Below are 72,089 nucleotides of genomic sequence, written 5' to 3'. Positions count from 1 at the left end.
AAGAGAGAAAGGAAAGAAATGAGGATGGATGGAAGGAAAGGAGGGAAGACGGAAGGAAGGTAGAGAAAAAAATGATGGAAGAGAGCAATATAGGAAAACAGAAAGGAAGGAAGGAAGGATGGATGAATGGCAAGAAGGAAGGGAGAAAAGAAAGAAGTGGAAAAGGAAAGAAATGAGAATGGAAGAAATAGATGAAAGAAGGAAGAAAGAAAGAAAGACCGAAGAGAAAAAGAAAATGCAGGAAGAGAGACAGGAAGGATGGAAAGAAGGAAGGGAGAAAAGGAAGGAAGAGAGTAAGGAAGGAAGGTAGAGAGACAAAGGAAGGATGAAGAGAGAGGAAGGAATGAAGACAGAAAGAGAGTGGAAAGAGAAAGGAAGAATTAATGGAAGGAAGGCGGGAAGAGAGGAAAGAAGTAAGGAAAGAAAAGAAGAAGAGAGGAAGGAAGGAAGGGAGGAAAAAAGTAATAAGGAAAGTGTACGGGTAGGGGAGGTTGGGAACAGAATACAGTTCCACCTCAAAAGTCTTTGAAAATCAGAAAGTCACAAAGCACCACCTTGGTGTACCCAGGTATTACTGACTTTCTCATTATGTTTTTTTTTACATTATTTTCTCTTTATTTGGTCCACAAGACAAACCCAATACAGAAATCCTAATCCTACTTGCCGTACTTTCACACTTGCGTTGCTGGATTCCCGGCAGGCAGTTCCGTCGCAATCTGTATGCAAAGGGATACCATTTGTAGATGGATCCGGATGTGGATCTGTCTCACAAATGCATTGCAATACCGGATCCGTCTATCCATTTGTCATCCGTAAAAACGGATCCGGTATTTATCTTTTTCACATTTTTAAAAGTCTGTGCACCGTTTTTTCCAGAACACTTCGGGCTGGATCTGGCATTAATGCATTTCAATGGAAAATAATGCTGGCAAGAGTTCCAGAATTATGGACGGAGAAAATACCGTAGCATGCTGCAGTATTTTCTCCATCCAAAAACCGTACAGTGACTGAACTGAAGACATCCTGATGCATCCTGAACGGATCGCTCTCCATTCAGAATGAATTAGGATAAAACTGATCAGTTCTTTTCCGGTATAGAGCCCCTAGGACGGAACTCAGTGCCGGAAAAGAATAACGCTAGTGTGAAAGTACCCTAATAAGAGGTGTAGCTAAAGAGGGGCTAGTGGTGGGGCAGGTGCCCCCAGTGCTGGATGCCAACACACTACTCTGCCATGTTACAGGCTTAGCCCCAGTTGTAGAATAGCCTTTCTATACCTCTAAGGGGGGAGGGGGGGATTTTTGCAATGACACTTTTGCCACCCTCTTGATTGATTGACAGATGGGTACAAAGTCTTATGGTACAAAGAGAATTTTCTCAAAACCCAGAATGTGGGTGAACGCCTTTTTAGGAGAATGATAGCTAATAAGGAGCATGTCCGCCCAGCTATGTATCTTACGCTGCATAAATGACCTTTAATGACATTAATGCCTGCCTTTAATCTATTGTCGTTTATTGTACTGCATTCACATGTCCCATATGCTGGGAAGGAAAAAGGAGGTTTAATAATATGGCAGCATTCATTAGACTCTGTCCGGGTCCTGGGATAACACTGACACCCGGCTGGCAGAATTATTTTGGCAGCTAATCCCTGGGCTGGGCAGCCTCCCTTCTGATTTTCTGCCTGACTGTGCTGAGAGCCGGTTGCCCCCCTTTAAAGCCCTCATTAGCTTCCTCATTACTTGTCACTCCGGTAAATAAACCAATGGACTCCACCAGCAGTTAATAATTAGGCAACAAGTCTCCCTTTCATGTCCATCATGTTTTCTCTTTGATAGAGAGCAGCTTGTGGAAAAAATTTAAAACTCTTAAAACTCTTTCTACTCTAAATCTGCTGGTAAACCCCCCGCCCGGGGCCAGAATCCCTTTGTAATTTGTGTTGATCCGGTTGGGCTCAGGCTTTACCTGTCATTATCTAAAACACAACTTGTCTGTATTAAGAGAACGGCTCTTGTTTCACGGACAACTGTTCCGGGTTGTTGTTTTTTTTTCTTTTCAAAATTCTATTTTTATTTAAATTATCAAACTAACATTGTTATTATTATTTTTATTAATTACATTTTTTTATTTAGAAATAAATAAAAAATACTATGAATTTATTATATATAATGTTACATTTACTATATTATTACATTTACAGGCTACTTTTAGGCTACTTTCACACTTGCGGCAGGACGGATCCGACAGGCTGCTCACCATGTCGGATCCGTCCTGCGGCTATTTCGCCGTGCCGCCGGACGCCGCTCTGTCCCCATTGACTATAATAGGGACGGGGGCGGAGATCCGGCGCAGCACGGCGGTGCACGGCAAAAGCCGCTGGACTAAAAAGCCTGACATGCAGTAATTTAAGTCCGGTGGCCGTTCGCCGTGCACCGCCGTGCTGCGCCGGAGCTCCGCCCCCATCCCCATTATAGTCAATGGGGACGGAGCAGCGGTACGGCGGCACGGTGAAATAGCCGCAGGACGGATCCGACATGGTGAACAGCCTGTCGGATCCGTACCCTTCACACTTGCGTTGTTTGAATCCGGCAGGCAGTTCCGTTTCCTGAAACACATGTCATTTTTTCTGACTGATCCAGCATTTTTCAGACTGATCAGGATCCTGATCAGTCTGAAAAATGCCTGATCAGTCAGAAAAATGCATTGCAATACCAGATCAATTCTTCCGGTGTCATCAGGCAAAACGGATCAGGTATTTATTTTTTTCTCCTTTTAAGGCTGCTTTCACACTAGCGTTCGGGTTTCCGTTCGTGAGCTCCGTTTGAAGGAGCTCACGAGCGGACCCGAACGCAGCCGTCCAGCCCTGATGCAGTCTGAATGGAGGCGGATCCGCTCAGACTGCATCAGTCTGGCGGCGTTCAGCCTCCGCTCCGCTCGCCTCCGCACGGACAGGCGGACAGCTGAACGCTGCTTGCAGCGTTCGGGTGTCCGCCTGGCCGTGCGGAGGCGTGCGGATCCGTCCAGACTTACAATGTAAGTCAATGGGGACGGATCCGTTTGAAGATGCCACAATGTGGCTCAATCTTCAAGCGGATCCGTCCCCCATTGACTTTACATTGAAAGTCTGGACGGATCCGTCCGAGGCTATTTTCACACTTAGCTTTTTTTTGCTAATATAATGCAGACGGATCCGTTCTGAACGGAGCCTCCGTCTGCATTATTATGGGCGGATCCGTTCAGAACGGATCCGCCCGAACGCTAGTGTGAAAGTAGCCTTAAAGGTCTGCGCATGCGCAGATCGGAAGGACGGTTTCGGCATTCTGGTATTTTGAATGCCGGATCCGGCACTAATGCATTCCTATGGAAAAAAATGCCGGATCCGGCATTCAGGCAAGTCTTCAGTTTTTTTCGCCGGAGATAAAACCGTAGCATGCTGCAGTTTGATCTCTGTCCTGATCAGTCAAAATGACTGAACTGAAGAAATCCTGATGCATCCTGAACGGATCGCTCTCCATTCAGAATGCATGGGGATATGCCTGATCAGTTCTTTTCCCGTATTGAGCCCCTGTGACGGAACTCAGTGCCGGAAAAGAAAAACACTAATGTGAAAGTAGCCACTTGTATATGTTTTAGATAAAGACTGAAGGGGCTGTGCCATGATTGATCAGACATCATGTAGTAAATGACAATACCTTTCTAACAAAGCCAGAACCTGCCCTGTACCTCACATGGGTCCAGAGATTTCCTCATTGCTCCAATTGCTCTGCTAGATTCTCTTCAGACTGGCAGCTCAGGGGACGTGTCCTTTCTGCTGCAGCTCTATCCCTGTAACTGCCACAGCCTCTAACAACATACAGCAGTTGAAGATTTAAACTGAGCACATGTGACCTGCAAAGTGAGACGGACCAAAAAATAAAAAATAAGGAAAAGAACAAACAGCAGGTGGCGCTATACAGATACGTTTTATTGAATAGCTCGCTGGCTATAATAAATGTTTAATTATATGCAATTACAAAAGTATTCAGAACCAGGTGCTGGTTTAAAAAATGTAGGGGGAAAATGTATCATTCCCCCTATGCCTTTTTGACATTAAAAAGTTGCAAAACCCTGGTTCTGCAACTTTTTAAATGCCACTGTGACTTTTTTAGTCACCACTGGCATTTTCACACCGCTCCCCCAAAATGGTGGGTTGTGAGGACGGGGGGTTAGTGGGGTTATTGGCTCCGGCACTTTGATATATACAAGGGGTGATGAACATAAAGGTACCTTTTACTCATTTTTACGAGTCTATTACTAGATAGAAGGACTGTGATCACTGTCTAGTCAGTGGTAGGTACACCAACATGACCCAAGCAAAACAGGTAAGTCAACATGTATGATATAGGTTGATGTAAAACAAAATCATGGGATCCCACCACTTCATAGTTGGACGCCCTGTGCATTCCCAAATTTTTAATGAGGACCCGTCCCCTCTCCTGACATGTCTGTTTTAGTAACTACTTGCATTCCCCATGTAATTCCAATTCTGGAGACTCTATTCATTTGACTCTGTGATATGCAATTCCTTTATTATTCCTGCTAGAAATGTATAAATTAATTACTAGTAGTTTGCGGTGAAGGTCCAGATGGGTGTTACCAGTTGGCGGCGTGTCTCTTCACAGTCTGACACTGGCAGCACTGATTGGATAGTGTTAAATTGTGCAGGGGCCCATCCACAACTAGTAACACCCACAGGGACATTTATTGCACAGTCCTGGCAAGTCACTGAAACTTCTAGCAGGAATAATAGAGGAATGGCACAAAATAGAGTCATAAGAATAGATGCTCCAGAATTGTTATTACATGGGGGATGCAAGTAGTTCCTAAAACAGACATATCAGGAATGGGGACAGGTCTTCTTTAAGGGCAAGAAGGCTATGCCCAGTGACCTAGGAGCAGAGGGGACCTACAGGACTGTGATGTTACCAGTGCTACCACTGTGCCCAGGTGGTCTGCTTTGCACAATTACTTATGGTAAGAAGGTTTGTAACCTGGGGCTGAAGGCACAAAGCTGGTCACCATAAAACAACCCAGTGGAGGGTGCACAGGCCCAGGGTGGTAGCTGTAGGAGTGGCGACAGTGCCGTGGATGTGGTGTGTTGTGGTCAAACCTGGGAAGGAGACGCAGAGTTCGCAGAGCATCCAAACAAAAAGACAAAGGTACCATTTGACTGATCTATAGTTACGCTATGTAGGTGGTCTATAAGGGCAACTTGTGGTGACAGACTCCCTTTAAATGGAAGAAGAGCTGAGGGCCCACCACCCACTCTACCAGGGGTCCACAAGGATAAGTTGATCACAGGGTGTCCTGCTGCCCGGATCCTCAGAGATCGGCAATAATCTGTGGAGGAACATGTCATCAAGTAAACTATTTCTCTACAGCGCCTCCGCAGGTGAAGTTAAGCATTACACGGTTCCCAGTGAAATCGATGAACTGTCCGTGTAATACATGGACATGACAGATTCTCCAAAGCGATATGCCAGGACCTGAAACAAATCTACACATGGTGTGATATACCGTAGTAGCACCACAGTAGGACGTCTGTGTAGGTGGTCCTCGAATTATGGATTTCAAACTCATCTCCAGGACTGTCTTCTGTGTTATAGACAATTATTAGACTCCTGGAAAGAAACAATGAGGTGGAAGATAGTCTTCAGTGACAAGACTTGTCATCAGTCTATTAATCAGATCCAGGACCGTGGCTTACCGCCACAGCAATGGTCCACCTCCTGCCCATGTTCCTCTATCATGCTAATTCTCAATACAAGTGTCTCTTCAACATGTCAGCACTTCCAAATGTCACTTTTCTTTCATTACCTGTGCCCTTTTCCTTCAATGCTGATTAGTGTTATTGTCGTGATCTAAAAAGTGACAATAGCTTCACATATGAGGAATAATAGAGACAGGTGATGCCACGGGTCACTGTCCACAAGTGGCTGCACCTGCGCAGGGTGCGAGACACAGCTTGCATTCTCTACATCTCGCAGTATGAATTGCATGGCACGTAATAGGTTGCTATGCCAATGAATCCCATTTTACATACATAAAACTGTACAAGTTACTTAAAAAGAAAGCAGAGAACCTCCTTTAAAATAAAGAGGACCCGTCTCCTCTACTGACATGTCTTCTTCATTCCTGATCACCGCCTGCTCAATCGGCCAACGTAAAAAGACCCTTTATTAAATACATCAGTGACATAAAAGCTATATTGAGACATAACATACATGCCAATGCATTTCATGTATAGATAGATATGAGTGGAGAAGCCCTTTAAGTCATACTTGTCAACATTCTGGAAAAAGGGAAAACCCTCCAGACTCCAGGAAGAGCAGGGAAATTCCGCTGGTACCTTTTGCCCTAAATATTCATCCCTTCATGTTTTTGAAGACGTGTTTACTAGCATGGTCCAAACAAAGTTCTGATATCAGTGCCTGTGCCAGGAGAGCATCTGCATTGGCGCCCGAGAGGGAAGGGGACTACAAGGTGCATGAATGTGGGGAGGTGATATCTGCAACGTCTGGTCTGGGTCTGTGGTCATTTAGGGGTCTATATTAGCTTAGGACTTCTGGGGTCTGTATTTATGTAGGGGTCTGGTCTAGGGTATGTATCATTTTAGGAGTTTGGTGATGGAGTCTGTATTTATTTAGGAGTTTGGTCTGGAGTCTGCATTTATTTAGGGTCTGGTCTAGAGACTTTATTTTCTTACTGGTCTGGGGTCTATGATAGATTAGGGAGGCTGGAGTTTGTTTATTTGTGGTCTGTATTATTTTAGGGGTCTGGTGTGGGTTCAGTATTAACTTTGGGGTGTGCACCAGGACAATGTATGCATCGGCACCTGAGAGTGAAGGTGGACTTAGATGGGCCGATGAGCAGCCGATTGTCGGGAAGTAAAAGCTTCTTCCTAACAGTCGGCTGCTTGTTAAGTGGAGGTAAAGCGCTTTAAATGGACAGATTGTTGGGAAAAAGCGTTCACAGGAATGTTAGTTCCCGATAATCAGCCCGATTGTCTTCCAGTCTAAATCCACCTTAAAGGGGACTACAAAGTGCAGGAATAAGGAGAGGTGATATCTGCAAAGTCTGGTCTGCTGAGTTTTTTTTTCTTCTTAGCGGTCTGGGGTCTATATTAACTTAGGGGCTCTGGGGTCTATATTAGCTTAGGGGCTCTGGGGTCTGTATTTGTTTAGGGGCTCTGGGGCCTGTATTTGTTTAGGGGCTCTGGGGTCTGTACTTGTTTAGGGGCTCTGGGGTCTGTATTTGTTTAGGGGCTCTGTGGTCTGTATTTGTTTAGGGGCTCTGGGGTCTGTATTTGTTTAGGGGCTCTGGGGTCTATATTAGCTTAGGGGCTCTGGGGTCTGTATTTGTTTAGGGGCTCTGGGGTCTGTATTTGTTTAGGGGCTCTGGGGTCTGTACTTGTTTAGGGGCTCTGGGGTCTGTACTTGTTTAGGGGCTCTGGGGTCTGTACTTGTTTAGGGGCTCTGGGGTCTGTATTAGCTTAGGGGCTCTGGGGTCTGTACTTGTTTAGGGGCTCTGGGGTCTGTATTTGTTTAGGGGCTCTAGGGTCTGTATTAGCTTAGGGGCTCTGGGGTCTGTACTTGTTTAGGGGCTCTGGGGTCTGTATTAGCTTAGGGGCTCTGCGGTCTGTATTTGTTTAGGGGCTCTGGGGTCTGTATTTGTTTAGGGGCTCTGGGGTCTATATTAGCTTAAGGGCTCTGGGGTCTATATTAGCTTAGGGGCTCTGTGGTCTGTATGTGTTTAGGGGCTCTGGGGTCTGTATTAGCTTAGGGGCTCTGGGGTCTGTACTTGTTTAGGGGCTCTGGGGTCTGTATTTGTTTAGGGGCTCTAGGGTCTGTATTAGCTTAGGGGCTCTGGGGTCTGTACTTGTTTAGGGGCTCTGGGGTCTGTATTAGCTTAGGGGCTCTGCGGTCTGTATTTGTTTAGGGGCTCTGGGGTCTGTATTTGTTTAGGGGCTCTGGGGTCTATATTAGCTTAAGGGCTCTGGGGTCTATATTAGCTTAGGGGCTCTGGGGTCTGTATTTGTTTAGGGGCTCTGGGGTCTGTATTTGTTTAGGGGCTCTGGGGTCTGTACTTGTTTAGGGGCTCTGGAGGCTGTACTTGTTTAGGGGCTTTGGGATCTGTATTTGTTTAGGGGCTCTGGGGTCTGTATGTGTTTAGGGGCTCTGTGGTCTGTATTTGTTTAGGGGCTCTGGGGGCTGTATTTGTTTAGGGGCTCTGGGGGCTGTATTTGTTTAGGGGCTCTGGGGGCTGTATTTGTTTAGGGGCTCTGGGGGCTGTACTTGTTTAGGGGCTCTGGGGTCTGTACTTGTTTAGGGGCTCTGGGGTCTGTACTTGTTTAGGGGCTCTGGAGGCTGTACTTGTTTAGGGGCTCTGGGGTCTGTATTAGCTTAGGGGCTCTGGGGTCTGTATTTGCTTAGGGGCTCTGGGGTCTGTATTTGCTTAGGGGCTCTGGGGTCTGTATTTGTTTAGGGGCTCTGGGGTCTGTATTTGTTTAGGGGCTCTGGGGTCTGTATTAGCTTAGGGGCTCTGGGGTCTATATTAACTTAGGGGCTCTGGGGTCTATATTAACTTAGGGGCTTTGGGGTCTGTATTTGTTTAGGGGCTCTGGGGTCTGTATTTGTTTAGGGGCTCTGGGGTCTGTATTTGTTTAGGGGCTCTGGGGTCTGTATTTGTTTAGGGGCTCTGGGGTCTGTATTAGCTTAGGGGCTCTGAGGTCTGTATTAGCTTAGGGGCTCTGGGGTCTGTACTTGTTTAGGGGCTCTGGGGTCTGTATTTGTTTAGGGGTTCTGGGGTCTGTATTTGTTTAGGGGCTCTGGGTCTATATTAGCTTAGGGGCTCTGGGTCTATATTAGCTTAGGGGCTCTGGGGTCTGTATTTGTTTAGGGGCTCTGGGGTCTGTATTTGTTTAGGGGCTCTGGGGTTCTTTATTTGTTTAGGGGCTCTGGGGTCTGTATTAGCTTAGGGGCTCTGGGGTCTATATTAGCTATGGGGCTCTGGGGTCTGTATTTGTTTAGGGGCTCTGGGGTCTGTATTTGTTTAGGGGCTCTGGGGTCTGTATTTGTTTAGGGGCTCTGAGGTCTGTATTTGTTTAGGGGCTCTGGGGTCTATATTAGCTTAGGGGCTCTGGGGTCTATATTAGCTTAGGGGCTCTGGGTCTGTATTTGTTTAGGGGCTCTGGGGTCTGTATTTGTTTAGGGGCTCTGGGTCTATATTAGCTTAGGGGCTCTGGGGTCTGTATTTGTTTAGGGGCTCTGGGGTCTGTATTTGTTTAGGGGCTCTGTGGTCTGTATTTGTTTAGGGGCTCTGGGGTTCTTTATTTGTTTAGGGGCTCTGGGGTCTGTATTAGCTTAGGGGCTCTGGGGTCTATATTAGCTATGGGGCTCTGGGGTCTGTATTTGTTTAGGGGCTCTGGGGTCTGTATTTGTTTAGGGGCTCTGGGGTCTGTATTTGTTTAGGGGCTCTGAGGTCTGTATTTGTTTAGGGGCTCTGGGGTCTATATTAGCTTAGGGGCTCTGGGGTCTATATTAGCTTAGGGGCTCTGGGTCTGTATTTGTTTAGGGGCTCTGGGGTCTGTATTTGTCTAGGGGCTCTAGGGTCTGTATTAGCTTAGGGGCTCTGGGGTCTGTACTTGTTTAGGGGCTCTGGGGTCTGTATTAGCTTAGGGGCTCTGCGGTCTGTATTTGTTTAGGGGCTCTGGGGTCTGTATTTGTTTAGGGGCTCTGGGGTCTATATTAGCTTAGGGGCTCTGGGGTCTATATTAGCTTAGGGGCTCTGGGGTCTGTATTTGTTTAGGGGCTCTGGGGTCTGTATGTGTTTAGGGGCTCTGTGGTCTGTATTTGTTTAGGGGCTCTGGGGTCTGTATTTGTTTAGGGGCTCTGGGGTCTGTATTAGCTTAGGGGCTCTGGGGTCTATATTAGCTATGGGGCTCTGGGGTCTGTATTTGTTTAGGGGCTCTGGGGTCTGTATTTGTTTAGGGGCTCTGTGGTCTGTATTTGTTTAGGGGCTCTGGGGTCTGTATTTGTTTAGGGGCTCTGGGGTCTGTATTTGTTTAGGGGCTCTGGGGTCTGTATTAGCTTAGGGGCTCTGGGGTCTGTACTTGTTTAGGGGCTCTGGGGTCTGTACTTGTTTAGGGGCTCTGGGGTCTGTACTTGTTTAGGGGCTCTGGGGTCTGTACTTGCTTAGGGGCTCTGGGGTCTGTATTTGCTTAGGGGCTCTGGGGTCTGTATTTGTTTAGGGGCTATGGGGTCTGCATTAGCTTAGGGGCTCTGGGGTCTGTATTTGCTTAGGGGCTCTGGGGTCTGTATTAGCTTAGGGGCTCTGGGGTCTGTATTAGCTTAGGGGCTCTGGGGTCTGTATTAGCTTAGGGGCTCTGGGGTCTGTATTAGCTTAGGGGCTCTGGGGTCTGTATTTGCTTAGGGGCTCTGGGATCTGTATTTGTTTAGGGGCTCTGGGGTCTGTACTTGTTTAGGGGCTCTGGGGTCTGTATTAGCTTAAGGGCTCTGCGGTCTGTATTTGTTTAGGGGCTCTGGGGTCTGTATTTGTTTAGGGGCTCTGGGGTCTATATTAGCTTAGGGGCTCTGGGGTCTATATTAGCTTAGGGGCTCTGGGGTCTGTATTTGTTTAGGGGCTCTGAGGTCTGTATGTGTTTAGGGGCTCTGTGGTCTGTATTTGTTTAGGGGCTCTGGGGTCTGTATTTGTTTAGGGGCTCTGGTGTCTGTACTTGTTTAGGGGCTCTGGAGGCTGTACTTGTTTAGGGGCTTTGGGGTCTGTATTTGTTTAGGGGCTCTGGGGTCTGTATTTGTTTAGGGGCTCTGGGGTCTGTATTTGTTTAGGGGCTCTGGGGTCTGTATTTGTTTAGGGGCTCTGGGGTCTGTATTTGTTTAGGGGCTCTGGGGTCTGTACTTGTTTAGGGGCTCTGGGGTCTGTACTTGTTTAGGGGCTCTGGGGTCTGTACTTGTTTAGGGGCTCTGGGGTCTGTACTTGTTTAGGGGCTCTGGGGTCTGTACTTGTTTAGGGGCTCTGGGGTCTGTACTTGTTTAGGGGCTCTGGGGTCTGTATTAGCTTAGGGGCTCTGGGGTCTGTATTTGCTTAGGGGCTCTGGGGTCTGTATTTGTTTAGGGGCTCTGGGGTCTGTATTTGCTTAGGGGCTCTGGGGGCTGTATTTGCTTAGGGGCTCTGGGGGCTGTATTTGCTTAGGGGCTCTGGGGGTCTGTATTAGCTTAGGGGCTCTGGGGTCTGTATTTGCTTAGGGGCTCTGGGGTCTGTATTTGCTTAGGGGCTCTGGGATCTGTATTTGTTTAGGGGCTCTGGGGTCTGTATAAGCTTAGGGGCTCTGGGGTCTGTATTAGCTTAGGGGCTCTGGGGTCTATATTAGCTTAGGGGCTCTGGGGTCTGTATTTGTTTAGGGGCTCTGGGGTCTGTATTAGCTTAGGGGCTCTGGGGTCTGTATTTGTTTAGGGGCTCTGGGGTCTGTATTTGTTTAGGGGCTCTGGGGTCTGTATTTGTTTAGGGGCTCTGGGGTCTGTATTTGTTTAGGGGCTCTGGGGTCTGTATTTGTTTAGGGGCTCTGGGGTCTGTATTTGTTTAGGGGCTCTGGGGGCTGTATTTGTTTATTTGTTATTATTTGTTTATTATTGAATTAAACAAAACTATTTATTTGTGGTCTGTATTTATTTAGGGGTCTGGAATTGTTTATTTGTGCTCTAAATTATTTTAGGCGTCTGGTGTGGGGTCAGTATTAATTTTGGGGTTAATTTTGGGATGTGATGAAGGGGGTCAAATGCAGAACTTGTGATTTAAAGTAGGAGCTTGTCCTAATTAGGGCGGAGCACAAGGTTAAAACTTTTTCGCAGCACGCTGATTTGGTACAGTACTGGTTGAACTCTTTAATAAACCAGTGCTGGTTGCACTCTTTAGTAAACCAGTTTTAGTGCAGGTCCCCCCCCCCCTTAAAATGGCCAAACCCCCACTGCAATGATAGCAGATAAGTATCCAAACGCAATGTTTCGGCTGTGATAGCCTTTCTCAGGCATGCCAAAACGTTGCTTTTGGATTAAGGCTAGGTCTGCACGGCAACATTTTGTCGCACGACAATATTTATAATAATAGTCTATGGTGCTGCACTGTGATATGCGACATGTTGCGACTGCGACATGACAGTCGCAAAAAATCCATTCGAAATTGATTTTTATGCGACTGTCGCGTTGCAGTATGTCGCAGTGCGACACCCTAGACTATGATTATAAATATTGTCGCGCGACATTGGTGCAACATCAATGTAGCGACACATGTTGCAGTGTAGTTGTGCCCTATGTCGTCGTGTTGACCTAGCCTTAAACAGAACACTTAGTTTGCATTCTGTATTGGAGTGTTGCCTTTTTACTTCTGGATACTACTTGGCACACTGAATCCGTCACATTTCAGGATCATTTTTTTAATGTCCTTTCTTGAGTGTTGGCAAACTTGCTTTACGTATAATGTTACAAGGGCCTGACAGCACCTGCTCGACCAGATGTATGTGAAATTCCCACCTGTTGGTCTCAAGGATATGACTTATAAGTGTATTGAACGAGCTCGATCCTTTACAGCCTATGAACATTTTCAGGGATTATAAAAAAAAATTCTCTGGACCCGAAGAATTTCGCCCAACTCTCTGATTTCTTCCACTGTCCACAGAAACATCTATGGAATCTGAGATTTCTCACATTGACAAACCCGTTTTAGGCACTGAGGCCGTTCCCTCCATTCCTAATGGGCGAGAGCATTTTCTCTGCAGGCAAATAATGCGTTAAGTGAGGGACTGCGCAGTCCAGTTTTTTCATGTCCTTAAATCCAGATTTTCCAGATTTTAGAAAAAAAAAAATCTTTTGTCTTCATTGATGGCTCATTTACCTAATCAACAAGATTTAATTGAGCTCTTTGTTTGGGTCTTTCATGGGAAATCTTCAGTCACAAAAAGTTGATCTCCTTGTGTTAAGTTGTAGTGTAATTGATGGTCATTATTACTGGAACATGAGGAAGACGTCCTTATCAAGGACTGAGAAGATAAGGTTAGCGCGTTTCTGCAGCCATTAGTGCACACTGTCTCCACTCAGCAATGGAGAAGTAAAAAAACATTTACAGGTGAAGAGCAGAGAGGGTCCTAAGGTCTGGGGTCTGTATTAATTTAGGGGATCTGTATTAGGCCACCTGCACATGGGTGAAGGTCTATGCGTTTATGCACCAAATCCGCACAAAAATACGCATGTTATTTGCAGTTTTTGGTGCTGATTTCAAGCAGTTTTCGTGCAGATCTCACCCTTGCATTGAAAAGGGGTAAAATCCACACAAAAGAAATACACAAAAAATTAACATGCTGTGGATTTAAAAATCAGCAGGGAAGGTAAATTAACACATAGAAAGAAGAAGCAGATGCAGAACCCCAGAATACGATATTTGTAAAAAAAAAAAAATTTTTATTTAATGTTCTGATGTATTGTATTACCCATTTACTTGTGTATGGATTAGGCAGGATTAATAATCCCGTCTCTGCCCTTGTAGGAAGCTGGGAGATGGACTTGGGTCCGCCCCTAGTTCTTTCTAGTGATAACTGCATGTGCTCACTCCTCAGGGCGAATAGGCTTGAGACCCAGAGAATATTCTACCTGAGAATATTTGCATTAATAAAGCCATCTCCGCTATACAGTGCTCGAGAAAGAACTTGAAGGTCCAAATCTGCCTTGCCAAAAACTGGAGTCAGTCAGTAAGATATTCGCTGACAAAGATTTTACTGCAGTGAAAGGGACATTGCTAATATACCCATCACACTTTGACAGCCGTATATATCTTCATCTCGTATCCCTCAGCTGGGAATTACAAACAAGCTTTCCAAGAACCTTATTGCCAGCCTTAGATTCTTCAAAAAGAAAGAAAAAGAAAGAAGGAAGGAGTACTCCAACCCCCATCATTGCTTATATCCATACATTGCTAGTGGAGAAAATTTGCACTGTGAATTGTTTGGAACTGTGTTTGATACTGTTGACTTATCTATTTGTCTACAACTGACCTGGTTACTGACTCCAGCACCAATCGCCGGCCACAACACCGATATCTCCCGCCTTGCGCCCGCACCAAACTAATAACACCCCATCTATCATCAGACAGGAGCCCCAACATCTGGGTGTAGACTAAGGGAAGGAAGAGTGCTTAATCCTGTCAATGCCCAGGCCCTATGGAACATCATTGTGAGGATTGCCACTGTGATTTATAACTGTTGCAGGAAAAGCCACTATCACTCCCATCCTCCGCACCATTCCTCCGAGGCCGAGGCAATGCCCAAAGTGTACACGAGATTTCTGAAATCTCATACAGTTTGCTGGTAACTTTTCAGCTCTAGTTTCGGAAGGTCTGCTGTCTGTATTTGTTTAGTATATTGTATTGTTTAAGGGGGTCTGGTTGGAGGGTTTTCTCTTAATTTAGGGGGTGTCTGCATTTATTTTGAGGTCTATATTAGATTAAGGTGCTGGTCTGTGCTTTGTATTTGTTTAGGGGTCTGGACTGCATTTGTTTAGAGGGAAGTCTGCATTTATTTTGAGGTCTGGAGTCTGTATTAGTTTAGTGGTCTGTATCAGATTAAAGGGGTTTTCTGAGACTTTAAAACAGATGACCCTAGCTTCTGGATAGGTCATCAGTATCTGGACGGTCCGACACCCCGGACCCCCGCTGATCAGCTGTTTGAGAAGGCACCAGTGCTCCCTGTAGCGCCGCGGCCTTCTCTCAGCTCACAAAGTACAGCTCCGTCCCATGTATAGCGGCTGTGCTTGGTATCGCGCTCAGCCCCATTCACTTCTCCTAGGCCACGTGACTGATGTATGTGGCATCACATGGCCTAGGGAAAGCTGAGAGGAGGCCGCGGCGATATTGTGTGCGCCAGTGCCTTCTAAAACAGAGGGTAGATCATCCAGAGGGTAGATCATCAGTATAAAAGTCTTCAAGGGTCCCATCTGTGTTCCGTATTTGTTTAAGGATCTGCCTTGGGTTCTCTACTAGTTTATGGGTCAGGTCTGGGGTCCATAATAGTTTAAGGGTATAGTCTATGGTCTGTAGATAAATAAGAGTCTGGTCTGAGGTCTATAATAATGTAAGGGTATAGTCTATGGTCTGTAGATAAATAAGAGTCTGGTCTGAGGTCTATAATAATGTAAGGGTATAATCTATGGTCTGTAGATAAATAAGAGTCTGGTCTGAGGTCTATAATAATGTAAGGGTATAGTCTATGGTCTGTAGATAAATAAGAGTCTGGTCTGAGGTCTATAATAGTTTAAGGGTATAGTCTATGGTCTGTAGATAAATAAGAGTCTGGTCTGAGGTCTATAATAATGTAAGGGTATAGTCTATGTCTGTAGATAAATAAGAGTCTGGTCTGAGGTCTATAATAATGTAAGGGTACAGTCTATGGTCTGTAGATAAATAAGAGTCTGGTCTGAGGTCTGTAATAATGTAAGTGTATAGTCTATGGTCTGTAGATAAATAAGAGTCTGGTCTGAGGTCTATAATAATGTAAAATAATAGTCTATGGTCTGTAGATAAATAAGAGTCTGGTCTGAGGTCTATAATAATGTATGGGTATAGTCTATGGTCTGTAGATAAATAAGAGTCTGGTCTGAGGTATATAATAATGTATGGGTATAGTCTATGGTCTGTAGATAAATAAGAGTCTGGTCTGAGGTCTATAATAATGTAAGGGTACAGTCTATGGTCTGTAGATAAATAAGAGTCTGGTCTGAGGTCTATAATAATGTAAGGGTATAGTCTATGGTCTGTAGATAAATAAGAGTCTGGTCTGAGGTCTATAATAATGTAAGGGTACAGTCTATGGTCTGTAGATAAATAAGAGTCTGGTCTGAGGTCTATAATAATGTAAGGGTATAGTCTATGGTCTGTAGATAAATAAGAGTCTGGTCTGAGGTCTATAATAATGTAAGGGTACAGTCTATGGTCTGTAGATAATTAAGAGTCTGGTCTATGATCTGTATAAGATTAAGGATCTGGTCTGATGTCTATAATAATGTAAGGGTATAGTCTATGGTCTGTAGATAATTAAGGGTCTGGTATCTATTTTAGTTTAAGGGTCTGGTCTAGGTTTTGTATTTTTTAAGGGGTCTGGTTTAGGTCTGTATTAGTTTACTGGGTCAAATCTGGAGTCTTAACTTTGGGATATAACGGAGGGGATCGCACACCCTATATAAACAGGCAGGGCGTATGTTTAATACCTGGGCATGATGTGCCTCACTCTTCACCTTGAATATCGTTTGTAGTAATCTCCTTTATGTCATTTCTGAAACATAGGCCCGTATGTAAAGTGCAGCTGCTTGTGCCTCATTAGCCGTGCTAGGACACCGCTGTCGCATCTGTCACACTCCGGAGGAGATTCACGGCTATACCCAAACACATCTGCACATTAGGTCAGGACCTGCTCTCATCTTGTAGGGGCAGCAACAAACTGACACAATGCTGTTCAGATGACAGATTTTCTGTTGTACTTGGCAGATTCCAGCAGTCCTTACGGGGTGTGTCTCCAAATCCCAAGTGCCGGTACAATCCTTACAAGGCTCTCCAGCAACGTGTTATGACTGAAGCTGCAACTAGCGACGACCCAGACATTTCTGGACTATCAAATGCTGCATTAGGCTACATGCACACGACAGTTTTTTTTCTCTGCGTCCGTTCCGTTTTTTTGGGCTGATCGGATGGTTACCCATGCATTTCTATGGAGCCGTTAAAATTGCGATGTAGTCAACCATTTCTTTTCTGTGTCCGCTGTCCGTGTTTCCCGTCCACCCAAAAAGTATTGCATGTCCTATTCTTGTCCGCAATAAACGTTTTGCGGACCCATTGAAGTCAATGGGTCCGCAAAAAAAATCCGGATGACCAATGGAAGCCATCTGTATGTCATCCCCATCCGTTTTTTTTGCGGATTGTTGCTGGGAAACCTGTATATATTAAATTTCAAGAATTACAGCCTTCAGTTTTTTTGGGCAGACCGCAAAAAAAAAATTAAGACACACGGAAACACAACCTACAAAATTTGCGGACAAACGGAACGGATGTGGATGTAAAAAAAAAACAGGAACACGGATCCGCTATTTGCGGACCGCAAAAAAACCTGTTGTGTGCATGTAGCCTTAAGGAAGGTTACTATTTGCATTGATAGAACATTGTTAACATATATAACCAAATGTATTTCCCGGACATCTGACTTAAAGGGGAATTCCCATCTCAGACAATGGGGGCATATCGCTAGGATATGACCCCATTATCTGATAGGTGCGGGCCCCAGAAGTGGGACCTGCACCTATCTCGTAAACGTAGCCTGGCATAGTAAAGGAAGGCACACCAAGCATGCGCAGCCGCCCTCCATTCATTTCTGGGGCCGCCAAAAAAGCAGATCACTTTCTCGGCTATTTCCATAGAAGCGGTGGCCGCGCAGGCGCAGTGCAATTCCGTTAATTTCTGTGGGGACTCCGAAAACAGCTGAGTGCGCCGCTTGGCTATTTTTGGTGGGCCAAAAGACACGCTTGATGGTGGCCGGACCCAGCACTGCCAGTCACCACTTGCAGGCTTTGTTTTCAGCTCCATTTACGAGATAGGTGCGGGTCCCAGGGGGGCAATGGGGGTATATCTGGACTGGAATAGTACATTCCAGTCTGGCTCCCCCTCTTTGAGGAGGTGTGGAATGTTCCCACATCCTGCTTCATGGGGAGGAAAGGAAGTTCTAGTTAGTGTACCAGCCACCCCTGCTTGGGGAAGGCTGTGTTAGTAGGAGCTCCCAGAACCAGGGATCCCAACCTAGGATCCAGCCTCGGCTGATGCCAAGGATCACTCTTCCCAGTCTGAGCCCTTCAGCCTCGACTGTGGACAAGCAAGCAGCACCTCCAGAACTACAGATCTCCAGGAAGAATCATTCCCTGCGAGCAGTCCTGTGAGTACTTATCCACTAACTACTCATAGACTTATATGCACATATCCTGACCCACTGCATCATGGGCTATTGTACCAGTGTCCTGCTCATTGCACACCCCCATTGTCTGAGATAGGAATACCCCTTCAAATGGAAATACAGTAAAATCTGATAATCCGGCGCTGTATACAGTGACATTCGGCTGACACGCCTGGTGGATGGTGTGGGCTCAGCTCCTTCCCTGCACTGTATGACAGGGACTATCTGCGGCGGTGACTGGATCCCCAGTATTGTGACTTTTTGTATAATGTGGCTCCTCTGATATATCGTGCTATTATACATGCATTTAATTCTTGCTACTTACAGTGGGATGCGATAGTTTGGGCAACCTTGTTAATCGTCATGATTTTCCTGTATAAATCGTTGGTTGTTACGATATAAAATGTCAGTTAAATATATCATATAGGAGACGCACACAGTGATATTTGAGAAGTGAAATGAAGTTTATTGGATTTACAGAATGTGCGATAATTGTTTAAACAAAATTAGGCAGGTGCATACATTTGGGCACCACAAAAAAAGAAATGAAATCAATATTTAGTAGATCCTCCTTTTGCTGAAATTACAGCCTCTAAACGCTTCCTGTAGTTTCCAATGAGAGTCTGGATTCTGGCTGAAGGTATTTTGGACCATTCCTCTTTACAAAACATCTTTAGTTCATTCAGGTTTGATGGCTTCCGAGCATGGACAGCTCTCTTTAAGTCACACCACAGATTTTCAGTTATATTCAGGTCTGGGGACTGAGATGGCCATTCCAGAACGTTGTACTTGTTCCTCTGCCTTAGTGGATTTTGAGCAGTGTTTAGGGTCGTTGTCTTGTTGAAAGATCCAGCCCCGGCGCAGCTTCAGCTTTGTCACCGATTCCTGGACATTGGTCTCCAGAATCTGCTGATACTGAGTGGAATCCATGCGTCCCTCAACTTTGACAAGATTCCCAGTCCCTGCATTGGCCGCACAGCCCCACAGCATGATGGAACCACCACCATATTTTACTGTAGGTAGCAGGTGTTTTTCTTGGAATGCTGTGTTCTTTTCCCTCCATGCATAACACCCCTTGTTATGGCCAAATATTTTAGTTTCATCAGTCCACAGCACCTTATTCCAAAATGAAGCTGGCTTGTCCAAATGTGCCTTAGCCCACCGCAAGCGGCACTTTTTGTGCTGTGGGCGGAGAAAAGGCTTCCTCTGCATCCCTCTCGCATACAGCATCTCCTTGTGTAAAGTGCGCCGAATGGTTGAACGATGCACAGTGACTCCATCTGCAGCAAGATGATGGTTGTAGGTCTTTGGTGCTGGTCTGTGGGTTGACTCTGACTGTTCTCACCATTCGTCGCTTCTGTCTATCCGGGATTTTTCTTGGTCGGCCACTTCGAGCCTTAACTTGAGCTGAACCTGTGGTCTTCCATTTCCTCAATATGTTCCTAACTGTGGAAACAGCTGAAATCTCTGAGACAGCTTTTTGTATCCTTCCCCTAAACCATGATGGGGAACAATCAGGTCTTCAGGTCATTTGAGAGTTGTTTTGAGACCCCCATGTTGCTACTCTTCAGAGAAAATTAAAAGAGAAGGGGAACTTACAATTGACCCCCTTAAATACTCTTTCTCATAGCTGGATTCACCTGTGTATGTAGGTCAGGGGTCACTGAGCTTACCAAGCCAATCTGAGCTCCAATAATTAGTTCTAAAGGTTTTGGAATCAATAAAATGACAACAACAACAGAGACCACAGTGTAGCACCGGCCTGATTGTGTGTAAACAATTATCGCACACTTTCTGTAAATCCAATAAACTTCATCTCACTTCTCAGATATCACTGTGTGCGTCTCCGATATGATGGATTTAACTGACATTTTTTATCGTAACAACCAACGATTTATACAGGAAAATCATGACGATTAACAAGGTTGCCCAAACTTTCGCATCTCACTGTATGTTGCCGTTTTAATTTTCCTACGCTAGGTCAGGGATGCTCAACCTAAGGCCCTCCAGCTGTTGCAAAACGACAACTCCCAGTATGCCCTGACTGACTACAGCTATCAGCCTACAGCAGGGCATGGTGGGAGTTGTAGTTTTATAACAGCTGGAGAGCCGCAGGTTGAGCATCCCTGCACTAGGTGACGAGGGCCTAGTTTTGCCATGGGGCCCTATGAATTACAGTTACGCCCCTGCGGGAACATGAAACAGCTGTAAAGAAATACGAGTGCTACTATCGCAATTTGATGTAATTATAATGCGTAATATCTGAAGGTGCTCGACTTTTATAAATGACTTTTATATATAGTTTTCTATGACATTCCGATAATCCAGAATATCTGTAAATCCAACGCCTATCAGTGCCGAATTAAAGCTAGTTTTGCCGGTCACATATGAGGTACTGTGGTTCTTTATTCTCAGATGTTTCACATGTTTGCAGCTATAGCTAATAATACCCCAGACATGGATGGGTGTGACCGCTCTAACAATGACGAGATAACAATGCTATAATGTAAATAAGAGCGTTCAAGTGATCCGTGAACGCAGCTCCTGCCTCCCACACGGTGAATGCCGAGAGCCGAGCTACAGGAACGCCTGAATAACCAGTAATCATTATACTAATATAGCAGCTATTTTATCATATACACATTGGCAGCAGTGGGTTTATTCAGCCAATGCATCTAAAATAGCAAATGAAGGAATTCTGCTAATTGTCTTGATCAAAAAATCTCCTGCCGTTTTGTGTTAACAGCAACTAGGCAAACCTCCATATCTCCATGGTTACAGACTACAAACGAACCCTGTTTGTAGTCGGATCCTACAGTAAAGTGTTATTCCGACCACGGATGATGGTAGGTGTTAAAATACCCAGAGAATAGGGCATTCAAATGTTGGGGGTTCATGAATCTGGTCTCTGAGTGGAGCAAAGATTTTTTTATTTTTTTTTGGGGGGGGGGGGAATTTATTAAAGAGGACCTGTTCTCTCTCCTGACATGTCTGTTTTAGTACCTACTTGGTTCCTCCTTGTAATAATTCTAAAGCATCTTTTCTTATGACTCTGTGTTGTGTCACCCCTCTATTATTCCTACTAGAAGTTTATGAATGAATTGTCAGCATCCTGCAATAAGACACTTACTAATGTACTGTGATTGTCCATATTGCCTCCTTTGCTGGCTTGATTCATTTTTCTAACGCATTATACAATGCTCGTTTCTAGGGGTTAAGACCACCGCTGCAGCTCAGATATGAAGTGGAAGGGACAGGAGCTGCTGAGCATGCGTGCCAATACACACTCCCACAGTCCCGGCCACCAGAGAGGCCAGCACTTTTTCCTATAGTGTGCAAGCACGACCACCACTGATGGATTGCAGGGTGGTCGTAACCCCTGGAAAAGAGCAGTTGTTTAATGTGATGGAAAAATGAATCCAGCCAGCAAAGGAGGCAATATGGACAATCACAATACATTAGTAGATGCCTTGTATTAACTTTCTATACATGATTAATGCCATTTGCTGAAACAAGACGACCCCTTTAAGACTGGCGTGACAACTACTCTAAGCATTTTTCTGGGTCAGAAAATAGTTGCTACTTTTGAAAGCCTTTCAGTCTGTGCCATACTAGAACAAACTACAGCCCCTATGGATAAGAATATGGGGTGAACCCGAGAGAAGAGTCTGGACTTGGGCCACATCACTCAGACCCATGCTGAATGTATATTGTATTTCACAACAAATAGAAGAAATACTGGATTGTCAGTTCGAAATGTGAGAAATTTCTGTCTGTGGCCACAATTAGTAGGAGATTTATTACCTGCTGTCTGAGCTCAGAAAGTCAACTCCTAACAGAGTCGGACTGGGGTGCCTAGGGCCCACCAGTAAAATTCATTCTGGGGGCCCACTGCTCATATGCCTGCAAATATTACCCATTCACACAGTGGCAGACAGCAGCAAGACATTATAAGGTGGTTGATTATAGGGGTCCCTGCACTGCCTTCAAGAAGGCAGGTGCCTAGGAAACAAGGATTCTGGCTGGCCTGGTGTCTAGAAGTCACCTCGGCCACCCAATCCATCTATAATAATAAACTGTTAAATAATCCATCCAGTTTTTTATATGGACGTTTAGGCTGGTTGACTATCTATACCTAGTGCATTCACTCTACTTCGCAATGTGCCAGGTGGGGGACTAGTTGCCCATATTGCTCAGGATTACCCTGTAACCCTGAGCACTACAACTTCCAAGGTTTCTCAGGCTCACCACTTCTCCACTGCTGAGCTCCATCCCCTCCTGCACTGATCACATGATGGTGATGTCATCACAGGTCCTTCCCACTTCTCCCCTCTACTGCTGAGCTCTGGCCCCTCCTGCACTGATCACATGAAGGTGATGTCATCACAGGTCCTTCCCACTTCTCCCCTCTACTGCTGAGCTCTGGCCCCTCTTGCACTGATCACATGATGGTGATATCATCACAGCTCCTTCCCACTTCTCCCCTCTACTGCTGAGCTCTGGCCCCTCCTGCACTGATCACATGATGGTGATATCATCACAGGTCCTTCCCACTTCTCCCCTCCACTGCTGAGCTCTGGCCCCTCCTGCACTGATCACATGATGGTGATATCATCACAGGTCCTTCCCACTTCTCCCCTCTACTGCTGAGCTCTGGCCCCTCCTGCACCGATCACATGATGGTGATGTCATCACAGCTCCTTCCCACTTCTCCCCTCTACTGCTGAGCTCTGGCCCCTCCTGCACTGATCACATGATGGTGATATCATCACAGGTCCTTCCCACTTCTCCCCTCCACTGCTGAGCTCTGGCCCCTCCTGCACTGATCACATGATGGTGATATCATCACAGGTCCTTCCCACTTCTCCCCTCTACTGCTGAGCTCTGGCCCCTCCTGCACCGATCACATGATGGTGATGTCATCACAGCTCCTTCCCACTTCTCCCCTCTACTGCTGAGCTCTGGACCCTCCTGCACTGATCACATGATGGTGATATCATCACAGGTCCTTCCCACTTCTCCCCTCTACTGCTGAGCTCTAGACCCTCCTGCACTGATCACATGAAGGTGATGTCATCACAGCTCCTTCCCACTTCTCCCCTCTACTGCTGAGCTCTGGACCCTCCTGCACTGATCACATGATGGTGATATCATCACAGCTCCTTCCCACTTCTCCCCTCTACTGCTGAGCTCTGGCCCCTCCTGCACCGATCACATGATGGTGATGTCATCACAGCTCCTTCCCACTTCTCCCCTCTACTGCTGAGCTCTGGCCCCTTCTGCACTGATCACATGAAGGTGATGTCATCACAGGTCCTTCAGCTCTCACACTGTAGCAAATTATAGTGCCCGTCCTCCTGTGCGCCCCACTCCTACCCACTTCCCCCTCGAGAATTCCAGGCACTATTTTTGCTAATTTATACATTCCGGCTGGGCAATATTTGTAGTGAGGAGTGGCTGGATCTTGTGGAGGAACACAGAAACTATGACAAGCAGTTATAGAGGCAGTGGATGAAATGTTTTGGGGCATTGACTGGCTCTAATATGGCAGTGTTAAAGGGTTTCTGTCACCTGAAAAATGGGTATTAAGCTGGCTGACAGTAGTGATGTACTAATGTCAGCTGAACATAACTATATTAGTGCCATCTCACTGCCTGCCACGTTATTAAGAAAAACTAACTTTTATAATATGCTAATTAGCCTCTAGGAGCTGGGGGGGGGGGGGGTGTTATCCCTGCTCCTAGAGGCTCCGTTCTCCCATCTCTGGCCGAGCCCTGCTACACTAGATTGACAGGGGCAGGCATCGTTGGTCTTCTACCTCCGGCCCTGTCTGCAGTGTAATATTCGGCGCAGGGGCAGCGAGTGAAGGGCGCTCGGCGGCTGCCAGCTTCCTCACTGCGCCTGCGCGGAATACTGAACGGCGCGAGATCTCCCCAGCGCACAGGGCCAGCAGGAGGAGGTGAACGCTGCCTGGACCTGTAAATCTAGTGTAGCAGGGCGCGGCCAGAGGTGGGAGAACGGAGCCTCCAGGAGCAGGGGCAGCGCCCCCCCCCCCCCCGGTCCTAGAGGCTGATTAGCATATTATAAAAGTTCGTTTTTCTCAATAATGGCAGCAGGCGGTGAGATGGCACTAATATAGTTATGTTCAGCTGACATTAGCACATCGCAAGCTTAATACCCATTTTTCCGGTGACAGAAACCCTTTAATGGCTCTCTCTTACGGTAGCACTGTGATTGCTCTGTTAGATGCTCATAGTGGCTAGCACTTATTGGGTCACTGTGGATGGCATTTGTAGGGGCACCATGGTTGCTCAACGTACCGCCCCCCAGGTCCGATCGTGTCCCAGGTTTATTGGAATGCCGTGTGGTGTGGTGCGGCCTCACTAGTTTTCTGTGTGTGTCACGGTGCTCTCCCTGGATACCGTCGCTCCCCAGGGTTAGGCTCCAAAGCAATAAAGGGGAGAGTAATGGTGAAGATGGAAAAAATGTCAAGTCCAGACGTTTATAAAGTTCAACAGCTTTACTTGAATAAACTTGCATCCAGGAAATATTCAGACTTTGTCTTTTTTCCAGCAGGTTTTGGCAAAAACTGGCAGGCAAACTTGAGTATTCTGCTTTATCTCTAATCTCTGCTGTGCTAAACTCGGCTTTAGTCTGGCAGCTGGACTTTAGGACTTTCTAGACCACTTCTGCCCAGAAGGGGGAGAATGGAATGGTAAGTTCTATTTTATCTAAAGATCTGTCTGCCATATCCGCTTCCACCTGCTGGTGAACCAGGCACATTACATGTACAAAACAGCTTCATAGCAATATTATAAATGCACAGTGTAGGAGGACTTGGAAAAAATACAAAGACGTCATTAATAGTAGGTTATCAAAGACAGTAGCAGGGTGTAGAAATGGTAATGACACTCTGGGGTATTACTGTTGTCACCTTTGGCATCAGTGTGGATAGCTCCTATGTTAGCAATATTGCTGGGAGTGGTAGGAGCAGTGTGGATTTCACTTATGGAGGTGCAGTGCCTGGCAGTTATGGGGGCACATTGGCTAGCAGTTATGGGGCACATTGGCTAGCAGTTATGGGAGCACTGGGGCTCTCACCCTTGGCATCAATGTGGATAACACCTATGGGGTGTGTATTGCTGGTATTTCTTTGGGAACTTTGTCTGCCAGTTACAGAGACAGCAGATTAAACTTATGGGGGCATTGGTTGGCACTTATATGGTGTTGTCGCTCACTATCTCTAATGGGGACACTATGGATAGCAAAAGGGGCCCACAATTGTAAGCTCTGTAGGAATAGTGTGGCTGGCACTAACTATGGTTGGCAGTTATGAGGGCAATCCCACTTGACAAAATGCATAAGGGCTCAGTCTGGCACTTATGGTAAAGGGGCACAATGAGGGCACTGGGACTGCGACTTGTGGTGTTATTGCTGTACAGTGATGATACTGACATGCGAAAAATTTGTTCCAATGTACATGTTAGGCCTCAGTTACCAAGGACTGTCTTTTTTGCCCCTAACGACCAATCAGAGCTCAGCTTTCATTTCTTTAACTGCTCTGGAAAAATGAAAGCTGCTTTCCGATTGGTTGCTATGGGCAATGAAGACAGTCTTAATGGTAGATAGCTTTGATATATGAGAACATATTCCTCAAGGGGGAGTTGCGCCTATGTTATTATTTATTGTATGTATTCCCCTAATATTACATATATAATACACATTTATATATTTAGGCCAGGCATTGTTCCAATGTAGGTACAAAGTAGGACATGCGGCTAAATTTGCAGCGTTCACCTGAGCAGTCGTTGACCCTCAGCGTTTTCATTCGGTGCAATGGTGTTGGGACTTCTAACAGTCCTAGCAATGCTCTGCTAACTTGGTTATTTCAGAATGAATTTCATTTTAAGGGGTATTTCCATTTGGGACATTTATGACATATCCATGGGATGTTGCCCCCGTTTCGTGTACAGACAGCAAGTCGCACATGTGCGGCCACCCTTCATTCACTGCTATGGAACTTCAGAAAGTAGCTGAGCTCTAGTATGGCTATTTTCAGGAGTCCCATAGTAGTGAATGGAGAGGTGGCCGTGCTTGTGCTGCTTGTTCTCCATTAGGCCGCTATGGAACATCCGAAAACTGGCGAGCGCATTCACTTTTTTCTGAATTCCCATAGCAATAGATGGAGAGGACGCCACACATGTGCAATGTGCTCTCCTTTTACTTCAGACCCCTGTTCTGGACATATGAGCAGCTATCGGACATTTATGGCACATCCTATCAATATATACCATATATGTCCCAGATGGAAGTACCCCTTTAACCTCCTCCCTTGAGAAAATCATGCACACACCCCTGAAACCAAAGAACGCAGAATAAAGACACAGAACACATTAATTGGGGAATTAATGGCCAAATTGTTTATTTAAAATATTAAAAATGGCAAACCCCCAACTCACGGAGAGTCACCGTCCAGCACTCAGGAGAGGAAAACCCACTGTGGAGGAAACCTCTAGGGAACCATGGCTGGAGGGCTGCCCTTCCCTTGGGCTTAGAGGGCTGCCACATAAATAGTAAGGGGGGGGGGGGGTGCAGCAGCCGGGCGGATCTGGTTGGCTAGGCGGATGTCCCTTTCCTCTTTTTGGGCGATGGGCTTCCTGCTAGAACCTACAAATTTCGTCAAGGTGCGGTGGGCGGGGGTGGTCAAGCTCAAGGTCCTCGGGCCATCAAGTACGGCACCAAATATGGCCGCTCGCCCGCTTTTTACAAGGGGTCTTCCCTTATGACACATGTGCTTGTGATGTCACAGGTGTCTATGACTAATGTTGGTGGCAGTGTTTTGAAGGGTTAACCCTTTAGTGACTGTCAATGTGCCTTACTGTGGAGGTCCTTAACCCCTTCCTGACAGCACTTTGTCAATATATTCCAGTTTGGATAATCGCCATACATTTATGGTCCCCTGACGATTGCAGGGTTTCCTCCTTTGGGGAAGCATTTTTGTTCTGTTACTGACAGCCACTGGTCCAGGTGCCGACTCTGAGTACCCGGACCATTGTCCCTTATTTAACCCCTTCCAGATTGCACCATGTAAATGAACAGGCTAACAGCATGGTCCGGTCAGTTTAATATGTGATCCTCGATCCTATACTGGGACTGCACTTTAGTAATGGCGCAGCCATTAAGCAGACGCTTGCATTTTGACTTTTCCCAAGCAGGAGGCGCAGCCACCATTGGGCACAAAGCTTGATGGTTACATTGTTATTATAAGCTTGGCGGTTTCTATGGGCAACTGAACTGTCTATCAGGTAAACAGCTTGATGGTGTCAGTCTTTCACTGAGGTTCACTACACAGATGCATGCAAATATTACCCCTTCACACAGCGGCAGACACTACAAGGTGATTAATGATATGGCTCCCTGCAGCGACCTAAAGAAGCCAGGTGCCCAAGGATGCTGGCTGCCCTGGTGTCTAGAAGTCATCTCAGCCACCAGATCCATTTTATATGGACATAGGCTGGTTGAGATGCTGTATGCTGCCTATCTATATGTAGTGAAGTCACTCTACTGTGCCATATGTGCAGGGGGTGGGGAACTAGGGGCCCAGCTTGCTCGGGGCCCACCGGGGGATTCACCTGTACCCCTGTTGGCCAGTCCGAGCCTGCCTCCTAATATATCACCGTCAGTGACTCCATCAATGTCACCTGGCACTGGAGACACAGGAGGGAACAGGGACTATTCAGCTGTGATACAGATGTGGTGACTGCAGAAGCCTGAAGACTATAGAGATAGATAGATATGAGAGAGATAGAGAGATAGATAGATAGATATATACACACTCACCTAAAGAATTATTAGGAACACCATACTAATACGGTGTTGGACATGGTGCATTATCCTGCTGGAAGTACCATCAGAGGATGGGTACATGGTGGTCATGAAGGGATGGACATGGTCAGAAACAATGCTCAGGTAGCCCGTGGCATTTAAACGATGGCCAATTGGCATTAAGGGGCCTAAAGTGTGCCCAGAAAACATCCCCCACACCATTACACCACCACCACCAGCCTGCACAGTGGTAACAAGGCATGATGGAGACATGTTCTCATTCTGTTTACGCCAAATTCGGACTCTACCATTTGAATGTCTCAACAGAAATAGAGACTCATCAGACCAGGCGACATTTTTCCAGTCTTCAACAGTCCAATTTTGGTGAGCTCGTGCAAATTGCAGCCTCTTTTTGCTATTTGTAGTGGAGATGAGTGGTACCCGGTGGGGTCTTCTGCTGTTGTAGCCCATCTTTCTTTCCCATTCTGACATTCAGTTTGGAGTTCAGGAGATTGTCTTGACCAGGACCACAACCCTACATGCATCGGAGCAACTGCCATGTGATTGGTTGACTAGATAATCGCATTAATGAGAAATAGAACAGGTGTTCCTAATAATTCTTTAGGTGAGTGTATATAGGATAGATAGAGACAGATAGATAAGTATATATATAAAAAAAGTTGATGAGCAGCACACAAATCCAAAGCAGTGCAATTCCTTGAAACAGACCAAGGACCTGGTCCTATTAGATATATGTAAAAAAGGCCAAGGCAGCACTCAGATATCGGATATCTGAGTGCTGCCTTGGCCTTTTTTACACACATATATATATATATGGGATAGATAGATACAGATAGATAAATATATATATATATGGGATAGATAGATAGCTCCACTGAGCACAGCGAGTCATGAAAATTGTCTGTAAAGCGCTAAAGAATATGTTGGCGCTAAACAAGTAAGCAAAATAAAATAAGTAAGTATTAAGAATAGATAGACAGATATGCGGTAGATTTATAGATAGATAGAGAATTGGATAGATAGATAGATACTTTTTATCTTTTTCATATATATCTATCTTTCTCTATCTATCGATTTCTCTATCTATATACAGTATCTAGCTATTTCTCTACCTCATAATGTCTGTAAAGCGCTACAGAAAGTATTAAGAATAGATAGACAGATATGAGGTAGATATAGATAGATAGATATTAGGTAGAGAACATAGATATAAGGAACGCAGACCAGCCAGGCACACGTGTGTGTATACAGTATATATATATCATACAGATAGTTTTGTGTTTATCTTTGTGTCTTGTAAACTTTCCATGAGCCGTGTCCTGCAGTTGAACATGAAATTGATCGCCCCCTCCCCTCCTCTCTGCCAGATCACACAGGGCAGGGCAGGCTTTGTCACTGAGCCAATGGCAGGGTGATCTCCTGTGGAGCGCCTCCCAGTGGGCGGTGGTGGAGGCTGCTCTGAGCAGGATCCCTTGTTGTGTCTGCTGTAATGTATTCAGTGCTCTCAGATGTGCAGAGCGCAGTTCACACATCACACAGTGTGGGGATTCATTCCTGCTGGATACTGTATCAGGACGGAGCAGCCTATGGAGTAATGAGGTGGGTGAGGGATGGCACAGAAGGGGGGTGCTGACCTGGGCATATCTTCGCCTGCTACTGACGATACATTTGTCTCTCTTAAAGTCCTTTTTCCTACCTGTCGGTGCCAACACACAACTTTTCCCACCTGTAGCCTGCTATTACCTCTCACTCCCTGTGTAAGACACCATGACTCAGTTGTGTACATGCACTGCCTACTGTCTGCACCGTCCACAGTTGTACCCAACAGGTAGGCCCTAGATGTATTGATGATTCGGGCCGGACTTAGTACTCGTCTTCATTCTCAGGGCGTCAGGGATGACAAAACAATTGCTCGCAACCAATAAAATGTGTTCTTTTGAACTTTTATTGGACACAATGAGACATTTTCCTCCATCAATGCCGCATTTATTGTAGCATTTAACAAAAGGTGACGTAGTATTTATCATGTAAAAAACATTTATAGTATTGATTTGTGCTACAATGTAACGATTTTCCGCCTAGGTTATTGATACATGTGGTAAACAGGTCTATGCCAGCCTTGTGGGCGGAGGGGTGTACGTTGAATGGGCACCATGGGCCTAAGAGGGTTTTTATAACCTTGTTTACATGGCTTTCGGAATTTGGCTTCACCTCAATGCCAGGCTGCTGTTTGTAAAGCTATTAGAATCAACATTTTGCCTATAGCAGCATTCTGCAATGTGTGGCCCTACAGCTGTCAGGACATGCTGGGTGTTACACATTCAAAGGCTAGGGGACCATAAGCTGCAGGTAACTTCTTGCCTATCGAATAGCCTTTCCGCTGCCTGAAAGAGCGCCAAATGCCAATTTGTTAACCTAACCCCTTTGCCACAATGAAAGTGCTCATTGCCCAGGGCCCTTCCGCTGCCCCCCTCTTGCCCCTACCTGGTGCTGCCTGAGGCGATCGCCTCACCTGGCCTTATTGGTGGTGCCCCCCTGCGAGTAGGGGTGTTTGATATACAATATGCTTTGTGTTTATTATATTAAATTTCTACTATGTTTATTGTGTTTCGCTATTAATCAGCCTGCATACTGAGGATTGTAGCCTCTTGTATTCTGTTGCGCCCGGTTCAATGTATTTTAATATAAGGGCCCTTTGAGATTTATTGTGAAGGGCCCCTAGCACTCTAATGCACAGCTCCCTTTTATTCGTATGTAAGGGCTCTGCGTAGTCTAACGACTAGGGTCCCGATAATCTAATATACGGGTCCTGTTTTTTGTTAATGTGTATGTCCTTGTATTCTAATAGACGTGCCACATTGTACAAAATATACAGGCTCCCCCAATTCTTGTGCACAAGGACCCTTAATGTTCTATACCAGAGATACTCAACCTGTGGCCCTCCATCTGTTGCAAAACTACAACTCCCAGCATGCTGTAATATGCTGTGTAGGTTGTCCAGGCATACTGGGAGTTGTAGTTTTGCAACAACTGGAGGGCCGCAGGTTGGGCATCTCTGTTCTATACAATACATGAGGCAACCTTCTACTTTAATGTACAAATTCTCTAATATGCTGATTACTGAGCCCATTGTATCCTAGCGTAGAGAGCCCTTTTGGGTTTCGGTTTTCCTGGCCCTGTTATAGTCTCATCTACTGTAAGCTAGCCATGACCATAATAACACTTACAGAATGTTTATAGAAGCACCCCACAGCATGATATATAGGCTCTCCGGCCTGCAGGAACTCTCAGAGGTTTACTCTGTTGTATATAGATGGGTCAGTTGTGACATATCTCATAGTTACATTTAGTTTTTGTATTTAGGTTACTTGTTTATTGTAATTGTTACATTTTTCAGGGAGATTCATTCAAATGAGGCCCTGAATATTATGGTGTAACTCCCGTTAGGATAAAGCAATCTAAGCAAAATAAAAAAAATGCTACACATACCTTGACGTATGTGTAATCGGTCGTATTATATACAATGCTGGAAGTGGATCTCCGTTTTCTGCCGGAAACATTTTGACGCAGCACTCCATGTTTGTGAACATATCAACAAACAGATCGGAGGGGAGAACAGCAATTTCACGTTGGATGTTTTCCTTCAAATCTTTCACAGTGCTAGGCTTCTTCTGATAGACTTTTCCTTTAAGCATACCCCAAAGGAAGATTTGGAAATTGCCCTGTTGCCGAAAAAGGACTCAGTTTCTCCCATGGTACTTTCCGAGGTGTGACGCGTTGCTCCATCTTGCTGGAAGTCATGATCATTAAGTTGATTCACCACCTATTCAAAAATGTTCGGGTACACATCGCACCATGAAGATGCTCTGCTCGATAATGTATACCACCTGAAGAGATGTCGAGAGAAGAGTTACTGGCGTATGCACCCGGAAGTTACAAATGGAGGGTAAATAACGAGGCGGCTGTCCGGCGCCTACCTCATTGCTCCAAAGTGGGGGCATCCCAGCTTGTTCAAAGCTTCATATACCGAGGAGCACATTGCACGTTGCTTCGTTCAGATTGCTTCTTCCTAGCAGGAATTATTACAGAATATTTGGGGCCTCTTTCGAGTGAATCTCCCTGTATAAATATAATACCACAATGTAACAACAACAACTTACTTTAATCTAGGTTGCCACACAGGTTAAAGCTGGCCATGCACATTAGATAGAAGTTGGTTGATGGTGGAACAAACATTCGTTTCTCAGATGCGGCCATACACATTTTGGTCCATATTGACCATTACAGTTGTTCAAACTGCCCATAAACGTTCAATGAAATCGGGCGATGGATGAAAAGATCTTTTGTCCAACTGTTGGACGAAAATATTAAGTCGGCTAAAATGATTGCTTGTTGTTAAATTTGTTGTTACATTTCAACTGACGAATGTTAGTTTTGGTTGAAATAGTCCATTTTAATCAACGTTAGACTAGACTAATGTGTATGGCCACCTTAACAAATGCTTAGGCATAGGCTTTTTACTAGATGGATGTTCATTTGATGTATGTACTACAGGGAGATCGTCAAATCATCTTTCTAGTGGGTTGCCATGTATGTATATACTCTGATAAGGACTGATAAAGACTGAGAATTTTTTGGGGTAGGTCCGATGACCACTGTAAAGTGATGGAACATTTTCCATCTGATTAAGCTGATTGCTTTAGTACTGAGGGTAGGAATGTTGATGATGTCTTCCTATCTTCATAATGGTCATTAACTGGTGAACACTCAAATATTCATGTGCTAACCATGAAGGAACCATGAGTTATGTAAAGCACAAGTCGTCAGATCCTACACTGACACTTCTAATATTTTGTACGTCACCAACCTGACAACACGTCTGTCTGGGTACAACCAGCCCACAGGCTAAGTGACAACGGCAAATTTCATTTTCTTAAGGCCTCATGCACACGACCGTATTTTTTTTCCGTGTCCGTTTTTTTTGCGGATAGGATGTGGACCCATTCATTTCAATGGGTCTGCAAAAAACGCGGACAGCACACTGTGTGCTGTCCGCATCAGTATGTCCGTTCCGTTGCTCCGCCCAAAAAATAGTGCATGTCCTATTTTTTTCTAGTTTTTCGGACAAGGATAGGCATTATTGCAATGCCGCAAAAAAAAAACGGATGACATACGGAACGTCCCATTGAGAGGACTGAAACATTGCTGCTATTTAGTGAATAAACGCACATTTTTTGGAAGTGCCGTGGACTTCGTCTTCTATTCGTTAGATAGATAGATAGATACTATGTAGATAGATCTTTAGATAGATAGATTATTGTGGGGCGTTAGGCTAGGAGGATAGGATATCATATATTTATGTTTATTTTGGGAGTAGCTGGACTCCTGCAGATGAGCGTGCAGTGTTTATAGGATGCTATACCAACCCCCCAGCTCCATGTAACTGAGTAGATGGCTATCCTGAATGAAGCCTTAGAGGACTGTGTGAAGACATTTTGGATGAGATCCAATATTAAACTTACTGGAAACCCTTGGATTTAGAAGTGCAGAAAAAAATTGAATTTATCAATAGACTTAAACAGAAAAATGCAACCCATGACAGAAAAATAAGCGCATTTCCGTTAAATGGATTGTGGAAAGGTGATGGATTTGGGATTTTTCCATCTCTTTCTTTATGGTCATATTTTTTATTTTGAAGCTAAAATTTCTAAAGGCTTATTTAATGTGTATACAACAAACATTATAAGAGAGAATAAGGTATCTAACAATTGAACACACAAAAACGATACAATAAAATTGGGAATGGATGGTGAAATTATTAAATACACCAATGGTTTTACTACCTTGCCCTTATAAATATATATATTTTCACCCTCAGGAAAAAAAAATGACTATAGGGCGTGTAAGGAACCAATTCCATTCAATGTAAATTAGATATAGCTTGAGAAGAAATATGACACTTTCCATTTACATAGATGATAGGGTTGATAAATGGGTTTAGTATACTCCTGTTAACACATGACATTTAGTGCAGTTTTTTATGTCGTTTGTGAAGTGGGGTCACTTTTTTTTTTATCTGCTCTTTGTTTTGACTTCAAAAGCTGTATCAAAAAACTGCTCCAAAACGGCATGTGTGAAGTGTTAATAGCTAATTGGGCCTTAACATTTTACGTGAAATCAACACGCACCACTAACACATTATTCTGGAAATTTACAACTTTATTCTACATATGTCATGACAAAAAAAGTACTAAGTACTAACTCACAGTAATTACCCTACAACGTGGAGTCATTTTTTTTTGTGTTTAGCTTGATTTAGGACCTGCTGTGGTTGCATATCACAAACTGCCAGAAAAAAAAATACTCAACCAAAAAAACTACTTTTTTAAGCAACTGCAAGCAAATGTTGAACTTTGTGTATGATCTATAGGGATTTTATTGTAACATTTTTTATGTCCATGTGTTTTTTTGTAATAATCAAAAGTAGATTTTATTGAAAAGCACGTTTTTGTCAAATATTTTTATATTTTTCCAAATAATAAAACTATTTATTTTGGCCCCCCATTACTAAATATTTTACCTCCACTTTGTTTTATCTTATTTTTTTACAGTGTTTTTGTTTTAATTTTTGGATGGTTTTAGAGTTTTTCACAGCATTTTGGGGTGTATTTTCAATATGTGTGACGGAATCTTTATACAACAAGGAAAGTAAGGTCCATCCTACTTATATTAAGTTTATTATATGATAAAACATCAAGAAACCCATCACGTATTTTCATCTCAGTAAATCACAAGGTGGCTTCTGGCAGATTATAGAGCGAGGCCACATTTCATTTGTGAATGAACTCCTCGGGAGCATAGTAGCTCTATGCAGGTTATCGGCTCCTTGCGTTCTGTTTGGTTTCACATAGTGATGGAATTTCCAGCTACTTACCACAAACAAAAATAACTCTATCACAGTCCCTATGGACTCTCTACAGCCTGTGAGAGTCAGTGTCTATAGATTAGCATAGTGCAAGGATAGTTATTTTTTTCTAATTTGTCAAAAATTACATAAAATTCTAGAACAGGTGAGAAGGCACTGAGAATACAAGATAGTATAGGGGCGTGAGGGTGTTGAAGGTAGTGAGGAAATGTATTTTCTGGAATGTAGCCCATTGATTTGAGTGTTCAGTCTATTATAAAGTCAATGGATGGAAAACTTGCTTGTGTTGGTTTTCCACTGGGTCCAAGAGTGAAAATCCTGTGTGGTCTTAACTCTTCCTTGTCTGCAAAACCATGACTTTAAGACATGCAGAATTGTGCATCTTCATACTTTGATGTAAATGACCCATGTGCCCCGGGTCTCTCAGTTAATAAAATGTTGTGACATTTGTACATTCTGTACATTCTGGCCATTTATATATTTCCATCATGGTGGGGGGGGGGGGGATGCTTTAATTGAATTGAATTTATCAGGTCTTTACTTGTTCACTAGCAACACTTTTAGAAATTCTTGAATTTAACAAAAAGTTCATGTTTGTCCAATCAGATGAATTTTCTCATAGAAAAAAATTTGTATGCAGATGAATAACATGCAATTAGAATATAGGATTACTTAAATTTCAATATCTGAAGTGTTTTTTTAATTTCTCATATTGTACAGTGTAGTACGTCATTGGTATGTCAGGTAGGTTTATATGGTACATTATATATACCTAAAGTGTTAACAATGACATGATACCTTTATGTAGAAACAATTATGATATATAGATGACCTTTTTCATGCAAATAGTCTAAAATGTAAAAAAAAAACTTATATAATTCAATATCGATCTAAAAATGATAATATTGATAACAATGATAATAATACATTAATTTTTTTCAGTGGTGATTTAAAAGTGTCTTAATACTAATAATAGAGAGTGAGAAAATATTTAAAAAAAAATTCAAATTAAAAACCCAAGTATTTTCTTGGTAGTTGGTAATGTTACATGAATATACTTAAAAAATACAGTAATCATTAACCTATTGAAAATAAAAACAATCATACATTTAGGGACCTTTGATTTTGTCACAGGCCAATAAGGAGGATTTTTTTTATTTTTTTTTGTTTTCTTTTTACACCCTACAAAACATTCTCTCCTTGGATGATACAACAGAACAACTAAGCCAGTGTTTTATGTCACACATAACCTAAGCGGCTGATAAAGCCATTTGTGTACAGTTTGGCAGGTGAGGTGCTGAACAATGGGATCCTGGGGGTGATTACAGGAGTTTATCTAATGACAGGGATTAGCACTATCTAGAAGCCGTTTACATATGTGCATGGTAAATAGCAGAGGCAATTCATCATGTAATTGATTTGCATTCTAAAGTTAGTAGAAGCGAGGTGAATATCTTTAATAGGTTTTCACATTGTGAAAAAAAAAAGATGATGGGAAATTGTGAAAGTTTTAGATTTATTTTTCTCAATTTTTGTTTTATCCGTAACCTGTAAGGACAACTTTCTGTGCCCATTCTATCTTCTAGATGTTTAAATGGACCTTCAGCCACTAATCATTACATTGTAAAACACTAAGAATCTGCCCACTAGCATAATAGCCACTAATTACCGTTCGTTAGAGATGAAACTGGGGGAGCGGGCGAGGTTTACTTTTATATGCAAAAACATTAATGGTGATCCTTCAAGTGAAAACAAAACCAAAGTGGTTCACGGTCAATGGAGGCAAACATTTTTAGTCCAAAGTTTAGTGCTCTCGAATTTTTTTATTTTAAAACATTGATTTCACAACATTTTCCTTTGAAAAAAACTGTAAATCGGAAGGGACAATTTTTAAATATTTTATATAGAAATGTCAGCTAAAGATTGTTTAATTGACTTTTCATATACATGTGAAAAAAAATAGAATTCCATCTCATTCATCATTTTCTATGCCTGTTTTAAGCTTAGAAAATGGTCTAAATGTAAGACAGCAAGGAAGCAGTCCTACATTTAGAAGTGGCGGAGGATCTGTCAAAGTTATGGAGATGCCGATGCTTCTTCATAACTTCGAATATCCACCGCCAGCGATGGGACTTTATTAAGACCGGTGTCTAAAACTCCAGTCTTAATAAATGACCCCCTTGGTCTTTAAGGGATCAAATTAATAATAAGATTTTATACTCATCTCATCCTCTTGGATGAACAGGGACACTCACTCTTCACCGGATGCAGCAGGACCTGACGTTCCTTGCTTGATGACGTCACCATGCTGGAAGCAAAGGCACTTCCCTACTGCATTCTGTAAAGAGCGAGTGCCCCTGTGCATGCAAGTGGATGAGTATTATATACAGTATCTCACAAAAGTGAGTACACCCCTCACATTTTTGTAAATATTTTATTATATATTTTCATGGGACAACACTGAAGATCTGACACTTTGATACCATGTAAAGTAGTGAGTGTACAGCTCATATAACAGTGTAAATGTGGCGTGCCCTCAAAATAACGCAACATACAGCCAATAATGTTTAAACCGCTGGCAACAAAAGTGAGTACACCCCTAAGTGAAAATTGGCCAAATTGTGCCCAATTAGCCATTTTTCCTCCCCGATGTCATGTGACTCGTTAGTGTTACAAGGTATCAGGTGTGAATGGAGAGCAGGTGTGTTAAATTTGGTGTTATCGCTCTCACACTCTCTCATACTGGTCAATGGAGGTTCAACATGGCTCCTCATGGCAAAGAACTCTCTGAGGATATGAAAAAAAGAATTGTTGTTCTACATAAAGATGGCCAAGGCTATAAGAAGATCGCCAACACCCTGAGACTGAGCTGCAGCATGGTGGCCAAGACCATACAGCGGTTTAACAAGACAGATTCCACTCAGAACAGGCCTCGCTATGGTCGACCAAAGAAGTTGGGTGCATGTGCTCAGCGTCATATCCAGAGGTTGTCTTCTGCCAGCATTGCTGCAGAGGTTAAAGGGATGGGGTGGGGGTGGGTCAGCCTGTCAGTGCTCAGACCATTCGCTGCACACTACATCAAATTGGTCCACATGGCTGTCATCCCAGAAGGAAGCCTTTTCTAAAGATGATGCACAAGAAAGCCTGCAAACAGTTTGCTGAAGAAAAGCAGACTAAGGACATGGATTACTGGAACCATGTGCTGTGGTCTGATGAGACCAAGATTAACTTATTTGGTTCAGATGGTGTCAAGCGTGAGCGGCGGCAACCAGGTGAGGAGTACAAAGACAAGTGTGTCTTGCCTACAGTCAAGCATGATGGTGGGAGTGTCATGGTTTAGGGGTGCATGAGTGCTGCCGGCTGTGGGGAGCTACAGCTCATTGAGGAACCATAAATGCCAACATGTAATGTGACATAGTGAAGCAGAGCGTGATCCCCTCCTCTTGGGAACTGGGCTGCAGGGCAGTATTCCAACGTGATAATGACCCCAAACACCCCTCCAAGACGACCACTGATGGTAAAGGTGCTGGACTGGCCAAGCATGTCTCCAGACCTAAACCCTATTGAGCATCTGTGGGGCATCTTCAAACGGAAGGTGGAGGAGCGCAAGGTCTCTAACATCCACCAGCTCCTTGATGTCGTCATGGAGGAGTCGAAGAAGATTCCAGTGGCAACCTGTGAAGCTCTAGTGAACTCCATGCCTAAGAGAGTTAAGGCAGTGCTGGAAAATAATGGTGGCCGCACAAAATATTGAGACGTTGGACACAATTTGCCCATTTTCACTTAGTTGCCAGCGGTTTAAAGGGGTTCTGCACTTTCATTTAACTGATGATCTATCCTCTGGATAGATCATCAGCTTCTGATCGGCAGGGGTCCGACACCCGGGACCCCCGCCGCTCAGCTGTTTGAGAAGGCAGCGGCGCTCCAGCAGCGCCGCGGCCTTCTCACTGTTTACCGCCGGGCCGCCCGCCCACTGACGTCACGACTTGTATCAACTACAGTGGGCGCGGCTGAGCTCTGTTCACTTGAATGGAGCTTAGCCGCGCCCACTCTAGTTGATACAAGTCGTGACTTCAGTGGGCGGGCGGCCCGGCGGTAAACAGTGAGAAGGCCGCAGCGCTGCTGGAGCGCCGCTGCTGGAGCGCCGCTGCCTTCTCAAACAGCTGATCGGCGGGGGTCCCGGGTGTCGGACCCCCGCCGATCAGAAGCTGATGATCTATCCAGAGGATAGATCATCAGTTAAATGAAAGTGCAGAACCCCTTTAAACATTATTGGCTGTATGTTGCGTTATTTTGAGGGCACACCACATTTACACTGTTATATGAGCTGTACACTGACTACTGTACATTGTATCACAGTGTCAGATCTTCAGTGTTGTCCCATGAAAAGATATAATAAAATATTCACAAAAATGTGAGGGGTGTACTCACACACACAGATACTGTGTATATATATATATATATATATATATTTATATATATTTTTTTTACAAGCAGAATTGGGGCCGAATGTGGGAACACTGGGGCCCACTAATGGGGGCATTAATAATGGGGGCATTAATAATACTAGGGGGCACTAATGTGTATGGAGTGTCCCGACTCTCTCTCATGGCACATGTTGAAGGAAATAAGGAACAGGCATGTTGGATCTCAGCATGTCCAACACTCAGCGCTCAAGGGAGAGTGGGGGATGGCATATTCCCCTTTCCCTAATGAAAACACATGCACGAAAACTCTGCTGAGCAGAGCATGCACGAGTATGGGGGTCAGGAGTAATAGCTGTCAGCCAAATGATCGCTCATCTAACAGTTACCTAATGGGTATGGCCGCCTGTGGTTTTCTTCCAATAAAATCAGTTGCATTGGTCACAAAAACTCTTGGCCAGACAGCAAAAACAAAAATTCTGATGATCAGTTATGATACGAAACATTTAAAAAAATTATGTATGTACGGTATATTCTTGTTCTTGACACCTGTCCTCAGTTTGCGCACATTATGGGCTGATCCTGTCTTGTGAATGCAAAGTCATCATTTGGAGGGCGTGTGTATTTATGCAAACATCTTGTACCTATAAACATTTGTCACGACTATAAATAGTCGTCTTAAAGGCGGTTGCAAAATATGCAGATCTACACGCGGCTTTAGCAACAAGTCAATGCCACGATCAGAGGCGTCTGAGACAGCAGTTTATGTTTATACTGGCTGTAACTTTAAGGTATGTCACTCTTAGTCTGGTCTCGTAAGTGATGTCGCTCATGCGTTCGCCGTGACCCTTCCCCGCTCAGAGCTGAGTGACAGCTGCAGACCCCCTGACGTTGACACAATAACAGCTTTGATATAGTGATAAGGTTCAGGGAAACACCCATCATTGTTAGGCAGAACCCGTCCGCCTCTCCCAAAAATGTGCTCAATTAGCATCAGAAAGCTGAATTTACCTGTCATGTGGCTGTCGTGGGTGAAGCTCCCTGGGATGGACTCTCAGGTGACTTGAAGGATCCTTAGAAGGTACAAGATACGATGTAGAACACCAGGCTGCCGGTGAGTTATGTGATGGAAACAATGTATCATAAAGCTATCCTCAGGGGCGGGTTCAGAGGCAGCAGTTGTATGTAGTGGGCCCTGGTGACTCAGGGGGTAGAGAGGTCTATGGGTGGGCCCATTGTAGGCGAGGGCCTGTTATAGATCCTGCATTGGGTCCCCAGGAACACAGGGTCTGCCTCTGCCCATCCTGAAAGGTCCCTTATTGAAGGGTATTTCTGGGAGTCCGATATTGATGACCCCATCCTCAGGATTGATCATCAATATGTCATTGGTGGGGGTCCAACACCCTGCACCCCACCAATCAGCGGTTGGAAGAGGTTGAGCCTCTTTGGTTTGTGCTGTGGCCTCCTCACAGTATACCAAGCACAGCGCCGTACACCGTATAGTGGCTGTACCTGGTAATGCAGCCCAGGATCATTCACTTGAATGGAACTGACCTCCAAATGCGCCATCTGACCAATGGACGTCACTTGCCAAGGAAGAGGCCGCAATGTTCATCAAAGAGTTGTTCATCGGCAATGGTGCCAGGAGTTGGACCCAAACAGACCACATATTAATGAGGATGGGCAACTTGGAGTGAAATATATTTTAATCAAAAACCTTTAGGGCTATGCTCAGTCACACATTTTAATCAAACTGTTCAGCTGATGATAGCTTATTGCACTCTGCTAGGTCTATGTTTAGATGTATGGGAATTCTGCTGCATTTAGAAGCCCAATTTATAGAATGTTCTTAATAACTATTATGGACAACAGTATGCCCATATTAATGCCAGGCACAGCGCCTAAGCAACACTAGCCACAGTAGCCTCATAAAAGAGGCCAACCAAAGTGCCCCCATCACACTGACATAATGGCAGCCATAATGCTCCCGTAGCACAGCCATCCGCAGTGCCACCCAAAAAAGTACAATCCACAGAGCTCCATAACTATAGCAGAAAGAGTATGTGTATAATAATGTCACAGTGCTCCATAACAATGATATATAGCCACAGTGCCCCATAATAACAATGACAGCCACAGTTTTCCCATATTAGGGCCGCCATAACAGTGATGCGTGCTTCCATATCTGAGCCAGCTAGTGCCACCATAATAATGATGTGTGCTCCCATAGCTAAGCCCGCCACAGTGCCCCCATAACAGTGATGTGTGCTCCCATAGCTAAGCCCGCCACAGTGCCCCCATAACAGTGATGTGTGCTCCCATAGCTAAGCCCGCCACAGTGCCCCCATAACAGTGATGTGTGCTCCCATAGCTAAGCCCACCATAGTGCTGCCATAACAGTGATGTGTGCTCCCATAGCTGAGCCAGCCACAGTACCGCCATAACAGTGATGTGTGCTCCCATAGCTGTGCCAGCCATAGTGCCGCCATAACAGTGATGTGTGCCCCCATAGCTCAGCCAGCCACAGTGCCGCCATAACAGTGATATGTGCGCCCATGGCTGAGCCAGCCATAGTGCCGCCTGTTCCCTCCATGTGTTCCTGTTCTCCTATATAAAGGTTGTCATATCTGCTTTGTTTTTATGCTCTTGAAAAAGGGAAACTATGCCGAAATGCGTTGAGCTTTATTTTAGCTATTAAACACTTCTACTTTATCCCAGAGCCCCGGTGACATCATTTTGGGGACAAAGAAGCCTTATCTGCAATCTGAAAGCGACCTCGGTGGGGAGGCTGAGGTATAGGTGTATAGGTGTCTATTACTATTGTTCACCAATAGCTAAATTTTTCAATTACTCACCACCTTTCATCTTCACTGGCTCTGTGGCGCCCCCTCGGTGCTCTCAGGACATTCCTGAAAAGCACAGCTGACCATCTTTTTACCCTAATCTATATAACAGTGCTCCCATAACAGTGATGTGTGCTCCCAAAGCTCAGCCAGCCACGTTTCCCCCATAACAGTGATGTGCGCTCCCATAGCTCAGCCAGCCGCGTTTCCCCCATAACAGTGATGTGTGCTCCCATAGCTCAGCCAGCCGCGTTTCCCCCATAACAGTGATGTGTGCTCCCATAGCTCAGCCAGCCGCGTTTCCCCCATAACAGTGATGTGTGCTCCCATTGCTGAGCCAGCTACAGTGCTCCCATAACAGTGATGTGTGCTCCCATAGCTCAGCCAGCCGCGTTTCCCCCATAACAGTGATGTGTACTCCCATAGCTCAGCCAGCCGCGTTTCCCCCATAACATGCTACCATCGCTGAGCCAGCCACAGTGCCGCCATAACAGTGATGTGTGCTCCCATAGCTCAGCCAGCCGCGTTTCCCCCATAACAGTGATGTGTGCTCCCATAGCTCAGCCAGCCGCGTTTCCCCCATAACAGTGATGTGTGCTCCCATAGCTCAGCCAGCCGCGTTTCCCCCATAACAGTGATGTGTGCTCCCATAGCTCAGCCAGCCACAGTGTCCCCATAACAGTGATGTGTGCTCCCATAGCTCAGCCAGCCGCGTTTCCCCCATAACAGTGATGTGTGCTCCCATAGCTCAGCCAGCCGCGTTTCCCCCATAACAGTGATGTGTGCTCCCATAGCTCAGCCAGCCGCGTTTCCCCCATAACAGTGATGTGTGCTCCCATTGCTGAGCCAGCTACAGTGCTCCCATAACAGTGATGTGCGCTCCCATAGCTCAGCCAGCCGCGTTTCCCCCATAACAGTGATGTGTACTCCCATAGCTCAGCCAGCCGCGTTTCCCCCATAACATGCTACCATCGCTGAGCCAGCCACAGTGCCGCCATAACAGTGATGTGTGCTCCCATAGCTCAGCCGGCCGCGTTTCCCCCATAACAGTGATGTGTGCTCCCATAGCTCAGCCAGCCGCGTTTCCCCCATAACAGTGATGTGTGCTCCCATAGCTCAGCCAGCCGCGTTTCCCCCATAACAGTGATGTGTGCTCCCATAGCTCAGCCAGCCACAGTGTCCCCATAACAGTGATGTGTGCTCCCATAGCTCAGCCAGCCGCGTTTCCCCCATAACAGTGATGTGTGCTACCATAGCTCAGCCAGCCATAGTGCCGCCATAACAGTGTTGTGTGCTCCCATAGCTCAGCCAGCCGCGTTTCCCCCATAACAGTGATGTGCGCTCCCATAGCTCAGCCAGCCACAGTGTCCCCATAACATAACCATCCACTGTTCCCACATAGCAGAGCCAGACACACAATTTAACAATGTATCATACAGTCGCCTAGAATGAATGTGTGAGTTTACAGACACAATCATGCACCTTTATACGTGTATCACGGGTTATAACTTGTGTTATTATAGGGACCAGCCTGCGACGTTGCCAATAAAGTCAAGAAGCCACCAATTACTCTGCACATTACTGCTCTTCTGCGCTGCGCGTTGCGGGTGGCTTGTGATTTCAGACTTATAAAATCCTCCATTAGTGCCGTGCTGCTTTGATTTGTGGTAGTTATGCATCTGCCGGTCCGTCCTTGGGTTTTTACAGTGTCTGCCCTGAACTTGAGCTTATAGGGAAAATGCTAAATGACGTTGCACAGAGGGGCAAGCAGCTACAGGTCTCCTGCACCGAGCTATCATTACGAAACCGCAAGAAGACTTTTATCCGTCGGGATTCCTTGCCGAACCTGCTGACTTAAGACGATTGTCTTCTCCACCTGTTCTGTGATGGCCCGAGTGTGACACAACGTTATCATTACCGTCTGTTTTAACACGACCCGTAATAACACGAGCGCAGCGGGAACGCCCAAACATTAAGGCGGTTTAACTCATGTAATGCTTTGATATCAGGGAGATTGGCGGCTAATACCACCGGATTGGGGTCACCGGTTTGTGCCGCTCACACCCGGTGCTATTGAGGTGAACATAGGGCAAAGATAAGTCCTATAAATCTTCAGTAAATATTCAGTAAATCGACCTGAGAAGAGAAAATTGAGGACTTGTATGTTTGCTCCTAAGGACTGTTTGCACCGTAGACCATTGAAGGATTGTATGTACCACTAGTATAGATCATTATCTCTTATTATAGCCCATTAGGGGCTTGTATCCATCTTTAGTTATTGATCACGGGAATCCTGATTTTACCTTTCATATGGATTGCTGGAGGACTTTTTTTTTTTTAAGAGGTCTGCATCTCAAGCAGATATCTTGAAATATGAGGGGAATTGAAACAAAGTATATTAGAAAGTTGTCTTATCCTTCAATATCAGACATGATTCATAAAATTTGACAATGCCTCAGATTGTAGCCTGGTGACAGGCTGAAATCAGCGTTCTCTCATCTCCCATTGTCCTCTTCTATAACTACAGATGTTTTCATCACCCTGTTTTGATCCATAGAGACCACTTTACATCAGCACCTTACTGTCTGGACTCGTTCAGTGACTCACACTCGTCTTTGTGATCATTGACCTCGTGTCATTGTGGCTTTCTTCATATCAGTCAAATGTCAAGTTTGTAAAGTGCAGTCATTCAGCCATGGATCCTGGACAAAGAACTCTGCGCCATACGTGTTATTAGCGAGAAGATTTCTCAATCCGAAAATTAACTTCACATTAACATTAACCTGTTGTATGGAAAGCGGAAGATGACTGACTCTCCCCTGACAGTTGATGTTAACGGGGTTTTCCAAGACTTTCATACCAATGAACTCTCCTCTGGATAGGTCATCAGTATCTGATCGGTGGGGGTCCGACACCAGGGACCACCGCAGATCATCTATTTAAGAAGGCACCGGCGCTCGCGGTAGCACTGCGGCTTTCTCTCTGCTCAGCAAACACAGCGCCATACATTGTCTAGTGGCTGTGTTTGGTATCACAGCTGATCCCCATTCACTTCTATGGGTCTAAGCTGTGCCTAGGCGAAGTGACAGAAAAACGTGACGTCACCGGCCTAGGCAAAGCTGGAGAAAGCCGCGGCACTACTGCAAGCGCCAGTGCCTTCTCAAACAACCGATCGGCGGGGGTCCTGAGTGTATCAACCCCCCACAATCAGATACTGATTATCTATTTTGGAAAACCCCTTTAAGGGAGAAAAGGATCAGGTGAAGTGAAAATTTTGGCCAGCTGAAATTACTGTACCATCAGCAGTATAATTTGTTTAGTTCTAGGTAAATTTCTGGAAGGGCTGAAATGGTAAACCCCATGGCGGTACCACATGTTTTATTCACTAATACCCTTAGGATCTGAATTTTTATAATATTTTTTTTTAGACCAACATAGGGGAAAAAAGTCTTAAAAAACATTACAATTTTTTTTTAATCTGCATGCTGCAAAAGCTGCATTGTTCTTTACCTGTGTAGTGAATGGGACTTCTAAAAAAACCACATTCACTACTATGTAAAAACGTTATTTCTGAATCCATGGCAAATGTAAATCTTCAAATCACGATCTTCTCTCATATTAAACATGTGTTCAACTTTAACCCTATTATTTCTGTTTTTTGAAATAGTGATAACCAACATGTTCAGAATTACAGATCCCACAGGGGATGTCACATTCCTGAACGTTATATATTGCAATGGTATTGGATCGGTCACATCTAGGGACTGAACATTTAGAATTGTAACCGTGGCCAAGTTGTGTAGAACCAGTATTACAGTGCATGACTCCAAATATTTGAAGCTGATTATAATTGTTTTTAAAAATCCTAAATTAGATATTTACTAAAATTAAAGGCAGGAAAAGCTAAGCACTATAAGGCAAGTAAAATGACCACCCATGCGAAATTGGCCTTATTAAAAGTCCACACATGAAAAGTGGTGTTTCCGTACTACCGCAGGATGTCTAGGTAGCTGTAAAAGGCAGCCAAAATACACCTGAAACTGGCCTTAGTTTAGGTCCGTCCAAGTTTAGGTTAATTGCACCACTGGTTTTCATTGGGAGGTTTTGGTGGTTGGTCCTCAACCCTAGGCAACACGAAGATCAAACATCAGCGCACTTCAAGTCATGTTGTTTTTTATTAGGCTAAACACATAGGCAGCTCAGACTGGTGGTAGATGTTTTCAGTCAGTAGACCTTCTTCAGACCGTCTGTTTGCCCAGGTTTCTACATTTTAAAAGTCAGCACCTACCCTTCTTCTTTTTTGTTAGACGTAGGACTTTGGGCAATCAGGTGATCAGAAGAATGTCTACCAGTTGATTTGCCTTTATGAGTTTATCCTAATAGAAGAACCCTTATTCTTACTTGGCGCATGATGATGTTTACTCTACAAGCAAGTATGGGTCCACAGAGTAGTAATCATAGCACCTAACATTTAGGTAAGTATGCTTGAAAGCTCCACTGTCTTTTGATGTCTAAGTTCTCATTGCAAGACTCTATAAACTTTAACCGTGCCCATGTAAAAATATAACTGGCTCCAACAGTCTACAGTCGTTTGTCTGTCCCATGGACAACTCAAGATATTTTTTTTCCTCTAGGCTAAGAATTGATGGATTTCCTCTAGAACAGAAGGGAAAATACACCTGATGTGTACTTTTCCTGGCAAAACACTGTCATCAGCTAAATAAACAGAAGTTTAGTATTTTCAAAAACGGTAGAATAATATTTTTCAGCGTAAGGTCAGGGCGAGTTTATTTGGTTTCTTGGTTACTGGATGTATATGGTGTGTAGGGAAATAACTTCAATCTGTGAGGAAATCTTCACATATGCTGAGAACATTTCAGTACTGAGAGTTATTATACATTTTTATACTGTTGATGTTTTAGATAATTATGTTTTTTTTGTTTAGGTTGCAGAAAAAAAAGAATTACAACATTCAATTTTTTTTGTGATTTTTTTTGTTTTGGTTTCTAGGACCTCGAAAATGCTTAGGTGAGGGGGCCATAAGGAGAGGCAAAGGTCCAATTATATTGTTTCTGTCAACGATAAGCCACCCCAGAATTATGATTTCAACCTCACGTGATTTAAGGGCATCTGTCATCACAGTAGGTGAAACGATCGGACTCTGTAGATAGGTTCTTGTCTGCAGAGTCTAATGATATCTCTGCTATCACCATATGTGCCTGTAATCTGTAGAAAAAAGGCTTTTTATACAATGCAAATTACCCCCTAGGTGCAATGAGGGCGGTGACGTTTTTTTGTTGCACCCAGATTCTCAACTTCCTGTTTCCTATGCCACGCCCCCACAATTGTAATAGACTGGCAGGCAGTGAAAACATATTCACTCCTCTCCCTGCAATCTCGTGGGAGTGTGTTTGGCACACACGCAGTAAAGGGATGGAGACCCTGGTTTAAATCTGATGAATGGGCCTGTCCAGCCCAAAAATGCGTTATTACTGCCAATTAAGAATCTGTCTTACACAACGATCCTTCGTTTTTCTGACCCACCGAGATGAGCAGCTCCACAATTTTTCTTTCTTTACAGCGCATGGGCCAAACGCGCTTCTGTGACACTTCAGGGCCCGGAGTGAATATGCTTTCACTGCCTGGCCTGTCTGTCACAGTGGTGGGGGTGGAGCCTCTGGGTGCAACAGCACCGCCCTCGTTGCAGCTAGGCGTTAATTTGCCTATTATAAAGATTGCAGACAAATATGGAGATGCAAAAGATATCATCAGACTCTGCAGACAAGCACCGATCTACAGCGGCCGACTCTTTTACCTACTGGTAAGTGATTAGAGATTCCCTTTAAGTAACACAAGAAGGACAAGCACATTTTGGGGTGAAATAGGACCAATGCCTGTTCACCAGAGGATCGGTGGTCCTGCAAGGGGCTTGCGCACATTCCCTTTCCATCAGCAGCATAACAGGGCTGCCACAGAGATCCTTCAGACTTTTAGGCTACACGCACAGGGGTGCAGGTTTTAAAAATTTCTCTACATTTTCACATCAAATCCGCACCTAAATCTGCATGCGTTACTTGTGAATTTTCCACAAATCTCACTCTTTGCATTGCAAAGGTTAAAACTAAAAATCCGCAGCAACAAATGCCATGCTCAAGATTTCAAGATGCGCGCGGCAGGTCGATTTCCGCAAGGAGGGAAACATTTGTCGAATCTCATTCACCTTGCTTGTACTTTATTACGCTGTGTTTTTTTTTTCCCGCACCAAAATCCAAAACGTGGGCAGGTAGCCTTACTGTACCTCTGTTTGCCTCCGTTCCCTGGGAGTAGCTGGCCATCTGATGTGTTTGGGAGCAGAAGACTCTCATCAACCAATACAATGTAAATAAAACCAGAGCAAAAAAAAAAAGAAGCAAAAAATCTAAACAAAAGAAAAATACAGTAAAGATGATTAGTTGACGTAATGGTAGTAAAAAAGAAATAAACAAATAAAATAAAAATATAAAAAAATCATCAATAGTACATTAAAAAGTCAGTTAATGAAGTAACTTGAGGTATCACCTTTCCATATCATATTACACTTATGGATGTGAGCTGGGTAGTATCTATAGAAATTCATTAAAACCGTCTCCTCCTCTGCGTGGTAAATGCCCAAAATATTTTTTACTTAGACCTTTCACCTCCCCTGGGGTGTCATGTGGTCTCATTATCTTGCAGAAATCTTCGGTCCCCTGTCCTTGCAGCTGCTGTTCTTAAATTATTTAAATATCCTTTGATGAGATTTGAAACTTGAGAAGACTGTCCGTAACCCCCCGGGTGTTCTCCACGAGACCACTTTTTGGTTCAGGAGGTGGACACGTTTACAGAGCAGTTGTGAAGTTACTGAAGTTATAGCATAGGGATGACAGGACAGACATGATGAGGAGGAGGTCACGCCGTGGCGGTGCTGAAATATTTGCCGGGAGGGGGGATTAGCTGCAGTAAACCTCCACTAATTATCTTACCCCTTAATGACAATCTACCATTTTTTTTCTTCTCGGTATTTATTTTAATGTCTTCTTCAAAAATACATTATATTGGTTCATGCAGAAGGGCGGCACCACGACTAAAGTGATTATGGTGTATCCGTAATGTGTTAAAGGAGTTGTCTCACTTCAGCAAATAGCATTTATTATGTAGAGAAAGTTAATACAAGGCACTTACTAATGTATTGTGATTGTCCATATTGCCTCCTTTGCTGGCTGGATTCATTTTTCCATCAAATTATACACTGCTCATTTCCAGGCGTTACGACCATCCTGCAATCCAGCAGCAGTTGCCGTGCTTGCGTTGGCCTATACCAGGCATGCTCAACCTGCGGCGCTCCAGCTGTTGCAAAACTACAACTCCCAGCATGCCCAAACAGCCTACAGCAGGGCGATGTGGGAGTTGTAGTTTTACAACAGCTGGAGGGCCGCAGGTTGAGCATGCCTGGCCTATACGGGCTCCCACGGTCCCGGCCACCCGTCACGACATCTAACAGTAGATACGACTGGTGGCAGCTAAATGATGGAACTGAGCATGTGTGACCACCCCAGTAGGTGGACGTTCACAGTGCTATACAGGTTAAGCACCAAGGGGTGCCGTTATATTGAAATAAAGAGAATATCTCACAACTAGAATATTTTTGTAACAGAAAGTAACTTGTTTTTCATGCTGAATTATATTAAAATAACATATAATGATGGCACTACCCCTCTAACGTGAAAATTGTGTTAGTAAAGTGCAAGCTAACAAAATAAATTATATACATGTCTATATCTGTCCCAATAAACCTACCACATCTCACTAATGCTAGATTAAATCCTGTTAATCCAGCAATGAACGAAAAAATTATAATCCTATGATAAATTAGCAGGAATATACTTGATATAGACATGACCAGGAGCTGAACTATGGGTTAATGTCTCTAGGGCCGGTCAGGTGAATGTCTGTATCAGGGCAGGGCTATGGTCATCCGCAGTATGTGCATGCCCCCCTTTATTTTGTAATTAGAGGGTCAGTGGCTCAGTGGTTAACACTGGTGGCATGCAGTGGTCGGGCCCTAGCTTCAAACCTGGCCAAGGACAATATCTGCATGGAGTTTGTATGTTCTCCTCGTGTTTCTGTTGGTTTCCTCCAACACTCCACAGACATCCTGATAAGAGTGTGAGCCCCACTGGGGACAGCGTGACCATGATGTCTGTAAAGCGCTGCGGAATATGTCAGCGAGTGAAATAAGTAAGTAGATTTAAAGGAACCCATTATGTGCCTAATAATTTATTCCAGATTTACTTCTTCAAAGAAGTGGTGACTAGTCACAAGGTATACATTTTTATGTATTTTTTAGGGCTCGTGCACACGACCGTATGTATTTACGGTCCACAAAACCAAACAAACGGATGACATCCATGTGACATCCGTATTGCATCCGTTTTTTTGCAGATCCATTGTAACAATGCCTATGCCTGTCCTTAAAAAGGACAAGAATATTATTGACATACGGAAACGGAATGCACACGTCATTTCCGTTTTTTTGTGGACCCATTGAAGTGAGCGGTTCCGCATACGGACCTGTAAAAAAAAAAACAGAAAGAAAATGCGTTCCGTGGGCATGAGCCCTTAAATTGTGACTCTTTTTGTTATGTATTGGGGGTGACATATAAACGACTTCCTAATTTAAAGGGGCTTCCACCAACTAGTGTGGAAATATGAAAATCAAAGACCTTATCAGATCTTGTCCTTGGTTTTACCTGCAGAAAAGCTCCTGGAGACACTGATCTGTCTGCAGAGAAGGTACAGGTCGTCATTTAAAAAAAAACTAATCCCATAATGAGGTCTTTGCTTGTGAGTAAAACTTGCAGATTTATTAGGTGAAAATTAACAAGGAGTTTGATCTCAGGGATGTTTTATGCAATAAAAACTTTGTAATCTGCAGTGCAGGGGTGCAAAAACATTGTTGGTGCAGGGGCTGCATTGCAAGATTGCATGACTTTAAGGCGCCGGAATCAAATTTTGAGGTTGCAATTTACCAGTGGAGATCTACTGTATACAACTACTGAGCAATTCAACTAGGAACAAATATGGACAGACACATTGATGACCACGATCGGCACAAACGCTGCCGTGAACTGTATGACATGTTCTGCATATGTTGTATGTTCTCCCCGTGGGTTTCCTCCGGGTTCTCCGGTTTCCTCCCACACTCCAAAGACATACTGGTAGGGACCTTAGATTGTGAGCCCCATTGGGGACAGCTGGTTGCTAATGTATGTAAAGCGCTGCGGAATATAGTAGCGCTATATAAGTGCATAAATTAATAAAATAAATAAATATATGATTTGCTCTTAAAGGCACAGTTCTAGGTAAAGTTCTGGAAGTGCTGCTGTGGTAAACCCCATTGCGGTACCTTTTTTTTCCACTAATACCCTTAGTATCAGAGATTTAATATTTTTTGTGTAGTGTGAATGGGACTAGTTAAAAAACATATTCACTACTATGTAAAAACATTGTCTCTGAATCCATGACAAATGTAAGTCTTCAAATCACAATCTTCTCTCATAGTAAAAATGTGTTCAGCATTAACCCTATTATGACAGTTTTGGGGAAATGACAGATCCCACAGGGGATGGCATACAATAATATACTGCAATGGTGATGGCCCGGCCATATTTCATATTTAGGAACTGGAAAGTCAGGGCGATACTCCATCTAGAATTGTGACCACGGCCAAGTTGTGGATGACCGGTATTACAGTCCATGACTCCCAATACTTGAAGCTGATGATATCTGCTCAGTAATACCTGACATAATTCACATTTGTGTTCCAGGATATGGATGGACATTCAGAATTGGACCGAAAAGTGAGAAATGTACCATCCAGGGGACTGAAGACGTGAAGCATATGCACAAATAACGGCAGTTTTACTATATCATTCTGCATGGTTCTTGGGACTTTCTTCGTGGGATTGGTAAGTTACATGTGGTCAGTCAGCCAATATGGCTGCCATTAAGACCTCCGCTGTGGTCATTTAGTAAGTACCGGAGGGCACATGGCCAGAACGGGTCTATAGTCATCTTGGTGGGGGGGGGGCTCAAATAATTGTCTTTTAAAGGGGTAGTACACTTTTCGGCAGCTCCCACTCTCCTCGCCGGACCTGGGGATGGAAGCATACTTACCTGCTCTCCACCACTTGGTATCTGCTCCTTCATTGCGCCTCGCTCCGGCACCCTGCTGGTCATCCTCCAGAGTGGATGGGAGTCATGAGTGCTGCTGCAGCCAATATCTGGCTGCAGCAGTGACATGTCCTTCAAGTGGCACATCAATTGGTCACATGGCACTTGGGGAACACGCCACCACTGCGGCCAGTCATTGGGTGCCCTGTCCACTCCAGATTTTTATTACACGTGTTCGTGTGCTTATCCTGGCAAACAGCGTGAATGAATTTAATGGATTTCACAGATGATTAGGGAACTAATAATTGTCTTTTAAAGGGGTAGTACACTTTTCGGCAGCTCCCACTCTCCTCGCCGGACCTAGGGATGGAAGCATACTTACCTGCTCTCCACCACTTGGTATCTGCTCCTTCATTGCGCCTCGCTCCGGCACCCTGCTGGTCATCCTCCAGAGTGGATGGGAGTCATGAGTGCTGCTGCAGCCAATATCTGGCTGCAGCAGTGACATGTCCTTCAAGTGGCACATCAATTGGTCACATGGCACTTGGGGAACACGCCACCACTGCGGCCAGTCATTGGGTGCCCTGTCCACTCCAGAAGCCGGCAAGCAGGGAAGTGAACCAAGGGTGCTGGAACCTAGTGGCGGGGAGCAGGTATGGATGCTTTTCTGCACACGTTTGAGGGAGTGGGGAGGGGGCTGCTGAAAAATGTTTCAAAGCTGAAAACCCCTTTAAGAAGCCTCCAGATCCATTATACATTGTCCCTTTAAGAGACACCACATTGATGTCATGGAGGTGACAAAGGGACTTCGTCAGCAGAACATCGGCCTCTATACAAATAAACAGCAGGAAGGCATTTTTGTGTTTTGTCAGGACTTTTTTCTGTGGATTAAATTTGGAAAAACATCCCGTGAATCCGAGCCAAATAAAATAGCCCGGGTGGCTGCGGCTCCGAGATTACATGTTATTTTTATTACACGTGTTCGTGTGCTTATCCTGGCAAACAGCGTGAATGAATTTAATGGATTTCACAGATGATTAGGGAACTGATAAGCGGCGCTCTTTCAAGCCTTGGCCGATGGCTGTTTAATTGATGGGCTGAACGTACACAGATAATTATCACTCGTTATATATATATATGGCGCCAACATATTGTGACTCGTCTCATCGGTCCCCATTCTTGATCAAAGTAAAATAGACGCGGCAGATTTGCACCCCGAACACTAAAATGAGGTCAGTGCTGTTCATGTTGCCACATAAAACCCATCAGCAAGCAGGTTGATTGTGTAATTCCTCTTAGTAAAGTAGGTGCCTCCCCTAATTCCTCACGTATTAATACATGACTACACAATCCAAGAATCCTAGATTCCTATCACGTGTTAATGAGCCTCCACTATTCATGTGCCATATTGTCCTATATCCGAGTCAGAGGGAGGCCTGCTTGTTGGATTTTCCTCTACAGAGAGTAAAACAAAAATGAAAAATAAGTGGTCACAGTCATAGTAATGACCATAAGTTACACCGTACATTTGCTGACTATGGAGCCAATGCTAACATGGAAACCGCCAACAGGCAGGTCAGCTGCTTAGACAGTAACAGTGCAGAACCTGATAATTGTATTGATAATGTTTGTCTCCTCAGGTATCAGGAAGACTGCACTAATGGCTGCATGAATTGGACCTTGTTCTGCCATGGAAACGTGGCCGGCGGTGGCCTGGTTCCTGCTCCTCAGTCACATAGCGGACTGGCTGCAAACGGTTCACTCCCGAGACTTCACAGTGCAAGATATCGTCTTCCTCTATCCGTCAAGTAAGGCCAGAGACTGATGACACGTATACGTAATAACTCTTAGCAGGGAATTGTCTGTGGAGGTTTCCTTTAAGGCCTCCTGCACACGACAGTATTTTTTAAAGTCCCGCAAAACGTGCCCGTTTTTTCTTCCGTTGATTTCTCCATGATTTTGGGAGGATCCACGGACATGAAAAATGAAAAAAAAAATCGAAGTCAAGTTTGCCATTGAAATGATAGGGAAAATCGGACACAGATCACGGACACGGATCACGGATGTGGATGACAATCTTGTGTGCATCTGTGATTTTTCACGGACCCATTGACTTGAATGGGTCCGTGAACCATTGGCCGTGAAAAAAATAGGACAGGTCATATTTTTTTCACGGCCAGGAAACACGGATCACGGATGCGGCTGCCAAACGGTGCAGTTTCCGATTTTTCCACGGACCCATTGAAAGTCAATGGGACCGCAGAAAAACACGTTAAACGGGACAACGGCCACGGGTGCACACAACGGTCGTGTGCAGGAGGCCTAAGGGGTGCAATTACCCGAGGGGATCGATACCCTGAGCCGTCCTCATTTGTGCTAACATTTCCACCTGGCAACCAGTATGGCCAAGATTACAGGTCCCGCCGCATTGTCAAGCAGCTTTCCCAGACTCCTGAAGTTATGCAGTAATCCATACCTCCTGCTGCATGTGCAGACTTAGGGCTCATGCACACGAACACGTCCGGCCGTGCCCGTATTGTGGGTCTGCAATATACAGGCGCCGGCCACGTGCAACGGATACGGACCCATTTACTTGAATGGGTCCGCAAGATACGGAGCAGAAGCATGTTCTATTTTTTTGCGGTGCGAACTGAATCTTGCGGATCGCATCGGTTTCCATGCATGAGCCCTTAAAGGGATCCTGCCTCTAGGTTAGGGGCCACTAAACCACCAGCATGTCCTTAAGCAGCTTGAGTTTAGCTTTCTAAAGACACCTCTGTCTCCCCAGCATTTACTACCCAGAGATGAGTCCAGGACACGAGTCTGGCGGCTTGGGGCGCATGCGCATTGCACAGAGGAAGCTGGAGACAGAATACCTCGCTTCACTGGGCATGCACACAGGTAAACAATGGCTTCTTTTAGGCTACTTTCACACTCGCGTTTTGTGCGGATCCGTCCTGGACAGATCCGTTCAGATAATACAACAGTCTGCATTCGTTCAGAACGGATCAGTCTGTATTATCTTTAACCTAGCCAAGACGGATCCGTCTTGAACACCATTGAAAGTCAATGGAGGACGGATCCGTTTTCTATTGTGCCAGATTGTGTCAGAGAAAACGGATCCGTCCCCATTGACTTACATTCTGTGCCAGGACGGATCCGTTTGGCTCAGTTTCATCAGACGGACACCAATGCTGCAAGCAGCGATATGTTGTCCGTCTCCAGAGCGGAATGGAGACTGAACGGATGCAAACTGAGGCATTCTGAGCGGATGCTTTTCCATTCAGAATGCAAACTGATCCGTTTTGGACCGCGTGTGAGAGCCCTGAACGGATCTCACAAACGAATAGCCAAAACGCGAGTGTGAAAGTAGACTTACTACATAATGCCTAAATGACCAGTTGTGACAGACACATCTTTAGGAAACTGAACCCCAGCTGCATAGACATGCCAGGTTCCCTTTAAGGTGGCCCCACACCTAATAACAGGTTCACATCAAGGTGGTCATACACAATAAAGGTCGGCTGTGTCCGCTGATTTTGGTGGGACCAGCCGACCATCTAATATGTCCGTGGGTGTTCTTACTTTCTCCAGACAGCAGATGATGGGGGAAGATGGGTGAGGCATATTGGATTTATAAGGGGGATAAGCTGCTGCTAGAAATAAAAGTCAAGCATGTATGAGAGGAATAGCAGACAGCCAGCAGCTATCTAATGTGTATGGTCACCTCTAGCGGTAGTAGCCAGCAGCTATCTAATGTGTATGGTCACCTCTAGCGGTAGTAGCCAGCAGCTATCTAATGTGTATGGTCACCTCTAGCGGTAGTAGCCAGCAGCTATCTAATGTGTATGGTCACCTCTAGCGGTAGTAGCCAGCAGCTATCTAATGTGTATGGTCACCTCTAGCGGTAGTAGCCAGGAAAAGCTGGGTGACAACTCCCGGGGATTTCAGATGGTGTTAGTCTAGCGCTGTCAAATTAAATTGCTGCTAGTTAAACAGTCTGCGGAGATCTGAAATAAAGCACTCTATACAAAAGCTGTAATAATAATATATTGTTTCCAAATACACTTTTTTTACACAACATTGGAACGTCTGGTAACAATGTATCTGAGATTTCCATTAAAGCTCTGAACCCGGACATACCTCCATTTTCACCCCGGCAGCCCCCCTGACTTGAGCATCGGAGCAGTTCATGCTCCGATGCTCTCCTTTGCCCTGCACTGAATCGCGCAGGGCAAAGGCATTTTCAGGAGTTCTGGTGACGTATCGGGCTCTCCATGGGGCTGCCAGGAAGCCCGGTGACTAGTGTTGAGCGAACCTGTGTTTTAAGTTCGGCATCTAAAGTTTGGGTTATTAAAGAATTGTGTTATGGATTCCGCTACCACGGACCATAACGGAATTTAGAATCCATAGCACGATTCTTCGATAACCCGAACTTTAGATGCCGAACTTAAAACACAAGTTCGCTCAACACTACCGGTGACGTCACCGGCACTGATGGGCGGGCTTTAGCGCTGCCCAAGCCAGTAAAACGGCTAGGGCAGCGCTAAAGAACGCCCATCAGATCCGGTGATGTCACCGAACACACTGCCAGGCAGAAGCCTCCGCCCGGCAGTGTGTTATTGTAAACAAAAGAGACCGTGCCCTGCGCGATCTAGCGCGGGACAAGGGACCGCATCGGAGCATGAGATGCTTTGATGCTATCAGGGGGGCTGCCTGGGTGAAAATATGGGTATGTCCGGGTTCAGCTCTGAACCCGGACAACCCCTTTAATATTCTGTATGTTGCCCCTCACTCGCTCCTTAGCAACAAACAGCAAACAGTAAAAGCTGAGAGTTTGCTACAGTTGTATCCAGTCTAGACAATGGGAACTAAACACCTCTGCAGCACAAATCTCTCCTTCTCCTGATATTTTGCTACAGTGAATCAGAAAAGGGAAAGGCCCCTTTCACATGAGCGAGTTTTTCACGTGGGGGAAGACGAGGGCATGGAGTGCAGAGCTCTGTACCCCCCTATTAATTTGAAGGATTCTGATTTAAATTCGTAGCCCCTTGCACACTGTATCCTGGTATTTGAGTAGTGCACACACTGGACAGCTCAGTTGATCTGATACATTAAAGAGGACCTTTCACCTGGAAAAACATTGTGAACTAAGTATCATGACATATACAGCGGCGCCCAGGGATCTCACTGCACTTACTATTATCCCTGGGCGCCGCTCCGTTCGGCCGCTGTGCCCTCCAGTATCTTCGCTCACTTGGTTATGGTAGGCGGAGACTTAGGGGACTTGGTTATAGTAGGCGGAATCTGCCCTTGTTCTGCTGGGCGTCTCCTCCTCCTAGGCTGTAGCGCTGGCCAATCGCAGCGCAGAGCTCACAGCCTGGGAGAAGGAGATGCCCAGCAGAACAAGGGCAGACTCCGCCTACTATAACCAAGTGAGCGAAGATACCGGAGGGCACAGCGGCCGAACGGAGCGGCGCCCAGGGATAATAGTAAGTGCAGTGAGATCCCTGGGCGCCGCTGTATATGTCATGATACTTAGTTCACAATGTTTTTCCAGGTGAAAGGTCCTCTTTAATCAAAATATTATATTATACAATCATTTTCTTAACATCTATGGCCTCCTGAAAGGGTTTTCTAATGATGCCAAAGCTGATAAACATGGCCTGTTAGAGCATATGGACATCACAGAGGTGAATCCGCCTCTCAGCATCCCCCTTCTATTAGCCAGAGTGTAGAGACACTAAGAAAAAGCAACCTGGAGGACTCACACAGTCATGTCTTATTGGTTACACATTTATTTCATAGGGCAATATGTAATGCTATATTTCTCCAGCAGTGGCCGCTGTTACAGAACTGTATAGCTGCAGAGAACTTACCCTGATCGCTAGGGATTTTAGATGATGGAACTGTGGCAATCAGCCCCATCTCTCACATAATGAACAGTATGGAGTGTTCAACAATATATACTTGCAATGAGTAGATTTGCGGCTGTGTAGCTTAGACCGTAGAGTATAATATAAAACTACAGCATGCAGCAGGTTAGACGAAGCGATCAGCAATAGAAGGGACTTGACACTGCCCTGGTCTTTTATCCTGTTCCTTAATAGGGACTTACGGAATTGCTATCTAAGCAATTTGCTAATATACAAGTATAGGTTCACTATTGCTACAAGTTTGTGCCTTGAATCTAAAATGCAAAAAATGGTTGTCTGGACGCTTTGTTAAATATGGTGGACAAGCGGCAAAATTTGGTTACATTCCTGTAATAAGAACGTAGGGGAGATGCCGCTTTAATGAGCACCTTTTGTGACACAGACGTGTTTCCTAACAGTTGGGTGTACTGTTTTTATAGCAACGCCATACCCCGGGGGATTTAAATGTTTCACCTGCGAAAAGGCAAGAGATAATTACGAGTGCAATCGCTGGGCCCCAGATGTCTACTGCCCAAGAGGTGAGTGCTCTCATGCATGAAATCATATTCTCTAATCCTGTAATGACTGTCACACAATGAATTTTTGCCCCTGTGATGAAAGCACATTGGTTACACTTGTGCAGCGTTACGCTTTAGAACTTGGCCTGTGTGTCACTTTAAATCTGCCGCCCCCCCCCTCTCCCCCGCCCCGACTTTGTGAACCCAGTTAATTGTAAGAATTTTCTTTCAAGAATGTTAATCTGTTATTTAGAACATTTTGAAGTTTGTGTCAGTTTTAATTTTCGGATGAATAGAAAGTTGGGGAATTTCTTAACTTGATCCTATTAATACATAATTAACTGAGGGTTAAAGTAAAAAGCACCCAGCAATACTGCGCCGTACAGTCGGTGATCTCCTAGGTCCAGGACACACAATACCAGTAAGGCAACTTCCCTAATGGTATATAATGGAATATTCTTATGGTGTATGAATAAAGCTGTGTCCCTGGACTCTGTGTACCGCTATCTGGTGTTTCATATAATGCTGCTTTGATACTTCCAGTGCAGAATACCTCCATAATATATAGCATCCATATGAAATCGGAGGCATATGCAGGTACAATAGGACCCTATAGAAGTCTTAGGGGATGTTCACACAGTGGCTTTTTAAGCGGAATTTCTGCGTGGACAGTCGTGTAAGAATTTTGCCAAAAACCAGCCAGAGGCCGCATCCTCTCTGCCTCCCATACATCTCAATGGGAGGCAGCATTGAGGATCACAGAGCAGCGGCTTAAAACCGCGTCAAGAAATGTCCCTTCTTGGCTCAGGGGCGACTTTAAGCCACCGCTCCGCTATCCTCAGAGCTGGGAGGCAGAGAGGACGCGGACGCCAGCTGGTTTTCGGCGCGGCTGTCCGCTCCTAAATTCCGCATAAAACCCACTGTGTGCATAACCCCTAAGGGCCAGTTCACGTAGCGTTTTTAGCGCTGTAATTGTTGGGGGATCTGAGCGGTGGAGCTAAACTGCGAGTGTAAACCCATCGAAGCTTCAAAGTCCGTCCGGGCAGTGTCTCTTGGTGTGGTCTTGGCTTTAAAGGGAACCTGTCACCGGGACTTTGTGCATAGAGCTGAGGACATGGGTTGCTAGATGGCCGCTAGCACATCCGCAATACCCAGTCCCCATAGCTCTGTGTGCTTTTATTGGGTAAATTTTTTTTTGATACATATGCACATAAGGCCGTTTTGCGGGCCGTTTTTTGCGTTCCGTATACGGAACCACTCATTTCAATGGTTCCGCAAAAAAAACCCTGAATGTACTCCGTATACATTCCGTTTCCGTATTTCCGTTTTTCCGTTCCATTGAAAGATAGAACATGTCCTATTATTGACCGCAAATCACGTTCCGTGGCTCCATTCAAGTCGAAAGGTCCGCAAAAAGACGGAACACATATGGAAATGCATCCGTATGTCTTCCGTATCCGTTTCGTTTTTGTGGAGCCATCTATTAATAATGTTATGCTCAGCCCAATTTTTTCTATGTAATTACTGTATACTGTATGTGCCATACGGAAAACGGAACAGAAATGGAAACACAATGGAAACAAAAAACGGAACAAATGATCAGTGAAAAATGGACTGCAAAACACTGAAATAGCCATACGGTAGTGTGAAAGAGGCCTAAGGGTCCATTCACACGTCTGCGTGTATTTTGCGGATCCACGGATCCGTGGATCCGCAAAACACGGACATCGCCGGCATTCTCATAGAAAATGCCTTTTCTTGTCCGCAATTGCAAAACAAAATTTCGGGATCGGAATTGCGGACCCGGAAGTGCGGATCCGCAGTTCCGGATCCGGGCAGCACCTTGTGCTGCCCCATAGAAATGAATAGGTCCGCAATTCCATTCCGCAAAATTCGGAACGAAATTGCGGACGTATGAATGGACCCTTAACCTGAGATGAGTCCTGTCCCTGACTCATCTCAGGTTAATTTGCATATGTATCAAATGTTTTTTTTTTACACAATAAAAGCACACAGAGCTATGGGGACTGGGTATTGCGGATGTGCTAGCGGCCATCTAGCAACCCATGTCCTCAGCTCTATACACAAAATCCCGGTGACAGGTTCCCTTTAAACTGCCATGCCAAAAATCTGGCGCCATAAACCTTTGTGTGATCAGGCCCTAAGAGCAGACATGTAACTATAATTCATAGGGCCCATTAGCAAAATAAGTATGGGGCCCCCACCATTCAGTGTACGAAAATTAAAAACGCAATAATTAAATCTATCTATACTAGCTCCTTATATCAGAAAACACACATTATAGCACAAAGCCGCCATATTGGTATTCCCCCAAAAAGAGTACAATGTTCTTGCGCCTGATTGGGCCTCATGGCAGGTGTTATGGCTGTAGTTGGCCCTAAGAGGCATGTATTTGGGGGGTACTATCTCTCCGTAGTCGGTCTTAGTGGTCTGAGCTCTTGTCCGTGGCTACACAGAGACACAGCTGAGCGCACAGGCAATCTGCTGTGTTTCTGTCCAGAATGGAGGGCCTCCACTACTGGTAGCATGTAGGGTGTGCACCCCAGCTTTATACTTAGAACTGTTCCCAATGTTTGCATATGTTGCATCCTTGACGTACATAACAAAAAAATCATATATCCCTCATATACGTTTTCCAGACTAATTAAAGTAGCTTCATATCTATGGCGATAGTCAATCTATGGGAGTCTGGGTCTAATCAGACGATCATCTGTGCAACCTAATATTCTGATATGCACTTAGCGTCGTCTCCGATCAGATAATACATTTCTTGGATTACATGGGATTTACCCGAGGGGGTAGAGCAGATGAACTGAGACTGGCACTTTTTATACAGTTACAGCCTCATTCAAGACGTCTCACCCCGCGGTGGTCCACCATGCAGACTGCGCACAAACACTCGACTGAATGATTTTATTCCCTCGGACAGAAGCCAAGAAAACTCCATTAATAGCGCAGAGTCTGCCGCCTGCCTCCAGCTTTCTTTACACAGCACTCTTCACCGAGGAAATAGCCTGGAATCCTTAATGAGGATTCTTCTTGGGATCCACGTTTTTACAGAAAACAGCTCCTGTCAATGGGAATTACAGTTATTAGGAGGATGGGAGTCTCTTGACCCTCTTTCAGCAGATTGGGGTGGAGACGAAATGAAGAGATGGCTGTATATGTACTCGGCTGCCTCCATTGGTCACATGTGTTCAGGGCAGTTTTGTGACTTCTCCCCTCAAATATGAAAAGCGATGGCTTAAATGGGGTTATCCCTCAACAACATTAATCACATAACCACAGGTAAGAGCATCGCTCCATTAACTTCTACGCGATTGCCACAGATAGTTGATTGCTGTACTAAGCAGTCCCATAGCAGTGAATGGAGAGGTAGTCGAGAAAGTGCACCACTGCCCCCCGTCACACTGGAGGCTCGGGGACCCCTGTTCTCATGATCGATGGAGATCCCAGAAGTTGGACTATGATAGTCCTCCATAAGTCTCTTTCTATAAATACATGCAATCTTCCCAACTGAACAAAGGCATGCAATTTCTCTTAATATTTTTCTGCGCTGCCCAATTGTGGGGTGCAGTCCTAGAACAGATGGCCGGTCCATCTCAGTACTGTGGAACGGCATCTGAAGCAATATAAGCCAAACCTCGTGCAGTGAAGTCTACAGCCGTATGTGTGCATTACCTTTCACTGACTAGTCCATGCACTGTCTCTTTTTAATGGTCCTCAACCGTCTGTAAAAAGTCTGTGCTTCTGTCCCTCAGAGGTTGGTTCTTGGTGCAGTTGGTTTTCTGACAGTTTCACACTTACAAGCATGGGAGCCTTGAAATCCATTAAGAGGGCGGCAGAAAGAAAGAAAATGTTTGAGATTTACTTTAAAGGAGTTGTGATGTGCCATCCTTGCATTTGACCGCAGAGGCGACATGCAATTTCTCTTAATATTTTTCTGCAATGACTAACTGCAGGGTGCAGAATGTATGGAGAGTCCATCTCAGTAGTGTGGAAGAGTGCCAGAAACAATACAACCCAAACCTCGTGCAGTGAGGTCTACAGCCATATGTGTGCATTAACTTTCACTGACTAGTCCACGCACTGTTCATTTTTAATGGTCCTCAACCTTCTATAAAAAGTCTGTTCTTCTGTGCCTCAGAGATTGATTCTTAGCACAGTTGCTTTTCTGGGACCTTCACATTCATGAAATCCATTAAGGAGGCAGTGGAAAGAATACGTTAGGCCTCTTTCACACGGGCGTCATGTTTTTTGCCCGGATAAGAGGCGGGTGCGTTGCGGGAAAATGCGCGATTTTTTCGCGCAAGTGCAAAACATTGTAATGCGTTTTGCACTCGCACTTGCGCGCATGTTTGGTACCCAGACCCTATAATAGTGCTGGAGGGGTTAAAAATAATAAAAAAGTTAACTCACCTTCTCCTCTTGTTCGCCTAGATGCCGGTCTGTTCTTTAGCTGTGGGCTGAATGACCTGAGGTGATGTCAGATCACATGCTCCAATCACATGGTCCATCACCATGGTGATGGAGCATGTGATCTGACGTCACCACAGGTCCTTCAGCCCACAGCTAAAGAACAGACCGGCATCTAGGCGAACAAGAGAAGGTGAGTTAACTTTTTTATTATTTTTAACCCCTCCAGCACTATTATACTAAGCATTCTGTATTCAGAATGCTATTATTTTCCCTTATAACCATGTTATAAGGGAAAATAATACAGTGAATAGACTGTCACCTAGAACCCATGCGTGAAAATCGCACCGCATCCGCACTTGCTTGCGGATGCATGCGATTTTCACGCAACCCCATTCATTTCTATAGGGCCTGCGTTACGTGAAAAACGCACAAAGAGGAGCATGCTGCGATTTTCACGCAACGCACAAGTGATGCGTGAAAATCACCGCTCGTGTGCACAGTCCCATAGAAATGAATGGGTCCGGATTCAGTGCGGGTGCAGTGCGTTCACCGCACGCATCGCACCCGCACGGAAAACTCGCCCGTGTGAAAGGGGCCTGACACTGGGTTCAGACCTGAGCGTTTTACAGCGCGTTCCTACACGCTGTAAAATGCTCAACAGGCAAGAACCAATGATTCCCTATGGGAATGGTTCTCACCTGGGCGTTTTACAGCACGTACGATCGCGCTGTAAAACGCCCGACGCTCAAACAAGTGCTTGAGCTTTTTTTGGGGCGTTTGTCGCGCGTTCCCGCACATAGATATTCGGGAACGCGCGACAATGTGTGCACGCCTGTCTCTGTATGCGCGATTGTAAACGCCCGTACAATCGCGCATACAGAGCGCTCGTTTCAGAACGCTCAGGTCTGAACCCAGCGTTAGAGTTTTACTTTAAAAAAGTTGTGATGTGCCGTCCTTGCATGTGACCACTGAGGCCATTGATTGGCTGCAGCGTTCTTGTGACAGTGAAAGGGTCCCCATGACTAAGATTTTGTATTGGGGCCCTCCGTGGCCCCTGTATGTATTACGACATACGTCTCACAAAGCATTCAGTATTTGTTACCATCCTTACAGGACATGTGTCAGCTTTGCGCTTTGCGTGCACATATTTACAGCTGGGCGTGTCAGGGAACTGGATATTAATGGAGTTTTACTGGCTTGGGGCAAAATGTAAGATCTAAGAGCCTGTACGCTGCAAAAAATAAACCCAAATAACAGTCAGCATTTCTGGTATTTCGGAGAAAGTTCAAGATCAGATATTACTGCTCGCCCCGGGGTGACCTTCGCTATCTGATGTATCCAACTTTCACTGTAAATGTGCTCTGTGGGATGGTGGGAAGGTTCTTCAATGGGGAGATGTGTGGCCCGTCACAGCATGGAAACAATAACTTTTCCTTTCGATGCTCTGCTGCTTATATATGGCCGGCAGGTAAATGTAAGGATTTAGATTCCTGGCGACGTTATCATGGAAATCCTTGATTTACGGAAGCCATTAGTAGATGGAAATCTCCTGCCTTGACCTAAACATAATGAACTTGTCTACATTGATGAGATAAGTCTTTACAACTTCCGACTTGTGCTTTATAATTTTCCTTTAAGAACATTTCCATAATTGCAAGGTTTTTTTTTCCATAAAAGACTTTTATGAAGACCGACTAGAGATGGGTAAATCAATGCATAGACATTCAATTCGTTCATCAATCAGCCTGATTGAGCAGTGAGGGGATCACAGGACTTCCCCCTCCCTGCTGATTGTACCGAGAGCGTACCGGCGCTTGCACAGGTAGCGGCAGATGCAGAGCCTCTGCACTTGTGCCGCTACTTGGGGTGGTGGTGCAGGCGAGAGGTTGACATGGCCAGGCGAGATGTCCGGCCTTGTTAATCAACAGGAAGGGGAAAGTCTATTGAGTAACAGGGCCTGCCCCTCACTGCTCAAGCAGGCAGATGGATGAACAACATTTTATTTAGACGCTCATCTCTAAATTTTTTGGGGTCAGACAACTAGAAAATTCACAAACCCACAAACTTGGTTACCATCAAAGAACTGACTGTATCCAGCAGCATACCTACCATAGAAGTAGACCATGAAACTTCTATATTCTAATTTTTCGCGTTTCACCTGTATTTTGGTGACCTAAAAGTGACCCATTGGGGCATTTTATAGATGCTCCTATTTGAATAGGTTTGTACTGGTCAATCTGAAAGTTCTTGATAAAAAGAAAAAAAAAGACACAAATGTTATAAAATAAAAAAATCTCCACTTTTGACCTCTTTGGGGCCAGCAGATGTTTCATTGATCCCCCGCCACTCTTTACTTACAAGCTTCCAGTGATCCGCACTTCAATGTTCTTGTGCTGCGCCTGTGCCGTCATTGGCCAGTGATGACAAAGTCACTGACTGGTCACGAGCGGGTACATCATCTCATTTTGGGGAGCTTACAATCCAAGACCGGTGGGGGTCCACGGAAGCATCTGAGCTGGATCGGTGGAGGACTGAAGAAGTCACTTTTTTTTTTAATTTGTAACACGTGCAGCTCTTTTGCAGACAACCCCTTTATCTTTTCCCCCTGAGAGAGTCATTGTGTGCTGAAGCCATGTTTGCGTCCCGGGATTCCTGACAGCTCTCGTGATTTATAAGTTACCTGCTGCGTATCACTCGGCGCCTCACCTGGCATTTGCGACTAGCGAGGAGACGGCGTTTCAGCATGCCCACAAAGTTTTCTTTATTTCTAGGAGGAAAGTGGCTTTTTTTCTATTTACCAAACATCAACATCCGCAAAGAATGTGTTTTCTCCACAGGATAAAATGCATCTGGAAACCGCGCACAGTAATTAATCAGCGCACAATAGTGTTCCGGGGGGGGGGGGGGGGGCGGATTAAACCTGTAGCTTATCATAATGCTCACTTGCTTTATTTTAAGTGAATTTGACAGGAGATTAGAACCAGACAGACAGGAGCAGAGGGTGAACGAGCCCCAAACATGGACGTTTTTTAATGAAATATGCAAATTGTAACAAAAATATAAATCTAGAAGATATTTAATCAGGGATTGCATGCTCATATTTGGAATGTTACTGATGGATCATAGACTTCATGGTGGCTGCGTTACTGGGGCCCTTAGCTTAAATCCAACCCCTCTGCCCTCTTAAAGGGCATCTGTCAGCAGTTTTGTACCTATGACACTGGCTGACCTGTTGCATGTGCTCTTGGCAGCTGAAGGCACCTGTGTTGGTCCCATGTTCCTATATGTGCCCAAATTGCTGAGAAAAATGAAGTTTTGAAATATGCAAAAGAGACTTTAGGAGCAACTAGGGCGTTGGCGTTACACCTAGAGGCTCTGCTCTCTCTACAACTCTGCCATTTGATTGACAGGGTCAGGCAGTGAAAATGTGATCATGCCTGACTGGCCCTGTCAATCAAAGGGCAGGGGGCACAGCAGAACCTCTAGGTGTAACGCCGACGCCCTAGTTGCTCCTAAAGTCTCATTTGCATATTTTAAAACTTCACAGTAAATTGTAAAATCTGCATCTAAAGCTTTAGGGCATGTTCACATCTGCGTTGGAGTCTCCGTCACAGATTCCATCAAAAAGACTGGGCCAAAAAGTCCCGCATGCAGGACTTTTTTGTCCGGTACAAAAATGGATCCTGAATGGAGATTGTTCAGCATTGTTTGACTCAGTTATGTGCCGTATCCAGCACTTCTGTTATTTCCGCTTCTCTAACAAAGTGGAATAACCGAAATATACAGCGATGATGTGAACACGCCCTTACGATAGCGAAATATTCCTAGATTAACAGGATGAATTCATATAATCATTGTATAATGAAACATTCTGCAACTTTCTAATCTCCTTTGTCTGGATTATACAACAGTGAAGCCTTTTCTACATAAAACCCTGTTAGGGCTCATGCACACAAGCTTATTTTTTTTCCGTATCCGTTTAGTTTTTTTGCCGCCCATATGCAGAACCATTCATTTCAATGGGGCCACATAAAAAAAACGGAAATGGCTCTGTGTGCATTCCAATGTCCATATGCCAGCCTGGCCGTTCCGCATTACGGACAAGGATAGGACTATTCTATTAGAAGCTGGCCGTTCTTTAAAATGCAGAATGCACACAGCCAGTATCCGTGTTTTGTGGCTCTGCAATTTGTGGACCGCAAAACATCCAACGATCGTGTGCATGGGCCCTTAAAACGATTGTATGAGATGAGATAAACATGGTGGCTTACTTAGAGAAACAGCAAGCTCTGTGCCTGAACAAGGCTGAGCTGCAATACCTCACACAGCCAACAGACAACAGTGGCGCTGTTTCTCTAAGAAAGCCGCCATGTTATTCCAACCTGCGTGGATCGGTGGATTTATCTGACGATGTTGAGGATATAGCGTGGCTGGTATATAATTGTGCAGATGTATCATGCTAACACGATGTCTATGTTTACCAGATACCAGATATTGTTACTCTCAGCACATAATGGACGCATCAGAGGAAAGTGTGTCAGTGACTAAGAGCTGTGCATCACTGGAGCAGTGCCTGAACACAGGGTGCAGAGAGTCCGGTCCTCATGGGCGCAAGGTATGATATTACACACACATACAGCTGGAATACCAATAGTCTTCTTAGGTTAGAAGACCTGAAGACTAGTCAACCTTGACCAGGAACATTGCCAGAAACCACTGCCACCTGCATCACTCAATACACTTTAGCAGGACTGTGCAGCCGCAGCCAACCCGGTAAAAAAAAATTGTCACCTTCTTATGCTTAACGTGAATCTCCACTTTTTTATTATCATGACATTTATAGGCCCAACATTCTCTTCTGATTATTTTTCTTAATATATCTTTATAGTGTATAGACATAGATTAAAAACATACCATTTGTGCTGCCTGCAGCCACCACTAGAGGGAGCTTACTGCATAGTGTTATTACTGAGTATAATGTATTATGGCAGCCTGTAATTTGTCTATGGAACAACCGACTCAGGCTGCCATAGAAAAAGCCAATGCCAGCGGATGATCCGACAGGGAAGCTGTGTAGAATGGCAGTTGTTTGTAGACATCACAGACTTAAATTTGGTTGTCTCACTTCAGCAAATGGCATTTATTATGTAGAGGAAGTTATGAGAAACCACCTACTAATGTATTGTTATTATCCGTATTGCTTCCTTGGCTGGCTGGATTCATTTTTCCATCACATTATATACTGCTTGTCTCCATGGTTACGACCACCCTGCAGTCCATCACTGGTGGTCGTGCTGTCACACTATAGGAAAAAGTGCCAGTCTTTTTTGTGGCAGGGACCACGGTAGCGCACATAGGCTAATGCTTTTTTCGATAGTGTGCATGCACGGCCATCACTGATGGATTGCAGGGTGGTCGTCAGTGATGGTCAGTTCGCAGTGTTCGCCAGCGAACACATGCGGGCTGCCATCTTGACTCACCCGTCCTGCGATGCACAGGTAAGCCCTTACCTGTGCCGGTCTGAAACAAATGCGGTCTCCGGGAGTAGGCACTTCCGAGAACACCCCGATGAAGGCCCCCGGCGGCTGTTCTCGGAACTGCCTGCTCCCGGTGACCTCATTTGATTTCTGACCGGCTCCCGACACAGGCACAGGTATGGGCTTACCTGTGCATCGCTGGACTTGTGAGTCAAGATGGAAGCCTGCATGTGTTCGCTGGCGAACACTGCGAACTGACCATCACTGGTGGTCATAACCATGGAAAAGCGCAGTGTAAAATGTGATGGAAAAATGAATCCAGCCAGCAGAGGAAGCAATATGGATAATAACAATACATTAGTAAGTGGTTTGTATTAACTTTCTATACATGATAAATACTGGAGACAACCCCTTTAACCAGAGGCTCTTAGACCCCAATGCAAAATCCGTATAAAGCTCCCACTCACCACGTGTCTTTTGTAACACGGGGGCTTTTGGACCCCTTCAGGCACCAGAGCCTGGATTGCCTGCTACCTCTGCACTCCCTATAGCTACACCCCTGGCAGTCATATATAAGGCAGTGGTTATTTGTGCTTTTCCCTAATAGTGAGTCGTTTGTATTCTCTTGTTCCTCCAGGTCTGCACTTCATGTTGTGAAGGGAATATCTGCAACATGGCTGTACCCAGGAACGATACAGATGCCGTTTTTGCAACTACGTCCCCACTGAGTCACTCACAGAGACATTCTGGCCACAGCGCCACCTACCTGCTGTGCTTATTGTCAGCCATATGGCTGTTACCTACATGAGCCCGATCCATACCTTGGATGTGTACATAGGATTTATTTATGTGACTTCCGGAGCTCTGTACGTTTGTATAGAATTTTTTTTGTATAGAATTATTTTAGACGCCAGAACAAACGTATTACTATTTTGCAATTATGCAGATGTCCATATATTATATACACATTGTATATATCTGGGTCTTCCTGGAGATCAGGCTGGTTGTGGCCCATGTGTAGGACTGATACAGGCAAAGGTGGAGCTTTTGTCGGCAGCATCCCATCACTTTCCAGATTTTAGCAGGATGGTCACTGGTTGGATTTGGATTGGATTTTTACTTGTCAGAAAAAATGATCTGAACATGGCAGCTTGCAGTCAGTGAATGGAAATATACCATTTAAATTCAGTAACTAAAAACGTATCCTGATCATCTGCTGTGGACACCGAGGTTGTTGGTAGCCCTAGCTCTGACACGGTGTCATACCTCCCAACCGTACCTTTTTTTTTCAGGATTATCATTAAAAAGAGCAACAAAAAGGATGTGCTATCTGCAAAAAAAAGGGCTTTTCTATGTAATTTTAGGGTGTTCTAGATATCATGGGACTGGCCTCAAATGTCCCAAGATTTGAGATATCACTTTTGGGAGGTACTGAATGCACTTAACGTATACATTCAGTGACTGCTAGCAGAGATCTCGAAAATTGTAAGAAATTAATTAATGCAAACTATATTATTATAGACTAATGGTCTTCAACTAGTGGCTCTTCAGCTGCTGCCAAACTACATCACCCATCATGCACTGAAGGCTGTTGGGGCATGATGAGAGTTGTAGTTTTCCAAGAACTGGAGAACTACAGCCTTAGGCCGCATGCACACGACCGTGGTGTGTTTTGCGGTCCGCAAAACACGGATGCCGTCCGCGCGCGTTCCGAAATTTGCGGAACGGCACGGACAGCCTTCAATATAACTGCCTATTCTTGTCCGCAAAGTGCGGCCAAGAATAGGACATGCTATAGTTTTTTTTAGTGGGGGAACGGAGCAACGGATGCAGACAACACACGGAGTGCTGTCCGCATCTTTTGCGGCCCCATTGAAGTGAATGGGTCCGCATCCGAGCCGCCGTAACGGCTGTGTGCATGAAGCCTTATAATGATGAATGTATACCAGGGTTCTCTTTACAGTGAATGTCTAACACGTTTATTATCTACACATGCTTAATAATTGCACATTATATCTTTATAGCAGTCACAGCTGTTACAATGCTCCAAATCAGCAGAATAGGCCTAGAGCTGCCTGCAGCTACCACTAGGGGGGGCCTTAGGTTCTTGCCGCACACCATTTGATTATTGAGCTCAATGTATATTCAGTATGCTGTAAGCTCCCTCTAGTGGTGGCTGCAGACCGCCAGGACAATACTTTTTTTTTTATTTAACTCTGTGCAGGAGATTTGGAGCTTTGTTTCAGAAAAACTGAGCTCAAACTGCAATACAGATTAAGGCTCCATTCACACGTCCGCAAATGGGTCCGCATCTGTTCCGCAATTTTGCGGAACGGGTGCGGACCCATTCATTTTCTATGGGGACGGAATGGATGCGGACAGCTCGCAGTGTGCTGTCCGCATCCGCATTTGCGGAGCGCGGCCCCGATCTTCGGGTCCGCAGCTCCGCAAGAGATAGAACATGTCCTATTCTTGTCCGCAGCTTGCGGACAAGAATAGGCATTTCTATAGGGGTGCCGGGCGGGTCCGCAACACACCACGGACGTGTGAATGGAGCCTAAGCAGTAAATCACTCAGCACATAGTGATCTTAGAAAGTGAATAATCACATTCGATATTACGCATTGGGAGTCTTGGCAAATGAATTGATAAACTTATCAGTATGACCTGCCAATTACAGTTATGTCTTAATAAGTGTTTTCTTATATCCTAAAACCAAATTGTTCAACCAACCCATGATTTTATGCACTTAAGAAATGAGCCCCCCACCCACTGAGAGCTGCTCCCAATGTACTACACCTATATTCAAGCAATTATCCATTTCCCTGATTGATCTCTATTTGGTTTTCTGACTTGATAGATGATTAGTAGATAATTCTTGCAGTCTGCATCCACCACTAGGGGGAGCTCATCACACATGGATTTATACAGCTAGTGTTGTCAGTGGGGGCTGTATAAATCTGTATGCGGTGAGCTCCCCCTAGAGGTGTATGCTGGCAGCCACTATGACAGTGGCAATCAAGGGATGCAGTGCAGTGGAGTCCTGGGTTTAGCCTGCTTGTCTGGTTTAGAAAACCCATTTTTACATACCCTGTTAGGGAATTCTGAGTTAATAAATACATTCTAACATTTTAAGAGCCTTATGACTTACCTAAAACAGACCCTGGCTACAAAGAGTGGCTCTTGCTCTGGTGGAGCCAGCCCACTGATTGCAATGCTTCATTCCCCCTTTGGTGGCGCTGCAGGGGAATTGCACTCTTGCTGATCCATAGACTGCAGCTGATCACTGGGGTCCCTGCGAGACATCCCGTGATAAGCTAATTATTGGAAGACCCTTTGGATAAAATGGATAAAGTCTGAACCAAACAATCCCCCATCCATCAAGACCGTACTCTTCCAGTTTGTAGCACCTATAGCCGTGGAACGAGCAATGCTGTACTCATAAGAAACATGAGGGTGTAGACTGTCGCTATATGGCCAGC

At 44.9% G+C, this 72,089-nt stretch overlaps 1 protein-coding gene across 1 annotated transcript; it reads left to right on the top strand.

Annotated features, from left to right (window-relative positions):
* The first annotated feature begins 29,354 nt into the window (after positions 1-29,354).
* LYPD6 (LY6/PLAUR domain containing 6) lies at positions 29,355-70,320 on the top strand. The gene is made up of 6 exons (XM_044304558.1): positions 29,355-29,474; positions 51,913-52,053; positions 53,899-54,066; positions 58,614-58,712; positions 67,616-67,746; positions 69,246-70,320. Exons 3-6 carry the CDS (start codon positions 53,949-53,951, stop codon positions 69,414-69,416), a joined length of 519 nt encoding a protein of 172 aa, XP_044160493.1. The 5' UTR covers positions 29,355-29,474; positions 51,913-52,053; positions 53,899-53,948; the 3' UTR covers positions 69,417-70,320.
* Positions 70,321-72,089: the final 1,769 nt, after the last annotated feature.

The sequence above is a fragment of the Bufo gargarizans genome, chromosome 8 (genome assembly GCF_014858855.1).
Source record: "Bufo gargarizans isolate SCDJY-AF-19 chromosome 8, ASM1485885v1, whole genome shotgun sequence".
Taxonomy (NCBI): Eukaryota; Metazoa; Chordata; class Amphibia; order Anura; family Bufonidae; genus Bufo; species Bufo gargarizans.
This window is presented reverse-complemented; position numbering and strand designations above follow the sequence as displayed.

Excerpts from the sequence above, each read along its gene's own strand:
- LYPD6 (XM_044304558.1), top strand. The coding sequence starts at position 53,949 with ATGGAAACGTGGCCGGCGGTGGCCTGGTTCCTGCTCCTCAGTCACATA. Across the intron at positions 54,067-58,613 it reads CGTCTTCCTCTATCCGTCAA|CAACGCCATACCCCGGGGGA; the intron begins GTAAGGCCAGAG and ends CTGTTTTTATAG. Across the intron at positions 67,747-69,245 it reads CCGGTCCTCATGGGCGCAAG|GTCTGCACTTCATGTTGTGA; the intron begins GTATGATATTAC and ends TTGTTCCTCCAG.